This window comes from Jaculus jaculus, assembly GCF_020740685.1.
Source record: "Jaculus jaculus isolate mJacJac1 chromosome Y unlocalized genomic scaffold, mJacJac1.mat.Y.cur SUPER_Y_unloc_5, whole genome shotgun sequence".
Lineage (NCBI taxonomy): Eukaryota > Metazoa > Chordata > Mammalia > Rodentia > Dipodidae > Jaculus > Jaculus jaculus.
In genome coordinates, this window is record NW_025423390.1 from 1 (window position 1) to 72,089 (window position 72,089).

General features: G+C 39.2%; 1 long non-coding RNA gene and 1 pseudogene across 1 annotated transcript; both read left to right on the forward strand.

Annotated features, from left to right (window-relative positions):
- Nucleotides 1-1,313: 1,313 nt before the first annotated feature.
- LOC123457232 lies at nucleotides 1,314-5,060 on the forward strand. Its single transcript, XR_006634953.1, has 3 exons — nucleotides 1,314-1,381; nucleotides 3,052-3,085; nucleotides 5,024-5,060. It is a non-coding gene; the product is annotated as an uncharacterized LOC123457232 (long non-coding RNA).
- Nucleotides 5,061-15,145: 10,085 nt separating this feature from the next.
- LOC123457236 lies at nucleotides 15,146-23,718 on the forward strand (annotated as a pseudogene).
- The last annotated feature ends 48,371 nt before the right edge of the window (nucleotides 23,719-72,089 follow it).

Below are 72,089 nucleotides of genomic sequence, written 5' to 3' on the forward strand. Positions count from 1 at the left end.
ATCTGGATTTGAAAAGAATCGAATAAAATTGCCTTTTTATAATCTTATTTTTTTTTCTTTTTCCTGTTTGTTTGCTTGTTTCCTTTTGTTTTACTGTGTAGAGTCTCATTCTATCCCAGACTGATAATGAAAGAATAGTCCCACATTGTTCTTGAACTCAGAGAGATTCTCCTACCTCTAACTCCTGAGTACTGGGATTTAAGACATGTACCACAATGTCTGGAAATAGTAGCTAGGCTTTTATCAACTTTCTTTATATTTTGTGAGGCATGGTCTCACTCTAGTATAGGCTGTCCTTGAATTCAGCTGTAGCACACTGTGGCCTAAAACATGGCAATGCACGCAGCTTCACCTTCCAAGTGTTGGGATTTATGGTGTGTGCTACCATGTACTCTTTGTATTTTATGTTCCCGAACATGAAATTCTAAATTTCTGTTTCAGGGTAACTGAAGTGAGTTGATAATTTTTACTTATTTATTTATTTTGAGGTAAGTTCTTGTTCTAGCATAGGCTTACTTGGAATTAATTATGTAGTCTCAGTGTGGCCTGAAACTCTTGCTGATTATTCTGCTGCCTCCTCAGTGCTATGATTAAAAGTAAGTGCCACCATGACTGCCACTGTTGATAATTTTTAAGGGTATGCTATATTGCCAACAGCAATATAAAAAATCTGAAAGATGAATTCTGACAGTTACAAATGTAAATTTGCCTCAGTATTAAGAGGCTCATATCACCAGATTTTATATTGTATTTATTTGCCATGTATTGTATATGTAGGGTGGGTTGAGGGGAGAGAAAGTGAGTATACATGGGCATGCCAGGGCCTCCATCCACTGAAAATGAACTCCAAATGCATGTATTATTACATTCATCTGGTGATACGGGGTACTGGGTATTCAAATATGAGTCCTTACACTAGTGAAGAAAGAACCTTAGACAATTTTAATGCTTCTCTCGAGGCCTGATGTTTGGCATTTTTAATGTGAAGGTATATTATTTTCACAAATGGTGAGTTAATGATCATGCCACTCAACAAGGCAGTGGATGTCATTATTGTTAACCTTAATTTCTACAAAATGAAACTTCTTGGTCCCAAGCTAATGAGTATTCAGAATAGGGAACATTCCAGGGAAGTGGAAATAAAATTCAGGTTGCTTGAAATGGATTTTCATTTCAGATTAAAGAAGGTGGTCTTTCACTGAGATTAAAGTCACATTCTGCGAGATAATGTGGGCCTACCAGAAAAAATTTTGATACGCTGACATAATGGTATTATTCTTCTTTGCTTGTTTATGTAGTCCTGCAAGCAACACAGCTATGGAACATAAAAGTAATCTGGCATCAGGCAAGCAAGTTCCAAAGACTCAGCCATGGAAAAACAGTAAGTAACATAGAGGCAAAATGCTTCAATACTGTTTCACTGCGTTGGCCACAGCAGAATGTAGGGTGCCTTGCTCCAGTCAAACATGCTGCATTTCGCAGCCAGGTGTCTCCACCCCAATATTACTGTGGTTACAAGTGCACATGACCACACCTAGATGTTTTCTTTGGATTCTGGTGACTTTAACTTGGGAGTTTCAGCCATCTGGTCTTGGCTGCCATGTCTACAGAGAAAGTACCTACATCAGTCAGCTTTCAAGCCCATGATACAAACTTTCTAGTGTTACTTTGACATCCAAATTCCCTTTAAATCTTTAGTATTACTTGAGCTAAATTTTGAGTGAATAGAAGATTGCCTTTAAACATCTCCTGTTTTATGTATTTTTATTTTCCAAAACAAAGAATTCACTAAATGAGATTCCAAAACAGGACTAGAGGAATGGCTTATTGGGGAAGAATGTTTTCACATAAGACCTGAAGGTCTGATTTTCCTTGAGTTCTGTATCCCAGCATTCACATAAATAGTTGGGTATATCCACCTGCAGGTGTAATCCAAGTCTTTCTGTGGAGTGGAGACTGAAGAATTGGTCAGGCTCCAATATTTTGTTAAATAAGTTCTCCATGCCTTTGGTCTGTATTTCTTCTCCTTCTGTTATTCCAGTGATCCTAATATTAGGATGTTTAAGTGTATCCCTTAATTCCCTCATGTTCTGTTCACAGGAACTTTTGAACTTACTGAAGTTTGTGGACTCTTGATCTGTTTCTTCCATCTTGTCTTCCAGATGAGAGTTTCTGTCCTTCACTTGGCTGACTCTGTTCTTGAGAGCCTCTAGAGAGTTTTGGACTTGTTCAATTAGGATTGCATTTTCTACTACTTTTCTATGTATAATATCCATCCCTCTGCCAAGCTCACTTTTCACATCATTTTCTGATTTTCTTGATGATTCTTGGAATTCATCCTTGCATTTCTTTATGTCTTCATTTAGAATGGCCAGCTGGCTTTTAAGGTCTTGAGCCAGCTTGACTAAATATGGCAGTTTCTGTTTCTATGAGACTCCATTTGAAGAAGATAAGCAGAGCTGGGTGTGGTGGTGCACACCTTTAATCCCAGCACTCCAGAGGCAGAGGTAGAAGGATTACCATGAGTTCAAGGCCACACTCTGACTCCATAGTGAATTCCAGGTCAGCCTGGGCTAGGGTAGAATCTATCCCAAAAAACAAATAATAATAATAATAATAATAATAATAATAATAATAATAATAATAATGAAGTAGACCAGCAGGTGAATGGAAGACACCAAAAATTCTCTATGATCTGTGTGAATGTGCACAAGGCATGGCACGTACATACACCTCATACACATACTACCGACCTGGCTTAATAGAGCCAGGAATGTTAGCATATGCCTGGAATTTTAGCACTTGGGAAGCTGATGCAGGAGGATCAGGAATTCAAGGCCCAACAATGCTTCTGTGTTACTGTCGCAAACGCTTGATAGGTAAAGAACTATTTTCCTTAAACTTCAAGTGGTATCCTTTCACTAATTTTGAATTTTTTGAAATGTTACAATATATACAATAAATAATTGGCAATCTGTGTTTTATACACATTGAGAGTGGAGTAACTTTCATTTGGCATGGTATGTTAATGTGGAACTTTTGTGTTCATAGGTGGATATGGACAGTAAATGAACATCTTTCACAAGTAAGTGTTTGACTTACATTTTGGTGCATCTTCAGATGCAAACTAGACTTAACTGAACCTGAAGCATTTTGATTCCAATTTTCTTTCAGATTATGATGCCAAATTAAACCTTGGGATATGTACTTTTTAAAGTATATAGCTTAAATTATGGCCTTCAACAGTAATGAACTAGCATTTAGTAGGTAAATTAGAATTGTAGCTGGATGGGTGTCTTATGGCTGTAATCTAGCACTTCTCCATTAGGCAGAGGTACGAATATTTCCATGAGTATGCGCGTGTCATGCAACCACACGCTGTCTTCTGAGTCAGGTTATGATTGAGTCAGACAGTCCCAGAAAAGAACAAACAGGAAGAGGCAGGAGAATGAAAGAGAGAAAGATGAAGGAAGGAGAGAGAGGGAGAAGACAGAAGGGAGAACAAAGAAGAAGGAAAGAAGAAGGAACAATATATGGATTATTGCTAGAAAAGGGTGAACTGTGAATTCCTTTCTGATATGCTTCCCTCGATGATTAGTGATCAGACACCGTAGAATTCTATTTAGTTTCTTAAAGCACCTCTTACAATAAAATCCTAAAAGTTTCTCTATATAAAGTCAAGTATAGATGTTCATGCTTTGAGTTGAACTGTTTGCTCTTATACTATGAAAAGTTATTTTTCTATGAAAGTCATGAGGTGAAAGAAAGTTTGCCATTGTTTGGTACGAATTTTCTTTTTACTTCAGAGGTAGTATCTTACTGTGTACAGGGGCTTTGAACTAAAGATGTTAAAGCTAAAATGTCCCTGAGTACTGAGATTATATAGGGCTCCACTATATCCAGCAATTTTAAGTCATCTTAATTAAAATAAATGAAGCATTTTTTGAAGAATTTTAACAGAATTCTCTAGCTGTTTGGAAGGATATAATAGAAGTATGATTTATTCCTTAAGGAGCAAGTATGAAAAACTATATGTTCAACAGTTAAAGCCACATCTTCACAAAGCTTTATATCCAGGGCTTGATGCCTCAGTACCTATATGACCTTATACATACATGGGTCCTGTGAATCTGGATTTCATTGTGGTAGCAGTAATCTGTTGCATGCCTTGATCTCTCTTTCTCTCTCTGTATTTGCAAATAAATAAACAAAAATAAAAGGATGGTTGTGGTGATATAAAACTAATCTCAAAAGCAGGGATGTACAAGCAGGAGGGAAAAGGATTTGAAGATAATCTTTGGCTTTATACATTTGAGGACAGCCTAGTCCACAATAGATTCTCCCATACAGCTTTCAAAAAATTACATGCTGTGTGGGGAGAAAGCTCAGCAGTTAAAGGTTCTTGATGGCAACCTGCTCATCCAGGTTTAGTTCTTCAACAAAACACAGAAATTCAAATGTAAAAGTGGGCACAAGTAACTGCTTTTCATTTTCATTAGCTAGAAATGCTGGCATGCAACATACAAAGACAAAAGAACACAGATCCATGCACAAGGAAGCACAAGCAAGCAGAAAAATGTAAATAAAGATTCATCTTTTCCATGGAATAGTCACTTTAAAAATTATATATAAGCAAACACATATAGATATAATTGCATTAATGAGAAAATAAGGCTACCCGATAAAAGAGTTACTAACATAAGTTGATTGGAATTAATATAGAATTATTAAAAATACACAGTTCATAGGGTCATACCTCCTCACTTGTTGAAATTTGAAAAGACACTGTTTGACATAAGATGTGTACATTGATGGCTGCATAGATTTTAATTCAGTTAGCAAGGTTCATGTATTCAGTGGTAATAAAGAGGAAAAGTTTTGAAGCCTATTGGTATTCTTTCATTATCCATAATGGACACCCAATGCAGACATTTAGAAGTACCTGGGTTGTATATGTGTCTCATATATGGCTGGTAATACTCAGTTAAAGGAAGTAAGAACTTTTTTTCTCATTTCCTTACAGATGCCAGAATCTAGAAGAATCTTCCTTATCCCTCCTATCCAAGGATTCTTACTTGCTTTATTACAAGTTTAATGATATATAAAGTAAACTGCATGATTTTCAAGTTTAAAAGCATCTGCTCTTTTTTTTTTCCCTCTCTATGTCTGTAATGCCAGAGTTGTTTGATCCCAAAATCCTCCTGAACATTGCTGAGTTAGACACGTTAACAGTTTAAATACCTACTGTGCAAAAATAAAAGGCCACACCATTCTAGTTACTGAATACATAGTGCTGTACTGTTATCATAAAGGATCTGGCTAGAGTAAACTGGTAACATAGGTTGAAACAAGTACCTGCATTTCTTTACTCTGAGAAACATGGACCAATATGTTTTAAGCAAGTACGACAATGAGACTTTTGTAGTGTGTTGTTGCATGCTTTTCACCCAAGCACAAGGGAGACAAAGTTATGAGGTACCTCCATGAGTTTCAGGCACAGTTCAGGACTACCAAGTGAGCCTCAGTCACCCTGGACTTGAATGAGACACTCAATCACCAAAAAGAAAACAAAAGTGAACCTTTTATGATCCATGCATGGATTCATGTACAGACTTTGAGATGGTGAAAGTGCTACATTCTTATGTGGATATCTTCCTGCCAGAATATTTTCAATATAGGGTAACTAATAATATATATATATATATATATATATATATATATATATATATATATATAAATATAATATAGGATAACATAGGATAATAATTTTATATTTATCTTTCCATGTTCCAGATGGAAATTATATTATTATATTATATTATATTATATTATATTATATTATATTATATTATATTATATTATATTATATTAATTACAGGTTAATATATAATATATAATATGTAATATAATATATAAGATAAGATAATATAGGGTAATAATTTTATATTTATCTCTCCACATTCCAGATGGAAATTATAGTTGCTAGTGGGACCATGGAGATTTGCCCAGAATATAAATGCATTGGATGTAAAGTTTAATAAGTAGGTTGAGATTCACACCAAACTTAATAAAACCAGATTTTGTAGAGCTTATGTGTAACCCCAGCATGATGACTCAAGACAGGAAATGGAAATGAAGATCCTTGGATCTCATTGGAAGTCTGAGGCAAGAAGAAAGGTGTGTTTTCAGGAAAAACCTGGGCCACAGAGTAAGGCCTTATATCACAAAATGGAAAGAACACACTGAAATGTAGCTAACTCTGTAGGGTGCTTGCCTTGCATCCACAAAGCTATGGGTGGGATCCCTAGCATTCATAAGCAAAATATAATTGTGCATGCTTGTATTCCTAGCAATTGGGAGGTTAAAAAAAAGTAAGAGAATCTCAAGATTATCATCAGAATAGGATGCAGGACACACTGTTTCAAAAATAACACGAATAAGCATAGAAAGGATAAAAATTCTAGAGAAATTATGAAGCCTCTCCTTTATATATATATATATATATATATATATATATATATATATATATATATATATATATGTGTGTGTGTGTGTGTGTGTATATATATATATGTGTGTGTGTATATATATATATGTATATATATATATATATGATGTGTGTGTGTGTGTGTGTATTTTAATAAGGTCTTCTTTTTTAAAATTATTTATTTATTTATTTGAGAATGACAGACACAAAAGAGAAAGATGTATAGAGGGAGAGAGAGAGAATGGGCATGCCAGGGCTTCCAGCCTCTGCAAACGAACTCCAGAAGCGTGCGCTCCCTTGTGCATCTGGCTAATGTGGGACCTGGGGAACTGAGCCTCGAACCAGGGTCCTTAGGCTTCACAGGCAAGCGCTTAACCGCTAAGCCATCTCTCCAGCCCTTTTAATATATATTTTTATTGTCGACTTCTACACTTAGAGACAACAAATCATAGTATTTCTTTCCCTTCCTCCACTTTTCCCTTCATAACTCTGCTCTCTGTCATATCTCCTGCCTTTCTCCATTAGTCTCTTTTAACTTAATGGCATCATGTTTTCCTCCGGCTCTGAGTGTCTTGTGTAAGCATTGCTAGATACTGCAAAGTGTTGGATATGGAAGCCCAATTCTGTCTAGACAGTTGCATATTAAGAGTGGTACCCTTCCTTTGGCTCTTATGATCATTCTTCACTTCTTCCCAAACTGACCAAGAGCATTGGAGGATGTGAGGTATTTTAATGCTGGACACTCCTCCATCCTTTTTTCTCTTTTGGGTCATCCCATTGGTGGTTGCCATCTGAAAAGAGAAGTTTCTCTACACTAGAAGTTTGAGTAGCATTAATCTGTGAGTATTATTCAGTATATGCTTTGGGGCTATTTGGCTACAGAAATATATGTATTTATCCAGACAAAACCAGGCTTTCTCTTATAAGGGATGGTCTACACTTGCCAGGCATGTATTCCCTCCCATATAGTGGGCCTTCAGTCCAATTAGCAGTTGGTTTCCACCAGAGCAGCCATACAACTATTGAACTCATTCATTCATTTGGCCTATCCAGCCGAACTTGATGTTTCCAGTGTCCACTGTTTTCATTACTGATTTCTTCTATCTCCCATCAAGGCTGCATATACTATAGCCTTTTCCATCTTTAGTTGGTTGGCCTAAAGGGAGAAAGTTTTGTACTCCCCACCAGCTTGATTTCACAATGACTGTGCCTCTTAGGCATGTGAAGTCTTCAACAATAGGGTCTTACCATCTATTTTTCAAGGAAAACCAAGGATCTTTGCAATAGCCTATAATGTTCTAGAGCCAACAGAGACTTCCCTAGCCAACAATTCACTGTAAGTAAACCCATGCTTGGCACTGAAAATTTTCTAGAAATTAACTACAGTTTCCAACTGACATTATTCAAAAAATTATATTTTTATATGTGTTTTAAGAAACTATCAAATTTTGATTGAATCTCCTCATGCCTTTATAGCTGTTTTCTAGCTTTTAGGCCTGTATTCCTGTTTTGTTTTGTTTTTTTTTTTTCTTTCTAGGTCAAACACAAGTCTAAACATTTGTAGCTAGGATCCACATGTGACATAGAATATGCAACATTTGGCTTTCTGGCCTGGGTTACATCACTTAGTATAATCCTTTCCAGATTGATCCATTTCCCTACAAATTCCATTTTTATTTTAACCACTGAGTAGAACTCATGTTGTAGATGTACCACATCTTTATTACGCATTCATCTGTGTATGGACATCTAGGTGGTTCCATTTCTTATCTATTTTGAATACAGCCACAATAAACATGGTTGTGCAAGTATCTCTAAGGTAATGAGAAGAGTTACTAGAATATATGCCTAGGATTGCCATAGCTGGATCATATAGAAAATCTATTTTTAGCTGTCTCAAAAACCTCCAAACTGATTTTCATAATCTGTATCAGATTAAATTCCCACCAACACCATAGAATTATTCCCCTTTTACTGCATCCTCCTTAACATTTATTGCCATTTGATTGCTTGATGGTAGCCATTTTGATGGGAGACAGATGGATTTTCAGGGTAGTTTTAATTTGCATTTTCCTGTAGGCTAAGGATGTAGCACAGTTTTTTAGGTGTTTATATGCCATCTGTATTTTTCCTGATGAGGACTCTCTATTTAGTTTCATAGCACAATTTCAATAAGGTTGTGATTCCCTATTATTCTGTTTTTGAGTTATGTGTACATTCTGAATATTAATCCACTGTCAGACCTGTAGCTGGAAACTACTTCCTCCCATCCTGTTTGTTTTCTCTTTGCTGTATTCAAGGTGTCCTTTGCTGTACAAAAGCTTTGTAATTTCTTGAGAACCCAGTAGTAGATTAGTTGTTTTATTTTTGGATCAAACAGGGCTACATTCAGAAAGTCAATATGCAAATATGTTGAAGGCTTTCCCCTACCTTTTCCTCTAGAAGCTTCAGAGTTTCAGGTCTGATGTTGAGGTCCATGTTACTATGATTTTGTAATGGGACATTTTTTTGCTTAAAATTGTTTGGTTACGTGAAATTTTTTTGTTCTTCAACATGAATTTCAGGTATTTTTTTGTATTTCTGTGAAGAATGTCATTGGAAATTTAATGGGGCTTGCATTAAATATGTATATTTCTTTTGGCAATATTGACATTTTCCCAATATTGATGCTTCCATTTCAAGATCATGAGATATACTTTCATTTTCTTGTGTTTTCTGTAGATTTCTCTTAAGTGTTTTAACATTCTCATTGTAGATATCTTTTGCCTCCTTGGTTAAGTTTATTCCAAGGTAATTTATTTATATAACTTAAGGCAATTTTGAAGTTTGGAGACTCCCTGATTTTATCATCAGTATATTTCTTATTAGTATATAGGAAAGCTACTGATTTCTGTGTATTTATTTTGGATCCTGATACTTTACTAAAAGTGTTTATCCTGCTCTAACAGTTTGCTGGTAGAGATTTTACGGTGTGTAATTTTATTTATGTATGTATGTATGTATGTATGTATGTTATATCTTTGTTTTTGGTATTAGGTTGATGCTGGCTTTATAGAAGGAATTCAGTAGAGTCTTTCCATTTGTATATCATGGAAATATTTGACAAGCAGTGGTGTTAGTTCTTCATGAATATCTGGTAAAGTTCACCTATTGATCCTTAGCCTGAAATTTTTTAGTTGGGAGTCTTAAATAATGTCTTGGATGTCTGTACTTGTTATAGGTCTATTTTAATGGAGTATCTCTTTTGGATATCATTTTAGAAAGTCATATGAATCAACCATTTCTTTCAGATTTTCAAATATATACACATATGTATATATTCTAAAAGGAGGTTCATGTAATTGTATGAATTACTTTGGATTCTCTTGGAATGGTGATTCTTTCATCTGTAATTTCATTAAGTTTTGTCTCTTTATTGTGGTCAAATTTAGGTTTACCAATCTTGTTTCAAAGAACCAACTTATGTTTCTTTGTATTTTTGGATGGTTTTATTAAATCCTGCATAATCTTTATTACTTCTTCCCATCCTTCTTCATTTACTAAGGACTGAAGGTAAAGCATCAAATTGTTAATTGTGAACTCTCTTAATATCTTTTTTTTTAATTTAATTTATTAGTTTTCTTTTCAGTAAATACAGGCAGTTTGGTACCATTGTTTAGGCTCATCTGTGATCTGCCCCTCCCATTGGACCCTCCTTGTTGACGTAAATGGGTCATGCACTGTGGAGTTAGCCCACAGTTATTGGTACGATAAATGTCTCTGCAAATCATGACCCAACATGTGACTCTGACATTCTTTCCACCCCCTCTTCCGCAAAATTTCCCTGAGCCATTTTGGGTTCATTTTTGGTCTGCTTCAGTGCTGAGGTGTTGGGGGCCTCTGAGGCTCTGGCTCTCTGATTTGGTAGGAGTTGATTTTTCTCTGCATTGGTCTCCTTCCCCTAGTGCTGGTATCCGGTTCACAGGAAAACATCACCTTTGCTTGTTTCACCAGTTGTCCTTAGTTTCAGTTGGGCCCCTTTTGAGGTATGTTGGGGCAGCTCTCTTCTTAGGATCTACATCTATCTGGAAAAGAGAAGCAGATTCTCCAACGGAGAGTAAGTTAGCACCCAGAGAATTGAGATAACACTTACTTTTTTGATAGACAGTATGATAGGTATAGGCCCACTTATACCCCGTGATTGATGGTAGCTTGATATTGGAGAGTGGGCTTGTGTTTGGGTATGGTTCTGACTTGTTTCCCAGCTCCAGCTATGGGTCTAGTACCACTGAGTGGATCAGTTAGCCAAATCAAGAGCAATTGGTTCCTCACCATGGCTGTGTGCCACTATTGCACTTGTGTGGCATCACATCAGGTTATTTGTTGCTAATTAGGTTACACAATGCATTGCTTGGACAGATATTGGTCATTTCCCCCAGTCGCCTATGTAGCACCTTCTGGCACTAGACACGCTGACTGTCTGGGGACTGACTCTCTCCTGGCTTCCAGCCATGTCATTCCATTTTACGCGTCAGTTGCGTATGGAGTCTTCACCAATAGGGTCTTACCACTGGCCTTTGGTGGGTCATCAAGTACTCTGATAGAAGTCTGTCATTGTTTTGGGAAACCTTGTAGGTTTCTCTGATCAAAAGCCCATTGTGGATGGTAGGCCCAAGCTGGAAGTGGGGGTTACAGGTCAGTGTCCACTAAGAAATTGAGGAAAAAGATAACTAATATACAAGAATTAGAGAGGATAGAGATAGAGGGGAGAGGGGGAGAGGGAGGGAGGGAAGATGTAGAAGATTTAGGTCACTTTTGATCCTACCCTCTCCAGTGTCTTGTAGTTCAGGTGTTTCCTGTAAGGTTCTAGTGAAGGTTCAGCCATTTTGTCTGTCTTTTAGGAAGTAGAATTTTATGGTACCATTGCCATTTGGGTCCGGATTACTGTTTTCCACCCTTCGATGCCCTCCCTGCCCTCCCATCCATCTTATTGTCTAGTCCATGAGGTGCTTGCTGGGTATGTAAGGTATCTTGGGTAGATTCAGGTTAGGTGTTGTAGTTGAGTGAGACTATGTGTCCAATTTTTTTCTGTGATTGGGTAAGTTTGCTGAGAATGATCTGTTCCAGGTTCACCCGTTTTTCCTCAAATTTCTTCATGTCACTTTTTCTTACTGCTGTATAGAATTCCATTGTGTAGATATACCACATGTTTGTTATCCATTCTTCTAACGATGGACATCTGGGTTGATTCCAGCTTTTAGCTATTACAAATTGAGCCGCTACAAACATGGTTGAGCAAATCTCTCTGGCTTTTGGTTTGAAGGTTTTAGGGTAGATGCCCAGTAATGGTATAACTGGGTCTGTTGGTATTTCTATAGTCAGCTTTTTCAGGAGTCTCCTTATTGCTTTCCAAAGTGGTTGCACCATCCTGCATTCCCACCAACAGTGAATGAGTGTCCCTGCTTCTCCATATCCTCGCCAGCATTTATTTTCATTTGACCTTTTTGATGTTGGCTATCCTTATTGGGGTAAGGTGGAATCTCATAGTTGTTTTAATTTGCATTTCTCTGATGATTAGGGATGATGAACATTTTCTTAAGTGTGTGTTTGCCATTTGTATCTCTTCCTCTGTGAATTGCCTGTTTAACTCTATGCCCCATTTTGTGAGTGGTGTATTTGTCTTCTTATTATTTAGACTTTTGAGTTCTTTGTAAATTCTAGAGATAATACCTCTATCAGTTGGATAACCTGCAAATATTTTCTCCCCTTCTGTGGGTATTCTATTGGCTTTGCTTATTTTATGCTTGTCTGTAAAGAAACTCTTCAGCTTCATATGATCCCAATGATTGAGTGACTGTTTAAGAACTTGTCTCTTAATATCTTAATATAGACACTTAGAGCTATCAAATTCCCTCTTAGGACTGACTTCATTTTTTTCCCAAAGGTTTTGGTATGTTGTATTATCATTCTAATTTATTCTGTGAATTTATTAATTTGGTGTTTGATTCCTTGTTGTTTAGTCTCCATGAATTTCTGAATGCTCTGTAGCTTTTCAGTATTACAGTTTTACTGGCAGATTAAATATGATTACCACTCTCACCCCTATCCTGATAATCACCTTCAGGACGTGGTGGTGGATTGTGAAGTGACTCAAAATTTACCAAATTCAGGCGTGGGGAGATTGCTCAGCAGTATAAACACTTGATTTCAAACACTAAAGACTCATGTTCTGTTCCCCAGTACCTACATATGCCGAAGGCACTGGGGCAAATTAATTTGTTGCTCATTTGCAGTGGCAAGAATATCTCCCATGACCGTTCTCTCTCTCTCTGCCTGTTAGTCCTTGCATGCAGGAGGCCACGTCTGATGACCACTGTGGGTTCTAGGCTATATCATAAATTCCAGGTCCCAGTGGGTTAGACCTTGATTCTACCTTGAACAGTAAAACTAGAACAACCACCACAACAAAAAAATCTTTGAAACCAGTAAAGTAGACCACTAAGTGCTCACCCCAAAGAGACTAACCAAGTGCCTTCAAGGCTCAGGGATCATTCATTCTAGAAGAGGAGTTGAAAGAATATAATAGTCACAGTATATAGGATATACTATATAATATAATATAATTGCCTGAGTATATTTTGTGATGTTGTTTACACACATACCCACAGGGAGTGAAGAGGGGGAGGGAGAAACTGGTACATTCATGACCATACAGGGAAGGCTGGTAACTCCAATGAAGAGGGGAATTAGTGACATGAAGTGGAGAAGAGGGAGCATAATAGTATATTCCCTTTGACATAGGACCAGTATTCAAGATGTTCTCACCTAGTTCTCAGTTTACAAAGTATACTTTTGTAAGACAGTGGAATTAACTTGTAGTAGAATGTTAGCCTAGCATGCTCAAGGCCCTAGTTTTGGATCTTATAACTATAACTTATAACTATATAAGTGGATTGTTTTTTACTCTAGCAAAGGAGGTTTGAGTTTACCTAAATTACCAATAAATGAGTAACAAAGCTTTATGGTAGTTCTCTGAACTATACCCCTATATGAGCAGTTATGAAAAAAATATGTGACTTGTAAGTTTTGACTGGTCTATAAGCTGCTGACATGGTCTACCATTTACTAATGATGTGAGGGATTAAATGAATGGAGACTTAAAATTATTTCATGATTAAATGCTCCCAGTGTATTCCAACACTACAAAAATAGAAAAGATTGCTTGTCACGAAGAGTTTGGTGGGCCGGTGGGATGGATTACCAATGAAAGCAGTTCCCTGAGAAGCCAAATGACCTGGGCCAATTCTCCTAGATCAATGTAGGCCAGATGCACAAGGGTGCACTTGCATGTGGAGTTGCTTGAAGCGGCCAAAGGCCCTGACACACCCATTCTGTCCTTTTATCTGCCTCTCTCACTCTCTCTCAATTAAATAAAACAATAAATAAGGTATTTAGCAAAAGAAGAGTTTAGCTAGAATAATAAGCTTGGCAAACCTCTAGGGCTTTTTTCCTTCCTATTCATTCTGGTCTTCAAGTCACTTCCTTGATTATTTGCATCAGGATCATGGTGACTAATTAATTCCATGCTTAGCACCATCCCAGCAAAACTATCTTTTACATTTCCACACTGAATTCTGCTCTCCATTTCAGGTACCTGGTTTATATACTTCTTATCAAATGTGAATTATTACTTTTATCCTTACCTTCAATGTTGGCAGTATCATTTTACTAGGATGCCACCTCTCCTTACAGAGAGTGTGCTTAACCATTTAATTTACTGCCCTACACAAAGTTGTTAAATTGTGGGGTTTAGCCTGGTAAGCTTACCTTTTCACCAACAGTTTCAATAATATGTTATAGGCTAGTGCCTCTTTTTCTCCCCATGCAAGAGATCTGTCTGTCTGCTGGTTTTAGACTCAGGAGGTTCTGTGTGTTGTTTTGTTTTGTTTTCATTATTTTTGCAGATATTTTTTTCTCCTTTGGAATATTTGGTTGTGATAAAAGAACTTTTTTCTCCTCTATAGTCCAAAATAGGAAAAGGAAAATTACCTATCTGGTAAAAGGAATGGAATCATTTATTAGTTACCTAGAGTAACCAGCAATACTTATGGAGTAAATTAACACAGAAAATTTTAAAATTCTATGCACAAATATTTCTGAGCTTTTATAGAATGTAAATGACTCAGAGATGTTTGTATCAATTTTGTTCATGTCATAAATTCATGGTAATAGGAAGGATTAAATATCCTCAGCTTGTTCTGGGACCAGTTGGAGTGGGGACTGTTTGCAAGGGCAGAGGGCCAAACTGGACATGGTGGCACACCAGTGGCCACTCCAGTGTTAACTTGCTGGTGTGAAGTTGTAGTTAGAGTAGATAGAGAACTTAAATGACCCTAGTTATCATGTTTTGAAAAGAAAGGGAATGATGTTTAACTTTATCATACAGTAATCAGCAGAAAATACTATCCAGTAAAACCGTAACTGAAACTTCACCAGTACCACTGCTGATTTTGTTGGGATTATTACCTTTCAATGATAGCCCAGAGAATTTTTTAAATTTAAAGTTGAGAATGTTTTAAAAATTAGTTATGTACACGGTGTGTATCCAGTCATGTTGTTAATATTGTCAGCCTGACCCCTCTCCATCACACTACGCAGTTACTCTTCTCATTGGAGAATATGGGCCATGCATTGTCGGGTTAGTCATCAGTTATGGGTAACAGCCAGTGTCTCTGTGCAAAATGACCAGATGTGTGGCTCTAACATTCTTTCAGCCTCCTCTTATACAAATTTCCCTTAGCCATGATGGATTCATTTTACGTTTGCTTCAGTATTAAAACCTTGGGTGCCTTGAATCCTACCAAATCAGATATTTAGAGACACAGTTTATGATTTTTATGGTTGCGTTTTCATTATTTATGTTTGGTTGGTTTTGGCTTTCATTTTTTCCTAGTAAGTTTGTATTCCATCCCAGGATGACCTGGAATGACCTGTCTAGCTAGCTCAGGCTTGAGTTTAAATGATCCTCTTACCTATGCCTCCTGAGAACTGGAATTAAATGCATGCCCCACCACTATAAATATTTTCAATTATAATTCTTTATTTCATTTTTAAGTTTTATTTAGACTTATTATTTTCTATAGATTTTATGGAAAAATCCAACATGTCCATAAAGGGGTAATTTCATAAGATCCTATTATGCTTTATATTTAACTGTGCTTCTCTCTGTCAGAGGAATTTCTGGACCCAGAAAGACTATTACAATGCCCTTAGGATAAAAATCACCACACCAGAGCCTGCAGGATTCCTTATCACCTTATCAAGTGAAAAAGGTAGGATAATTCACCCTCTCATTACATTTGAGTTGCTTTACATGTGTAGATTTAGCTGATGTGGTGGTATATGCCTTTAATCCAGGCAGTCAGAAGGATCACTGTGTGTATAGGGACAGCATGACCCTAGAGGTTCCCTATTCTGAATTTTCAAAAGGTAAAAAAAGATAGATTTTTGGAAGTTGCAAGTAATTTTATCTTAAATGGTTTCTTTTTCCCCCTTCCTGGCCTTATTTCTCTTTTACTCATCCTTTCTTCCCTTTTTCCTTTCCTCCTTCATTTACCTGTGAGTTTGGTTTAGTATATATGCAAATCAGCACATCTGGCCACTGCAGCAGGTCTTCAGACCCATGTGCTTTGCTTACCATAGGTAATGAGGAATCAAGCTGGGCTGTCAGGCTTTTCAAAAAGTGTCTTTAACTGCTGCTCTATGTTCCCAGCCCTAAATTGAAATATTTAAATGAATGTCACAATGGTTTGGTGAGTCACCTCCTTTGTTAAATACCAACAGTGACAAAAAGGGATAATATATATATATTTTTTCTCTTTGGTTTTCTTCCCTCAAGTGGTGGCAATAACATCCTTTTCAAACAGTATCTCTTGAGTATTCTTTGGTATTTCCATTTGAGAGTGGGAAAGAATGGGCTTTTCATATCCTTTTTCAACTGCCTCTCAGGCTGGTCTGAAACTCACAGTTTCCTACAGATTTGGTCTTGAGAGTGATGGAGTGTAAGGCATGCATCACCACACCTGACAAAGTTAGTTTGAGAAAGGATTTCTTACTGAAACTGGAGATCACAGAATGAATTATACTCAGTAGATAGTAAGCCCTGGCATCTTTTCTCTCCACCAGCCAAGCGGTGGGATCATGTGTCATCATTTTCCTCTTTTCAGGAATGTTGGAAATCTATACTAGGTCCTTATCATTTTGCCTCCAACTCTTTATTAACTTAAGCTCCTCCTCAGCTCTGTCTTTTTGTTTAGAATAATGTTCCATATAGGGCAACGGATGTAACATTCAATGCCAAGGATATCCTTGAAGTGGTCCACCTGCCTCAACTTCACAACTGGCCCAATATATCCTGCTACAAATTACTTTATATTACTTATCTGAGGTTTTATTTCTGAAGGCTCTTTGTCTTATTTTTTCACAGTTTCTTTCAATTATATAGTATGTTTTCATCAAATTACTCAAGAATTACAGTTTCTTATCCCTATCCCATCTTGACTTATTGTTATTCGCTTCCCAAATAAACGAACTTTTGCTTTCAGGAGAGAGAGGACTGAGAGAGAGACAAAGAGGTTATGGTGGACATGCTAGGACTCCAGACATTGCAAACTGTCTTTAGATGCATGCAGTGTGAGTGTGTGAGAGTGCGTGTGTGTGTGTGTGTGTGTCTATAAATTTAATTTGTGTTGCTTTCATGAGCATGACAGAGTCTATTTTGCAGAGTTGGGTCAATGTATTGGTGGCCAAGCCATATCTTTTGTGCATTTTTAATTGGTACATTTGCCAAAACATTTGGTTGATAATTGTAAATCCTTACTTTTAGATTAATACAAGATTTTGGTTTAATACAGGAATGTTTTCCTATAAGTTATTTCCTAATTTGAATTTTCTGTTTACCTGAGATTACTAATGTAAATATCATATTCTTGAGAGTCACTTTGTATTGCTTGAAAAGTGTGTCCCTGCATTAATCTGAAAAACATCACTTGTCTGTATCCTCTGCAGCCAGCTACATTAAGCAGCTATTTTCCCATGCCTGTACTACATTAGCGGGAACACTGCACCCATGCATATGGGTTGCATTCTAGTGTTATGGTTCATCCTGAATATCACCTTTTAAAGACATGCACAGAACTCTGCCATTACAGATTTTACTTTCTGGGAGACCCTTGTTATACCAAGAAAAAAATGAGGAAATACACTTGCAATTGATTGCTTACATCTGTGTAATCACAGAAATTTGGTTTCATACTTGACACTCATCAGAAAGAGGCTTACATTTTGATGATTTTGAAATAATGTCTTTACATTCTTTGTATCAATAAACACTTCCCTCTTAATTTTCTGTTAGGCTTATACACACTACAGCTGAGCTACATATTTGTTGGGGAACTTGAGAGGAGTCAGTAACAGTAAAAGGCTGACACACCATCCTTGGCTTTAAGAAATCCAAACAGTTAACCAATCCCTTTCTTTTGATTCCACAGAATCATCCTGATGTTGCAAAAAATTTGGCTACATGTCCATTCAATGCTCGTCACCTGGTTCCAAGGACTGAACTGAGTCATCATATCTCAATATGTGATGACAGGTGTTGTACAGAGCAGGATGTGGGTAAGCCTGGCTAGTTCAAAGGTTCCCAAACTACAACTGACTCTTTCAAATGTACATTGTGAGCAAAATTCTACCTTCACCTATTTTTTAAAAATGGTATATTGTGTATCTCCATAATTTTTATAATTAGGTGACCAGACAATTTTCTATCCTAAGAGCCTGACTCATATTCTTGGGGCTGGTTATGAGCTCAGTTTATAAAGTGGTTCCTAATATGTATCACCTTCTTATTTGACCCCCAGCATTAAGTGAATCTGATGTGAACATATTTTCTGTATTCTCAGCACTCAGGGTGGAGGCAGGAGAACCAGGGATCTCCAGGTCATCCTTGGTTACATAGTGACCATGACACTAGCCAGTACTAAATGCAGCTATCTCAATATATACATAGATATACTTATTTCTGTATCTAGATATCTATATCTTTATCATTTTCTATGAGATTTTTTAATTTCTATGCATGTGATGTATGTCTTTATTTCTGCTTCCTTTTCTTGTCCTGCAAAATTTGTTCTAGCCATGTTTTATACAAAATGGTCTGATAAGGCTATAATGCCTTTTGCATGGAAACCTGGTAGTCTTTCATTTATATGTAAATTTCTTGTCTTTTAGTTCAACCCAACCAGGAACCCTGGACAAGACACTTTTCCCAAGAACACTTGGGAGTACCCTCCTTGTGATGAATACTGGGATCAAGGTAAATGCCACTACATCATTTTCTTCAACATATGTAAATCTCAAGTCATTTGCTCAAGACACAGGAAAATTTTCTTTTATCTTACTGTACCATATTGCTCAAAAAGCCTTCCTTTTTTCATAGGCCCCCAGTTGAGCTCATTTGTAACACCATGCAAACATGTAGAATAGCCTGTGCCTCTTGACTAGCAAAAACATTTCTTCCCATCTGCTTCCTTTTGTAACTTCTATTGTGATATCTGTGTCTGATTGTTATGAGGCAGGGTTAATATTATGTATTGTTCTGTATTTATATCTTGTAATTAAATTCCTGCTTCTGTGTCACATTGGGGGTAAATGAGTTTTACTTGCATTATAAACGTAGAGACAGTATTGATCACCATACAATGAACTATAATTGTGTCTCATGTTGGTTATCACAAATGAATTTTTGCTTCCTTTGGCAGAATTGGTTGAAGAGAATAACACCACCCCATTTACCTGGGGCACAACCAGATTCTGTGAGAAGAAATGGTAAATGCATTGGCCTTACTGTGTCCTCTACATCCCCAAATCTGTGTGCTCCATTAGAAAAACAAAGGAAAGAAAGGAAAATAAAAACAGAAACAAAAGAAAGAAGAAAAGAAATAATGATAGGAAAAAAAAAAGAAGGAAAGGGAATGGGTGGAAAGGCAAGAGGAAATGATGTGAGGCAAAGCAAGAGGCCAGAGTCAAGGCATGAAGCAAGAGACAAGGCAAAAAGGGAAGGCAAAAGGCCAGGAGAAACAAGAGGGAAACAGGGAACACAATGCTAGTGTCCAGGCAAAGGTGAGAAGGAAGCAAGGCAAGACAGGCGTTAACGTGAAGGAAGAGGCAAGGTAATACAAGACGCCAGGAAAGAAACAAGGCAAGCCTACAGGCAAAGTGAATCCAGATAAATGAATAGGCAAGGGAAGCAAGGACAGCTGTGAGTCAAGCGAGGTAAGAGGCGAGACAAAATAAGGCAAGGCAAATAAGGGACAATAGCAAGGCAAGAGCCCAGGGAAGGTATGGCCACTTAAGGCAAGAGTGCAGGCAAGGCAAGGGAAGAGGCCACATAAGGGAAGAGAATGGGTAAGGCAAGGAAATGGTACATGTAAGGCAAGGGGAAGGCTTGCCATGAATCAAGGCCAGGAAAGAAGGAGCATAGGCAACGAGTCAGGAAATGCTACAGCCCAGGCCAACAAGGTGAAAGGCAAGTCAAGAGGCAAGGGCATGGCCTGGGAAGAGGTAAGCAAGGGAAGAGGAGAGGCCAGAAAGGCAAGGGGCCGGGCAACGCAGTTAAACAACAGCATGGCAAGTGCCCACTTAAGTCCAGAGGCCAGGCAAGGCAAGGGAAGAGACCACATAAGGCAAGAGAAGAAGTTAGGCAAGGAAGTGGAAGGGACAAGCCAAGAAGAAGATTTGCCATGAATCATGGCCAGGAAAGAATGAGCAAAGAAAATGAGCCAGGTAATTCTATAGTCCAGCACACAAGGCGGAAGGCAAGGCAAGAGGAAAGGGACACAGCCTGGTAAGAGCAAGGCAAGGGAAAAGGAGAGGCCAGAAAAAGGCAAGGGACCAGGAAGGCAATCAGCAAGCATAGAAAGTGGCATTTCAGGTGACAAGAAGTCACAAAAGACAAGAGGCCAGGCAATTCTGGAGGCCACAAAAGAAGGAAGATTATGCAAGAGTTCACACAAGACAAAAGTGATGCAAGGAAAGACAAGAGGGTAGATAGTCAAGAGGTCATTCAACTAAAGAGGCAAGGCAAGGCAAGGTAAAGAAAGGCAAAGGGCCAGGCTATACATAAAGTAAGGCAAGTAAAGAAGAAAGCAAGGCAACAGGCAAGGTAAGGCACCATGGAATATAATGCTAGGCATGAGGCAAGATGAGTAGGCATGCATGGCAAGAGACAATGCAGGGAAAGGAAGGCAAAGAAAGGCAATGCTAATCAACAGACAAGGCAAGGGGAAGCAAGGCCAGTCAGCAGACAAGGCAGGGAGAAAGGCAAGAGGGGAGCATATGCAACAGGCCAAAGAAACCAAGAGGTCAAGCAAGGCAAGAGACAAGGTAGGGAAGGCAAGTTCATTCAAGGGCACAACAAGGCTAGGAATAGTCAAAGCAATGCAGGATGCATTGAAGGGCAGGGCTGAAGGCAAAGCAATTCAGGAGCATGCTAAAGCAAGAGATTAGGCAAGGAAAGAGGCCAGGCAAGGATAGAAGCAATGCAAGGCAAGTGACAAGGCAGGGCAAGTCAAGGCAAGGAACAAGGCAAGACAACAGGCTAGTCAAGAAACAAGGTAAGGCAAGAGATAAGACAAAACAATTCGTTCAGGGCATGACAAGGGAAAAGGCAAGTCAAGGCAACGGGAAGGCAAAGCAAGAGGCAAGTTAAAAGGCAAGGCAAAAGGGAAAGTAAGAGAAAAGTTAATACAAGAGGAAAAGAAATGAAGAAGCAAGGCAACAAATTGGCAATGCAACTCAATAAGCAAGGCAAAGCAGAGGAAAGGCCTGGCAAGTAAAGTCCACAATCTTACCTTGATGATGTTGTTTGATTGGTTATCTAATACAGATATTTTTACTGGTATTTTTTTTTTCTGTATTTGTTCCTTGATACAAGATCATGGTCTTTGTACTTATCAGTTAAGGCACAAAAATGTTACCTTATTGTGTTACAGAGGAGCAACACTGTTAGCCTTTCTTGGTTGTTTTCCTTTGTATGTTCTTTAAATTGTTTATTTATTGTTAAAGAGAATGAGAATGTGAACAGCAGGACTCCTTACCATTGCAAAAATTGCCTACATACATGTGCTACTTTGTACATCTGGATTTATGTTATATGGGTGCTGAGGAATTGAAGCTGGCAAAGTCAGCTAAGCAACTAAATGTCTCTAATTGTGGAGGAACCTACCCATACCTGTAGGTGGTATTCTTGTGTCTTGTTTGCTTTTTTCTTCTTTTATATTGCCACATTTGCATTGTTAACAAAGTCATACACAAAAACTGAGGAAATGATAACTTGCTCGCAGCACAAACATGTGTCAGAGTTGTGATTCCCTGGTACTCATATAAATACCATTAGACCTAGCCACAAGCTTGCAGTCTCAGTTCTCAGGAGGCAAAGACAGAATTACTGGGCCAAACTGAGGGAGAATAAATCTGTGGGTTCAAGTGAAAGACACTAGCATGGTAAGTAAAGTGAAGAATCCTCAAGGAAGACACCCAGTGCCATTCTCTGGTCTCCAAACATGTACCCTTAAGGGTTTACACATCACACCTCCACAAGAAATTTTGCAGCAATTCCATTTAAATCATTTCTACTCCAGACAGCTAGAGTCTGCAGATGGGGTCTTTAAAGTAGTTTGAGATTTGGAAATCCAGAGTATTTATTGGGTAAGGAAGAAAATCATTACTCTTCATACTTATATTTTATAACCAGTTCAAACCTCAGAATTCTCATCTCCCAACTGAAAACAGAGGAGAATTGTTCCCAAAAAAACTAAGACTATATCTGGATTTGAAAACAAATGAATAAAATTGTCTTTTTCATTTTTTTCTTTCTTGTTTGTTTGCTTGATTTCTTTTGTTTTTCTGTGTAGTATCTTACTCTATCCTAGCCTGACCATGAAAGAATAGTACCATTTTGGTCTCAAATTCAGAGAGGTCTTCCTACCTCTATCTCCTGAGTGCCTGGGTTGAAGAAATGTTCCACAGTGCCAGGAAATGGAGTCTATATTTTATCAACTTTATTTTTATTTTGTGAGACATGGTCTCACTCTCCTATAGACTGACCTTAAACTCAACAGTAGTACACTGTGAACTAAAACATGGCAATCCTCAAACCCTGCCTTCCAAGTGTGGGGATTTATCTTGTGTGCTACAATTTGTTCTTTGTATTTTATATTCCCGAACATGACATGATATATTTTTGTTACTGGGTTACATGAGTCAGTTGATTATTTATTTATTTTTGATTTTGAGGTAAGTTCTTGTTCTATCATAGGCTGATTTGGAATTAACTATGAAGTCTCAACGTTAACACAAGCTCTCACTGATTCCTCTAGTGATAAGTCCTGACTGGTATGATTAAGGGCATGTGACACCATACCCAGCTCTTGATAATTTTCGAGGGCATGCTATTTTTCCATCAGCAATACAGAAAAAATCTGAAATGTGAATTCTAACATTTACAAATGTAAATTTGCCTCAGTACTCTGGGGCATACATCACCAGTTTTTAATGTTGTATTTATTCACCATAGAATGGGGAATGTACAGATCCAAGGTGGAGAAAGGGGAGGAAAAGTGAATATACATGGGCATGCCTTGGCCTCCATCCAGTGAAAATGAAATCCAGAAGCATGTATGATGGTAATAGAGGGTACTGGGGATGCAAATATGAGCCCTCACATTTCTGAGTCAAGAAACTTAACCACTAATGCTTCTCTCCAGCCCTGAGGTTTGGAATTTTCAATGTAATGGTATACTATTTTCATGTATGTTGAGTTAATGATCCTGTCATTCAACAAGGCATTGGATGTTGTTATTGTTAATCTTAATTTCTAGAAAATGAAACATTTTGGTCCCGTCCTAATGAGTATGCAGAATAGCGAACATTACAGAGAAGTGGAAATAGAATTCAAGTTGCTGGAAAGTATTTGCATTTCAGATTAAAGTAGGTCGTCTTTCCCTGAGATTAAAGTCACATTCTGAGAAATGATGTGAGCCTCCCAGAAAAATACGCATATGTTGACATAATGGTATTCTTCTTTGCTTGTTTAGATATATAGTCCTACAAGTAACACAGCTATGGAACATAAAAGTAATCTGGCTTCAGGCAAGCAAGTTCCAAAGACTCTGCCATGGAAAAACAGTAAGTAACATAGAGACAGATTGCTTCTACACTGTTTCACTGTGTTGGCCACAGCAGAATGTTGGGTGCCTCGCTCCAGTCAAACATGCTGCATTTCAGCAGCGAGGCCACTTCTTGGTCTCTGCTCCCTTGGTAGTACTGGTTACAAGAGCACATGACCACACCTAGATGTCTTGTATGGATTCTAGAGACTGCAACTTGGGCAGTTTCAGCCTTTTCTTGACTTTCATTCATTTCTGCACAGAAAGTACCTATATCAGTCAGCTCTTGAGTCCTTAATACAAACTTCCTAATGTTCCTTCGACATCTAAATTCCTTTTAAGTCTTTATTATAACTTGAGCTAAATTTTGAGTGAATAGAGGATTGCCTTTAAACATCTCCTTTGTTATGTTTCCAATACAATGAATTCACTAAATGAGATTCCAAAAGGCTTCTACAGAGGACTGGGGAATGGCTCATTGGGTAAGAATGTTCTTATATAAGACCTAAGGGTCTGCTTTTCCTTGAGTTCTGTACCCCAGCATCCACATAAACAGTAGGGTATATCCACCTATAGGTGTAATCCCAGTCCCTTTGTGGAGTGGAGACTGAAGAATTGGTCCGGCTCATTTTTTAGCTAGCTTGACTAAAAATAAATAAAATAATAATAACAATAATAAATCAATAAAATAATAATTAAAATAATTAATAAAATAATAAAAATAAATAAAGAAGCTTCAGTTTCTATGAGACTCTATTTAAAGAAGACATGCAGCTGAATAGAAGACATCAAAAATTCTACATGATCTGCATACATGAGCACAAGGCCTATCATGATACCTCATGCACATACTACAGACCTGTGAAAAAAGGCTTAATAGAGCTAGGCATGTTAGCATATACCTGGAATTGAAGCATTTGGGAAGCTGATGCAGAAGGATCAGGAATTCAAGGACTGACATCCTTCTGTGTTACTGTCTCAAAAGTCTGATAGGTAAAGAACTATATTCCTTTTACTTTAAGTGGTATCCTTTTTACTATTTTTTTTAACAGTTGTTACACTGTGTACCCATAAAAACAGGTTATCTGTGTGGAGTACACATTGACAATGGAGTAAGTATCACTTGGCATAGTAGGTTAATGTAGAAATTTTTGTATTCATAGGTGGATATGGACAGTAACTGAACATCTTTCACAACTAAGATTTTGGATTCCAATTTATTATGTCTTCAGATGGTAAATAGACTGAACTGGGCTGAAAGCATTTTGGATTCAATTTTCTTTCAGATTATGATTCTAAATTAATGCTTGGGATAGGTACTTTTTAAAGTATATAGCCTAAATTATGGCCTTAAACAGTAATGAACTAGCATTTAGTAGTTAAATTAGAATTGTACCTGGATGGCATGTCTTATGCCTCTAATACTGGTGCTCCTTCATTAGGCAGAGGTAGAAATATTACCAGGAGTATGAGCCTGTCATGCAACCACTTTTATATTCTAAGTGGTTATGATAGAGTAAGGTAGTTCCTGAAAGGAATAAACAAGAAGAAGCAGGAGAAGAAAAGAGAGAAGGAAAAGGGGAGGAGAGAAGAAGGAGAAGACAAAAGGAAGAAGGAAGAAGAAGAAAAGAAGAAAGAACCATATATTGAATAGTGCTACATAAATGGGAACTGAATTCCTTTCTGATATCACTAGATATTTAGTAATAAGACACCATTGAATTCTATTGAGTTTCTGAAAGCACCACTTACACTGAACCTAGAAGTTTCTCCAAAAAAAGTCAAGTCCAGACATTTATCCTTTGAATTGAACTCTTTGCTGTTATACTATGAAAAGTTCTTTTTTCTATGAAAGTCATAAGGTAATAGGAAATTCACCATAGTTTGGTAAGAATTTTGTTTAATTCAGACATACTATGTTACTGTGTATAGGGGTTTTGAACTAAAGATGTTAAGCAAAGTGTGCCTGAGTACTGAGATTACATGGGGCTCCAGAAATTTTTAATTTTCTTCATTAAAAAACTGAAGCCTTTTAAAAATAACCTTAACAGAATTCTCTAGCTTTGTGGAAGAATACAATAGAAGTAGGATTTAATCCTTAAGGAGCAAGTGTGAAAAACTAGATGTGTTCTAGAGAGATTGTCCAAAGGTTATAGCCACATCCTCAGAAACCTTGATATCCTGTGCTTGATAACTCAGTACCCACATAAGAACAGACACTTATGTGACACGTGAATGTGGATTTCATTGTGGTGTCAGCAGTCTGTGGCATGCCTTGATCTCTGTTCCTCTCTCTACACTTGCAAGTAAATAAACAAAAATAAAATGGTGGATGTGGTGATACAAAATTAATCTCAAAAGCAGGGAGGTACAAGCAGGAGGAAAATGGACTTGAAGATCATCCTTGGCTTTATAAATTTGAGGACAGCCTACTACACAAAAGATCATCCCACCAACTTTTCACAAAACTACATGCTGTGTGGGGAGAAAGCTCTGGCAACCATTGATCCAGGTTTAGTTCTTCAACAGACCACATAAAGCCAAATGTAAAAGTGTGCACAGGCACATGCTTTTCATTTCATTAGCACGAAATCCTGCCATGCACACACATAGAAACACATAACAACCCCCACATGGGCCCACACAGACAAACGCATGCAAGTAGACAAATATAAATAAAGAGCCATCTTTTCTATGGAGTATTCACTTTAAAAGTTATATAGAAGCAAACACCTATAGATATTATTTTGCAATGAACAAATAAGGCTACCTTAAAAGAGGAAAGTGTTACTAACATAAATTGATTGGAATCAATGTAGAATTGATCCGAGGGTCATATCTCCTCACTTGTTGAAATATGAAGAGACACAGATGTGTACAGTGATGGCTGCATAGATTTTAATTCAGTTATCAAGTTCCATGTACACAGTGGTACTAAAGAGGAAAGGTTCAGAAGCCTCTTGGTTTTCTACCATTATCCACAATGCACACCTAATTCCAAAATTTAGAAGTAGCTGGTTTGTATATGTGTCCCACATGTGGCTGTTATTATTCTGTTAAAGGAAGTAAGAAGCCCCCCCACACACTCACTTCCTTACAGATGCCAGAATCTAGAAGAATCTTCCTTATTCCTGCTTTCCAAAGGTTCTTACTTGATTTATTCCAAGTGTAGTGATACAGTAAACTATATAGTTTTCAAGCTTAAAAGCACCTGCCCTCTTTTTTTTTTCCCCCTCTACAAGTCTGAAATGCCTCAGTTATTTGATCCTGGAATCCTTCTGAACATTGCTGAGGTAGACACCTTTACAGTTTAAATACATGCTGGGAAAAATACAAAATTCATACGCTTCTATGTAAGGTACTGAAACATAGTGCTGTACTGTTATCATATAGGCTCTGGCTAGTGTAGAATGGAAACACATTGAAACAAGTACCTGTATTACTTTATTCTGAATAGGTAGTACCAAATTGTTTTAAGCAATTAGGAAAATATGATTTTTGTGGGTGTTGTATTGGTCCATGCCTTTAACCCAACCACAATGAAGGCAATGTTATGAGGATTGCCTCCATGAGTTCCAGGCACAGTTCAGGAATACAGTGTTAGTCAGATACACCCTGGGCATGAATGAAACACTGCATCAACAAAAAGAAAACAAAAATGAAGCTTTTATCCCCAGTGCATTGATTATGCAGAGCCAGTTATGATTTTCAAATCCTTTTCCCTCCTGTTTGTACATCTCTGCTTTTGGGATTACTTTTGTATCACCATATCCACTAATTTATTTTTGTTTATTTACTTGCAAATGTAGAGAGAAGTGGAGGATAGAAACTCTGATCTGGAAGGCAGGATGGAAGAAACAGTTCGGGAGTTCAAAAATTTCAGTAAGTTCAAAAGTTCCTGTGAACAGACATGAGGGAATTGTGGGATATACTTAAATGTCCTAATATCAGAATCATTGGAATACCAGAAGGAGAAGAATTTCAGACCATAGGCATGGAGAAATTATTTAACAAAATAATTGAAGAAAACTTCCCCAGTCTCTTAAAAGAAAGGCACATCAGGAAGATACAAGAAGTGAACAGAACTCCAAACAGACTGGAACAAAGGAGAAACTCACCAAGACATATTATCATTAAGACTCTAAACACTGACACCAAACAGAAAATCCTAAAAGCACCTAGGGAAAAACAATGCACCACTTTCAAAGGAAACCTCATCAGAATTACTTCAGATTTCTCAATGGAAACCCTGAAAGCTAGAAGGGCTTAGAATGAAACTCTGCAAACTCTTAAGAACCTATGGATTCCATCCCAAAATACTCTACCTGGCAAAAGTCTCCCTCATAATAGATGATGAAAGAAAAACTTTCCATGACAAAACTCAGCTTTACAATTATATGAACACACAACCAAACCTACAGAAAGTATTCCAGGAAATACTCCACAGAGAAGAAACAAATAACCAAACACAAAAGCCTACAAGAAGCAGATCGCAACAACCAAACCCAGAGTAGGCATAATAAAAATTCTAAGGCCATGAAAACACCAACAGCCATCTACCACCACAACATGGCAGGGAACAAATCAAATCTCACAGTCATTACCATAAATATTAATGGCCTTAATTCACCCATCAAGAGACACAAGCTAACAGGGTGGATCAAAAACTTAGACCCCTCAATCTGCTGCCTTCAAGAAACCCACCTTACCACTAAAGACAGAAACCTACTTAGGGTGAAAGGGTGGAAAACAATATTCCAAGCAAATGGGAATATGAAACAAGCAGGTATAACTATATTAATATTGGGAAAAATAGACTTCAAACGAAAAATAGTCAAAAAAGACAAAGAAGGCTACTTCCTATTTATCAAGGGAATAATCCATCAAGAGGATATTATAATCATAAATATGCCATGGTTCATAAAACAAAACCTACTTGACAATAAAACAGAAGTAACCACCAACACCATCATAGCTGGGGACTACAACACACCATTATCAGTATTAGACAGATCATCCAAACAGAAACTCAACAGGAATGTAAGGGAGCTCAACAAAACCATAGAACCTTTAGACCTAACAGACATCTACAGAACTTTCCTCCCCAAACCACAGACTACACATTGTTCTCAGCAGCCATGGAACACTCTGTAAAGTAGACCATATAATGGGTCACAAAGACTGCCTCCACGTATTTAGGAAAATCAACATAATTCCCTGCATGATATCATTTCACAATGCTATAATACTAGAAATCAACAACAAAAAACCAACCAAGAATCCCAACAGCACCTGGAAACTGAACAGCACACTCTTAAACAATAAATGTATAGTGGATGAAATAAAAAAGGGAATTGCAAAATTCCTGGAATTGAATGACATTGAGAACACATTATACCAAAACTTATGGGACACAATGAAGGCAGTCCTCAGGGGAAAAATTCATAACACTCAATGCCTTCATAAAAAAGACAGAAGATCCCAAATCAATAACCTAACCATCCACCTAAATGCACTGGAAGAACAAAAATCCAACTCAAAGAGCTCCAGAAGGAAAGAAATAACTAAAATCAGAGCAGAAATTAATGAATTGGAAACCAAGGAAAAAGTTAAGGCAATTGACAAAACAAAGAGCTGGTTCTTTGAAAAATTAAGCAAGATTGACAAACCTCTGGCCTATTTGATCAAGCAAAAAAAGAGGCTCCAAATTAACAAAATTCAAAATGAAAAAGGAGAGATCACAACAGGCATAAGTGAAATTGGAAGAATCATCAGGACTCATTTCAAAAACCTCTACTTCACAAAACTGGAAAATGTGGAGGAGATGGATAAATTCATGCATGCATACCATCAACTAAAGCTAAACTCAGAGCAGATTAATCACCTCAGTGAACCCATCACACTCATGGAGATTGAAAAAGTAATAAAAAACCTCTTGAAAAAGAAGAGTCCAGAACCAGGTGGATTCCCAGCCGAATTTTATCAAACCTTCATGGAGGAACTCAAACCAATCTTTCTAAATCTGTGTGATACAATTGAAGAACAGGGAAAGCTACCCAACACCTTCTATGAAGCTAGTATCACCCCAATCCCAAAACCAGGCAGAGATGCTACAAGAAAAGAAAACTACCAGCCTATTTTCCTAATGAACATAGATGCAAAGATCCTGAACAAAATATTTCCAAAACGTATCCAACAACACATCAAAAGAATTATCTACCTTGACCAAGTGGGATTTATCCCAGGAACACAAGGGTGGTATATCATACGAAAATCTGTCAATGTAATACACCACAGAAACAGGCTTAAGCATAAAAACCACATGAACACTTCGATAGATGCAGAAAAGGCCTTTGGCAAGATACATCCCTTCATGATCAAAACATTCGAGAGAATCGGCTTGGTTGGTTCACATCTTAACATAATAAAGGCAATATACAAAGCTCCACAGGACTAAATAATACTTAATAGAGAGAGACTGGAGGAATTCCCACTAAGATCAGGAACAAAACAGGGATGTCCTCTCTCACCTCTGCATTCCAATATAGTTCTGGATATCCTAGGTCAAGCAATAAAACAGGACATGGAAATAAAAGGGATACAATTTGGAAAGGAAGAAGTTAAGTAAGCTCTGTTCACTGATGACATGATTGTACACGTAAGAGACCCAAGAGACTCCATCCCAAAACTCCTGAAGGTGATTAACTCCTATAGCCAAATATCAGGATACAAAATCAGTGCACAAAAATCAGTAGCATTTCTGTATGCAAATGACAAAGATACAGAAAAAGAATTAAGGGACATAGTCCCATTTTCAATAGTAATAAAAAAATAAAATACCTTGGAATAACATTAACCAAGGAAGTGGAAGATCTATACAATGAAAATACAAAAACACTCAAAAAAGAAATTGAGCAGGACTTGACAAAATGGAAAGACTTCCCATGCTGCTGGATAGGCAGAATTAACATTGTGAAGATGACAATTCTACCAAAGGCAATATATAGATATAATGCAATTCCAATTAAAATACCTACAGTGTTCTTCACAGAGATGGAAAAAATGATCTTAAATTTCATATGGAAAAGCAGAAGGCCTCACATATCCAAACATATCCTCAGCCAAAGAAATACCTCTGGTGGCATCACTGTACCTGATCTAAAGCTATACTACAAAGCCATAATAATAAAAACAGCATGGTACTGGCATAAAAACAGGAGTATAGAACAATGGAATAGAATTGAGAACCCAGGTTTTGGGTCAAGCAACTATAGCTACTTGACATTCAACAAAGGCCCAAACAATATAGGCTGGAAAAAAGGTAGCATCTTCAACAAATGTTACTGGACAAACTGGATAACCACATGCAGGAAACTGAAACTTGGTCCACGCATTTCATAATGCACTACACTCAAATTCAGTTGGATCAAAGACCTCAACATAAGACCAGAAACTCGAATACTATTGGAAGAAAATTTAGGAAGTACTTTCCATAATTTAGGAATGGAAACAGACTTCCTGAGCAAAACCCCAGTGGCTCACGATCTTAAAACAGTCACTCAATTAATGGGATCACATGAAGCTGAAGAGTTTCTTTACAGACAAGCATACAATAAGCAAAGCCAATAGATTACCAACAGAATGGGAGAAAATATTTGTGGGCTAGCCAACTGAAAGAGGCCTAACTCTAGAATCTGCAAAGAAATCTAAAAAATAAGAAGTCAAACACCCCACTCACCAAATGGGGCAAAGAGATGAACAGGCAGTTCACAGAGGAAGAAATACAAATGGCAAACACATACTTAAGAAAATGTTCATCATCCCTAATCATCAGAGAAATGCAAATTAAAACAACTATGAGATTCCACCTTCCCCCAATAAGGATAGCAAACATCAAAAAACTTAAATGAAAATAAATGTTGGAGAGGATGTGGAGAAGCAGGAACACTCATCCACTGTTGGTGGGAGTTAGAATGGTACAACCACTTTGGAAAGCAATATGGAGACTCCTGAAAAAGCTGAATAATGAGATACCAACAGACCCAGTTATACCCTTACTAGGTATCTACCCTAAAACCTTCAAACCACATGCCAGAGAGATTTGTTCAACCATGTTTTTAGTGGCTCAATTCATAATAGCTAAAAGCTGAAATCAACTCAGATGTCCATCACTGGACAAATGGATAAATAAGAAGTGGTATGTCTACACAATGGAATTGTATACAGCAGTAAGAAAAAAGACACAAAGAAATTTCAGGAAAAATGGTTGAACATGGAACAGATCATTCTCAGTGAACTTACCCAATCACAGAAAAAAAAAAAAAAAAAAAAAGGACACATAGTCTCACTCATCTACAACACCTAACCTGAATCTACCCCAGATACCTTACATAACCAGCAAGCATCTCATGGACTATACAATAGGATGGATGGGGAGGGTGTGGAGGGCATCGAAGGGGTGGGAAACACTAATCTGGATCAAAACAGCAATGGTACCATAAAATTCTACTTCCTAAAACGTAAACCAAGTGGCTGAACCTTCACTAGATCCTTACAGGAAACACCTGAGCCACAAGACACTGGTAGGATCAAGTCTAACCTAAATCTTCTACATCTTCCCTTCCTCACTCTCCACCCCCGTGTAACTTGTATATTAGTTATTTTTTCCCTCAACTTCTTAGTGGGCACTGACCTGTAACCCCCACTATCAGCATGGGGATATCATCCACAATGAGCTTTTGATCAGAGAAACCTATGAGGTTTCCTGAAAGAATGACAGACTTCTGTCAGAGTACTTGATGACCCAACGAAGGTCAGTGGTAAGACCCTATTGCTGAAGACTCCATAGGCAGCTGACACATAAAATGGTACCGCATGGCTGGAATCCAGGAGAGAATCAGTCCCCAGACAGTCAGCATGTCTAGTGCCAGAAGGTGCTACATGGGTGACTGGGGGAAGTGACCAATATCTGTCCAAACAACTCATTGTCTAACCTACTTAGCAACAAGTAACATGTTGTGATGCCCATAGAAGTGCAACAGTAGCATACAGCCATGGTGGGGAACCAATTGCTCTTTATTTGGCTAACTGATCCCCTCAGTGGTACGGGACCCATAGCTGGAGTTTGCAAGCAAGTTAGAACCATATCCAAACATAATCCTACTCTCCAATATCAAGCTACCATCCATCATGGGCTACAATAGTACCTAAACCTATTAAACTCTCTATTAAAAAATTAAGCGTTATCTCAGTTTTCCGGGTGCTAACTTACTCTCCGTTGGAAAATCTGCTTCTCTTTTTCAGATAGATGCAGATCCTAAGGAGAGAGCTTCCCCATCATACCTCAGAAGGGGCCTGACTGAAACTAAGGAAAATTGGCAAAACAAGTAAGGGTGCTGTTTTCCTGATGAACCGGATACCAGCACAAAGGGGAAGGAGAGCAACACAGAGAAAAATCAACTCCTACCAAACCAGAGAGCCAGAGCCTCAGAGGCCCCCAACACCTCATCACTGATGCAGACCCACAATAAACCCAACATGGCTCAGGGAAATTTTGCAGAAGAGGGGGCAGAAAGAATGTCAGAGCCACAAGTTGGGTCATAATACGCAGACACATTTATCTTACCGATAACTATGGGCTAACTCCACAATGCAAGACCCATTTACATTAGCAACGAGGGGCCATTGGGAGGGGGTAGGTCATGGATGAGCCTAAACAATGGTACCAAACTGCCTATATTTGCCCAAAAGAAAACTAATAAATTTAAAAAAAAATAAAAAATAAATTATTTAGCTATGTGAGATTTTTTTGTTTTTCCAAATGAATTTTAGGCTATTTTTTTGCTATTCTTGTGGAGAAGCTCATTGAAATTTTAATGGATATTGCATTGAATGTGTTGATTTCTTTTGGTAAGATTGACATTTTCCCAATATTGATCCTTCCATTTCAAGGTCATGGGATGTATTTTCATTTTCTTATGTCTTCTGCCATTTCTCTCTTGAGTGTTTTAAAGTTCTCATTGTAGATATCCTTCGCCTCATTGGTGAAGTTAATTCCAGGGTAAATTATTTATTTATCATCCACCACATATTTCTGGATAGGATTTAGGCGAGCTACTCTTTTCTGTGTATTTATTTTGTATCCTGCAACTTAGGTAAAAGTGTTTATCAGGTCTAATAGTTTGCTGGTACAACTTTATAGATGTGATTTTTTTTATATTTGTTATGTCTTTCTCTTGTCTTGGTATTAGGTTGATGCTGACTTCATGTAAGGGTTTCAGTAGAATCCTTCCTTTTCTATATTATGGGAATATTTGAAAAGCAGTGGTGTTAGTTCTTCATGAACATGTTTAAAATTCACCTGTGGATCCATCTGGGCCTCTTGATTTTTAGTTATGAGTCTTCTATAATGGCCTGGATGTCTGTACTTGTTACAGGTCTATGTAAATTGTTTAACTCATCTTGTATTAAGTTTGGTAAGTCATATGCATTAAGTAAATCATTTCTTTCAGATTTTGAATCATTGCCTATATGTACACTCTTAAATGGTGTCCTTATAATTGTTTGAATTTCCTTGGATTCTGTTGGAATGGTGCCTCTGTCATCTGTAATTTCATTAAGTTTTGTCTCTTCTCTATTGGGCTCAAATTTTGGTTTTCCTATCTTGTTTATCCTTTCAAAGAACCAACTCTTTGTTTCTCTCATCTTTTTGGAATTTATTTCATTAATTTCTGCACTAGACTTTATTATTTCTTTCCTTGTGCTGATTTTTAATTTGTTTTCTTCTTCGTTTTTCAAGACCTAAAGGTGAAGCATCAAATTGTTATTTGTGCACTCATTGATTTCTTAGTTTAGTCACTTAGAGCTGCAAATTTCCCTCTTAGGACTGTCTTCATTATTGCAAAGTTTTTATTTTTACTATCATCATAATTTTATTCTATGAATTTATTGATGTAGTTTTTGTTTTCTCAATGATATTTGATCATTCAATAATGTACTCTTTAGTCTCCATGAAATTCTCAATGCTCTGTAGCTTACATTGTTGCTTATTTGGCTGTGATCAGATAGAGTATCAGGGATTATTTCAATTTTCCTGTAATTGTGGAGACTTTCTGTGCGCTCTAATATATGTACTATTTTAGAAAATGTTCCATGTGCTGATGAGATAATTGTATTTTCCGCATCATTTGCATGGAATGCTCTGTAGTTATATGTTACATCCCTTCTTTTGATGGCATCATTTAATTCAGGTGGCTCTCCGTTTATTTTTTCAAGGATGACCTGTAAAGTGATGACAGTGGGGTAATGATGTCTTCCACTACAGTTGTGTTTGGAGTTATCTTTGACCTTAAGTCTAATGGTGTTTGTTTGATGAAACTGAGAACACCCATGTTAAGTGCATGTATGTTTAGGATTGTTGAGTTTTCTTTAATCAGTATAAAATGACTTTTTAAAATATTTTCTCATTAATGTTGGTTTGAAGCCTATCCTGACAGATATTAATACAGCAACCTCTGTTTGTTTCCTAACCCCATTTTCTTGAAATAATAATTCCCATTCTTTCACCCTAGGATACTGTCTTTTATTCACAGAGGCGTTTCCTAGAGGCAAAAAATGGCAGGATCCTGCCTTTTAATCTAGTCTACAAGCCTGTGTCTTTTGGTTTGTACATTGACCTCATTGATATTAGCAGTTATTCTTGAAAGGCATGAATTTATTCTTGTCATGTTTCTTCATGTGTATTGTGTCCTGTTTTCGCTGGAGACTGTAGCTAAGGTAAACACTTTCCTCTCACCAGCTGCTTTGGTTTGAGCGCTTTGTCATAGCGATGGGAAGGTTAAGTCCTGTACATGTGCTAGCTTCAGTGACAACCTTTCAGTTTATTTTAAGGGTTATTGCAACAGCCTGTTTTTTACCTAGTGTTAGGGTTTTATAATATTTAACAGTAGAGAAGGCAAGTAAAGATTCATACTACTAATTACATATTTGGATGAAAAATATAAGGTATTAAGCTCTTCTCCCAAGTTCTTAAAAAAATTACAGAAAAGGCAGGCCACTTTTGTTCCTCTCTTATCTAACACTGCTGGGTGCTAAATAAACTTCAATTTTTTCTACTAGAAATCTCCTTTACCATACATTATTATTAAATGAACTTTTTGGGGGGAGAACCTACTACTGTCTGAAACCAGTCCAATAGGAAGCTTCTGGAATTGTGTTTTGTGTTCAGGTCCTGTCTATTAATTTAGGCAAGGTTTCCTTTGACTTCTCACACAATTTTAAGGCCCTTCTCTCTCATTCTATTGACAATAATAATATGACTTAAGTTGTTAAGAAATAGAAGTGACAGGGCTGGAGATATGGCTTAGTGGTTAAACGTTTGCCTATGAAGCCTAAGGATCCCAGTTCAAGGCTCAGTGCTCCAAGACCCACCTTAGCCAGATGCACAGGGGGGCTCATGCTTCTGTAATTCCTTTAGAGTGGCTGGAAACCCTGGCGTGCCCATTCTCTCTCTTTCTCTCTATCTGCCTCTTTCTCTCTCTCACTCTCAAATAAATAAATAAAAATGAAAAAAAAAATTAAATAGAAGTGATAGTTGAATTCTGGTACTTAGCTGTAATGATTGGGATAATGATTAGTGAGAGTGTGTGTATTTCCCAGTGCCCACAGCATTGAGAGAAATGAGGGGGAACGAATGTGTGTTTTTGTGTGTGTGCGTGCCTGCGTGCATGCATGTGTGTGGGTGTAATTCTGGATATAATGATGAGTTCTGAGTGCCGGTGACTTTTCCAGAGTCAGCGTATTTCCCAGTGACAATAGCACTGAGAGCAGATGAGGTCCACTGAGAACCTGGCCTTGTCACTGAGCAGTGTCCCATGAACAGCGTGCTCGGTCGGACTGTTAGCAGGAGGTTTCCCTCAGGTGGCCACGAGGGGAAGTGCATGAGGCTACTCTGTGACCTCTTAAGAGAGCTGGAGGCCTCCCTAATGTGAGGATTCCCTTCCTTAAAGCCAAAACCTAGGAGAGAAACCCCCTTTACCAACGCATGCAGGGGCCAGTGATGGGAGCCAATGCGGGTAGGCAGGGCAGAGGGTTCCCTAGAACACACTGGAAACATGTGCAAGAGGTGTTGGAGTAGAGAGCGCTGGCCACCAACGGTCTAACCGCCAGAGAGAGCAGCCTTCAGAGGCCCTGCCTGAAGAAACCGTGGCAGACTGGCTGAGTTATGGTGCTTGGGAACTGTGAGGTATTTGCACATTGTAAAGGAAGCAGAGAGCAGGCAAAACTAGGGCCGGATGAAGACCTTCAAGGGCCCATTCTTGTTTACCTACTTTGGACAGCCTGGCATCATTGGCTAAAGTCTCCACCCCTCCAAGACAGGGCCAACAGGCATGGAGCAAGCATTACAAACATGAGTCCTGGGGGAACATTTCATGCTATAGTCATAAGAGGGAAAGCTCCATTACTTATTTCATTGACTCATATATACTTTATAGCTTTGCAAAGTGCACTGTAGAATTCTGTAAGTGCAAAGGCCTCTAATAATGCTAGCATGACCCAGGTGGTATCAGAGGTTATCTATATAGAATGATTTATCCCTCGTCTGAAAAGGTGATTTGAGCTCTGGTTTGTAGAGCAAGCCTCACACTAGCAATGGAAGGACATGTACCCAACTATGGGAGTCATGAGAAAGTGATGTGGGCTTTACAGTCATGGGTATAGAAAAGCCTACATGTGGGTGCTTACAGACGTTCCGTTCCTAATAGGCAGCCTTATTATAAACTTAGTTTCAGGGAGTCACTTAGGCAAAATAGTAGCCTCTGTGTCAAACACATGGATACATGCTTCTTCCCAACTGGGAGTTTTACAATGTATTTAAATGGTGAAAATAATGATTGCATCTGCGAGTGATATGGGAGCTTCTGGGACTCTTCATAGCACAGAAAACTCATCATGGACTCTTGGGATTAGATATTAAGATCTTACAATATTGATTATTCCAATCCAGGAACAAGGGATGTTTTTCCACTTTCTAGTGTCTTCTTCAATTTCTCGCATGAGTGTTTTAAAGTTCTCATTGTAGAGATTCTTTACTTCCTTGGTTAGATTTATTCCAAGGTACTTTATTTATTTATTTATTTATTTATTTATTTATTTTTTTGATGCAATTGTGAATGGCAGTGATTTCTCTGATTTCTTCCTCTGTGTGTTTGTTGTTAGCATATATGAAGGCTACTGATTTCTGTGTATTTATTTTGTATCCTGCTACATTGCTGTAGGTTTTGATCAGCTCTAACAGTTTGCTAGTAGAGTCTTTAGGGTCCTTTATGTATAGAATCATGTCATCTGCAAATAATGATAACTTGATCTCTTCCTTTCCAATTTGTATCCCTTTTATGTGTGTCTCTTGCCTTATTGCTATAGCTAAGACTTCCAAAACTGTATTAAATAAAAGTGGTGACAGTGGACACCCTTGTCTTGTTCCTGATTTTAGTGGAAAAGCTTCCAGTTTTCCCCATTTAGTAATATGTTGGCTGTAGGCTTGTCATAAATAGCCTTTATTATATTGACGTATGTTCCTTCTATTCCTAGTCTTTGTATGACTTTTATCATGAAGGGATGTTGGATTTTGTCTAATGCTTTCTCTGCGTCTAATGAGATGATCATGTGACTTTTGTCCTTCAACCTGTTTATGTAATGTATTACATTTATAGATTTGCGTATGTTGAACCATCCCTGCATCTCTGGGATAAAGCCTACTTGGTCAAGGTGAATGATCTTTTTGATATAATCTTATATTCTGTTTGCCAATATTTTGTTGAGAATTTTTGCATCTATGTTCATGAGGGAGATTGGTCTATAATTTTCTTTTTTTGTTCTGTCTTTGCCTGGTTTTGGTATCAGGGTGATGCTGGCCTCATAGAAGGAGGTTGGTAGAATTCCTTCTTTTTCTATTTCCTAAAAAAGCTTAAGAAGTAATGGTGTTAGTTCTTCCTTAAAAGCCTGGTAAAATTCAGCAGTGAATCCATCTGGGCCTGGGCTTTTTTTAGTTTGGAGATTATTGATAACTGTTTGCATCACCATGTTTGTTATAGGTCTATTTAAGTGATTAATCTCATTTTGATTTAACTTAGGTAGGTCATATAGATCAAGGAAATCATCCATTTCTTTCAGATTTTCATACTTTGTGGAGTATATGCTTTTATAGTATGTCCCTATGATTTTTTGAATTTCTCTGGAATCTGTTGTGATGTTACCTTGTTCATCTCTGATTTTATTAATTTGTGTCTCTTCTCTCTTTCTTTTGGTCAGATTTGCTAAGGGTTTATCAATCTTGTTTATCCTTTCAAAGAACCAACTCTTTGTTTCATTAATTCTTTGGATTGTTCCTTTTGTTTCTATTTCATTAATTTCTGCCCTAATCTTTATTATTTCTTCTCATCTACTGATTTTTGGTTTGCCTTGTTCTTCTTTTTCTAAGGCTTTAAGGTGAAGCATTAGGTCATTTACTTGCAACCTTTCTAATTTCTTAATATAGGCACTTAAGGCTATAAATTTACCTCTTAGAACTGCCTTCATTGTGTCCCAGAGATTTTGGTATGTTGTGTTCTCATTATCGTTTGACTCTATAAATTTTTTGATTTCCTTCTTGATTTCTTCATTGACCCATTCATCCTTTAGTAGTGTATTGTTTAGTTTCCATGATTTTGTGTATGCTCTATAGCCTTTCTTGCTACTGATTTGTAGTTTAATTTCATTGTGGTCAGATAGAACGCAAGGAATTATTTCAGTTTTCCTGAATTTCTTAAGATTTGCTTTGTGTCCTAATATATGGTCTATTTTAGAGAATGTTCCATGTGCTGCTGAAAAGAATGTATATTCTGCAAATGGCAATCTTACCTAAAAAAATCTACACATTTAATGCAATCCCTATCAAAATTCCAAAGGCTTCCTTCATGGAAACAGAAAAAACAATCTAAAAATTCATTTGGAATCACATAAACCCTCATATATCTAAAATAATACTGAGCAACAAAAAAGAGGCTGGTGGTATCACCATACCTGATTTTAACCTATACTACAGAGCCATAGTAACAAAAACAGCATGGTACTGGCACAAAAACAGACATGTAGATCAGTGGAACAGAATAGAGGACCCAGATGTAAGCCCAAGTAGCTATAGCCACCTGATATTCGATAAAAATGCCAAAAATACTCATTGGAGAAGAGACAGCCTCTTCAGCAAATGGTGTTTTGAAAACTGGATATATATCTGCAGAAGGATGAAAATAGATTCTTCTGTCTCGCCATGCACAAAAATTAAGTCCAAATGGATTAAAGACCCTAACACCAGACCCGAGACTCTGAAACTGCTAGAGGAAAAAGTAGGGGAAACCCTTCAACATATTGGTCTTGGCAAAGATTTTCTGAATATAACCCCAATTGCTCGGGCAATGAAACCACAGATTAATCACTGAGACCTCATGAAATTACAAAGATTTTGCACTGCAAAGGACACAGTGAAAAAAGGAAAGAGGCAACCTACAGAATGGGAAAAACTCTTCGCCAGCTATATATCTGATAGAGGATTAATATCTAGGATATACAAAGAACTCAAAAAGTTAAATAATACGGAATCAAACAAGGCAATCAAAAAATGCGCTATGGAGCTAAATAGAGCATTCTCAAAGGAAGAAATGCGAATGGTATATAAGCATCTAAAAAAATCTTCTACATCACTAGTCATCAGGGAAATGCAGATTAAAACTACACTGAGATTCCATCTCATTCCTGTCAGATTGGCTGCCATCATGAAAACAAATGATCATAAATGTTGGCGGGGATGTGGAAAAAAAGGAACCCTTCTACACTGCTGGTGGGAATGCAATCTGGTCCAGCCATTGTGGAAAACAGTGTGGAGGTTCCTAAAACAGCTAAAGATTGGTCTACCATATGACCCAGCTAGAGCACTCCTAGGCATATATCCTAAGTACTCACCTCATTTCCTTAGAAGTGCGTGCTCATCCACGTTTATTGCTGCTCAATTTATAATAGCTGGGAAATGGAAGCAATCTAGATGTCCCTCAACTGATGAGTGGATAGTGAAAATAAGACATATTGATACAATGGAGTTCTACTCAGAGGGAAAGAAAAATGAAGTTATGCCCAAGATGCCTTACACATGCAAGCCTGCTGCACTGAAGCTGAGACCTCCTACCTTGCCCTTGTTCTCTGATCCTGCGAGTAGACCAGCCACGTGGTGCTCGGTTCGCAGGCCTGTGGGGGCCACCCCTGCCGTGAATAGGTGGCTGCTAGATCCCCTGCAGCTGTGCCCACATCACTTGCCGCCGGTCAGCCTCTGCTGTGTCTTGATTCCAGACCCACACCATCTGCCTCTCCACTACAATTGCATGTGCAGCAGGCCCACTCCCACAACAATAGCCACACAAGTCCACACTGAGTCACTAGTGCCAGCACAGGTGCCATCCTCTACCTGTACATCGCCATCCATCCCCCACTCCCCTGAGGTGGGAGAACAGAAACTGTTTACAGACCCCAGTGTATCCAGCCAGAGTCTGGGCACCTTCAGGGCTTGCTACCTCAGTCCCCTTTCAAGCTCAAAGGCAGGCAGCTTAGGTGCATTACTGGATGAGAATTTAGGCAAATTTGGTGGCCCTGTCAGGCTATAGATAGGCGGCTTTGCCAAGAGTTAGCAAAAATCCAGGCTGCTTGCAACTGCCCCATGCTGCTTTGGATTCGCATTAAGCTAGAACCAAGGCTGATCGACCCACCTACCTGCCCATACACTGACATGGGTAGACCACAGCACAAAAGAAATAACACGAAAAATAAAATGGAAGAAAACCCAGACAGATCACCCAGTCCAACAAGGGTCACAACTAGCCAAAACATAGAAGAGTGTTTAGGATCAGAACATCAAGTGGAAGCAATGAACAATGCAACCCTGACCAAACTACTGCTAGAACTGACAGGAAAGCTACAAAGGATAGATAATCATATGGATGCTATGAAGCTAGTATCACCCTAATCCCAAAACCAGGCAGAGATGGCACAAGAAAAGAAAACTATCGGCCTATTTCCCTAATGAACATAGACGCAAAGATCCTCAACAAAATACTCGCAAACCGAATCCAACAACACATCAAATGCATTATCCACCTTGACCAAGTGGGATTTATCCCAGGAACACAAGGGTGGTTCAACATACGAAAATCTGTCAATGCAATACACCATATAAACAAGCTTAAACATAAAAATCACATGATCATTTTGATAGATGCAGAAAAGGCCTTTGACAAGATACAACATCACTTCATGATCAAAACATTGGAGAGAATCGGCATGACAGGTTCACATCTTACCATAATAAAGGCAATATAAATAAAAGCTACAAAGGCCCAAATAATACTTAATGGAGAGAGACTGGAGGAATTCCCATTGAGATCAGGAACAAGACAGGGATGCCCTCTCTCACCTCTGCTTTTCAATATAGTTCTGGAAGTCCTAGCCCAAGCAATAAGGCAGGAGAAGGAAATAAAATGGATACAATTTGGAAAGGAAGAAGTTAAGTTAGCTCTATTTGCTGATGACATGATTGTATATGTAAGAGACCCGAGAGACTCCATCCCAAAACTCCTGAAGGTGATTAACTCCTATAGCAAAGTAGCAGGATACAATATCAATGCACAAAAATCAGTAGCATTTCTGTATGCAAATGACAAAGACACAGAAAAAGAAATAAAGGCATAGTCCCATTTTCAATAGCAACAACAACAACAAAAAAATACCTTGGAATAATGTTAACCAAGGAAGTAAAAGATCTATACAACGAAAATATAAAAACTCTCAAAAAAAGAAATTGAGGAGGACTTGAAAAGATGGAAAGACCTCCCATGCTCCTGGATAGGCAGAATTAACATTGTGAAGATAACAATCCTACCAAAGGCAATATATAGATTTTACGCAATTCCAATTAAAATCCCTACGGTGTTCTTCACAGAGATAGAAAAAATGATCTCAAATTTCATATGGAAAGGCAGAAGGCCTCACATATCCAAACATATCTTCAGCAAAAGAAATACCTCTTGTGGCATCACCATACCCGATATAAAGCTATATTACAAAACCATAGTAATAAAAACAGTATGGTACTGGCATAAAAACAGGAGTATAGACCAATGGAATAGACTTGAGGACCCAGATTTTGGGTCAAGCAACTATAGCTACTTGATATTCGACAAAGGCCCAAACAATATAGACTGGAAATGGTGCTGGACAAACTGGATAACCACATGCAGGAAACTAAAACTTGATCCACACATTTCACCATGCACAACACTCAAATCCAAATGGATCAAAGACCTCAACATACGACCAAAAACTCGAAAACTACTGGAAGAAAATTTAGGAAGTACTTTACATGATATAGGAATGGAAAAAGAATTCCTGAATAAAACCCCAGTGGCTCAAGTTCTTAAACAGTCAGTCAACCATTGGGATCATATGAAGCTGAAGAGTTTCTTTACAGACAAGCATATAATAAGCAAAGCCAATAGAATACCCACAGAATGGGAGAAAATATTTGCAGGTTATCCAACTGATAGAGGCATTATCTCTAGAATTTACAAAGAACACAAAAGTCTAAACAATAAGAAGACAAATACCCCACTCACAAAATGGGGCATAGAATTAAACAGGCAATTCACAGAGGAAGAGATACAAATGGCACCCACACACCTAAGAAAATGTTCATCTTTCCCTAATCATCAGAGAAATGCAAATTAAAACAACTATGAGATTCCACCTTACCCCAATAAGGAAAGCCAACTTCAAAAGGTCAAATGAAAATAAATGCTGGCGAGGATGTGGAGAAGCAGGGACACTCATTCACTGTTGGTGGGAATGCAGGATGGTACAACCACTTTGGAAAGCAATATGGAGACTCCTGAAAAAGCTGGCTATAGAAATACCAACAGACCCAGTTATACCATTACTGGGCATCTACCCTAAAACCTTCAAACCAAAAGCCAGAGAGATTTGCTCAACCATGTTTGTAGCGGCTCAATTTGTAATAGCTAAAAGCTGGAATCAACCCAGATGTCCATCGTTAGAAGAATGGATAACAAACATGTGGTATATCTACACAATGGAATTCTATACAGCAGTAAGAAAAAACGACATAAAGAAATTTGAGGAAAAATGGTTGAACCTGGAACAGATCATTCTCAGCGAACTTACCCAATCACAGAAAAAAAAATGGACACATAGTCTCACTCATCTACAGCACCTAACCTGAATCTGCACAAGATGCCTTACATACCCAGCAAGCACCTCATGGACTAGACAATAAGATGGATGGGAGGGCAGGGAGGGAATCAAAGGGTGGAGAACAGCAATCCGGACACAAACGGCAATGGTACCATAAAATTCTGCTTCCTAAAAGACAGACCAAATGGCTGAACCTTCACTAGACCCTTACAGGAAACACCTGAACTACAAGACACGGGAGAGGGTAGGATCAAAAGTGACCTAAATCTTCTACATCTTCCCTCCCTCCCTGTCCCCCTCTCCCCTCTATCTCTATCCTCTCTAATTCTTGTATATTAGTTATCTTTTTCCTCAATTTCTTAGTGGACACTGACCTGTAACCCCCACTTCCAGCTTGGGCCTACCATCCACAATGGGCTTTTGATCAGAGAAACGTATAAGGTTTCCCAAACTAATGACAGACTCCTGTCAGAGTACTTGATGACCCACCAAAGGCCAGTGGTAAGACCCTATTGCTGAAGACTCCATACACAGCTGACGTGTAAAATGGAATGACATGGCCGGAAGCCAGGAGAGAGTCAGTCCCCAGACAGCGTGTCTAGTGCCAGAAGGCGCTACATAGGCGACTGGGGGAAATGACCACGAACTGTCCACACAACACATTGTTTAACCTAATTAGCAACAAATAACTGGATGTGATGCCCACACAAGTGCAATAGTAGTACACAGCCATGGTGAGGAATCAATTGCTCTTGATTTGGCTAACTGATCCATTCAGTGGTACTGGACCCATAGCTGGTGCTGGGAAACAAGTCAGAACCATATCCAAACACAAGCCCACTCTTCAATATCAAGCTACCATCAATCACGGGGTATAAGAGGGCCTAAATATACCATACTGTCTATCAAAAAAGTAAGTCTTATCTCAATTTTCCGGGTGGTAACTTACTCTCTGTTGGAGAATCTGCTTCTCTTTTCCAGATAGATGCAGATCCTAAGAAGAGAGCTGCCCCAACATACCTCAAAAGGGGCCCAACTGAAACTAAGGACAACTTGCGAAATAAGCAAGGGAGATGTTTTCCTGTGAACCGGATACCAGCAGAAAGGGGAAGGAGATCAATGCAGAGAAAAATCAACTCCTACCAAAGCAGAGAGCCAGAGCCTCAGAGGCCCCCAACACCTCAGCACTGAAGCAGACCAAAAATGAACCCAACATGGCTCAGGGAAATTTTGTGGAAGAGTGTGCGGAAAGAATGTCAGAGTCACATGTTGGGTCATGATTTGCAGAGACATTTATCATACCAATAACTGGGGGCTAACTCCACAATGCACGACCCATTGTCATTAACAAGGCGGGTCTAATGGGAGGGGGTAGATCACAGATGAGCCTAAAGAATGGTACCAAACTGCCTGTATTCACTGAAAACTAATAAATTAAATTAAATATATATATATATACATATATATATATTTATTGTATTATATATATATATATATATATATATATATGTATGTATATATATATATATATATTATTATTATTATAACATAAAAAAAAGAATGTCAGAGTCACATGTTGGGTCATGATTTGCAGAGACATTTACCATACCAATAACTGGGGGCTAACTCCACAGTGCACGACCCATTTTCATTAACAAGGAGGGTCTAATGGGAGGGGGTAGATCACAGATGAGCCTAAATAATGGTACCAAACTGCCTGTATTTACTGAAAAGAAAACTAATAAATTAACTTAAAAAAAAAAAACAAAAAAACTACATTGAGATTCCATCTCACTCCTGTCAGATTGGCCACCGTCATGAAAACAAATGATCATAAATGTTGGCGGGGATGTGGAAAAAAAGGAACCCTTCTACACTGCTGGTGGGAATGCAATCTGGTCCAGCCATTGTGGAGAACAGTGTGGAGGTTCCTAAAACAGCTAAAGATTGATCTACCATATGACCCAGCTATAGCACTCCTAGGCATATATCCAAAGGACTCATCTCATTTCCTTAGAAGTACGTGCTCAACCATGTTTATTGCTGCTCAATTTATAATAGCTGGGAAATGGTACCAGCCTAGATGTCCCTCAACTGATGAGTGGATAATGAAGATGTGGCACATTTATACAATGGATTTCTACTAAGCGGTAAAGAAAAATGCAGTTATGAAATTTGCAGAAAAATGGATGGACCTGGAAAGGATTATACTAAGTGAGGTAATCCAGGTCCAGAAAGCCAAGCACCACATATTCTTTCTCATATGTGGATCCTAGCTACAGAGGATTGGCCTTCTGCATGAGAATGAAAATACTTAATAGCAGAGGCCAGTAAGTTAAAAAGAAGACATAAAGGGAAGAGAAAGGAAGGGAGCAGGATACTTAATAGGCTGATATTGTATATATGTAATTACAATGATTGTAATGGGGAGGTAATATGATGGAAAATGGAATTTCAAATGGGAAAGTGTGGGGGTGGGGAGGGAGGTAAATACCATGGGATATATTTTATAATCATGGAAAATGTTAATAAAAATTAAAAAAATAAAAAAAGATTAAAAAAAGATCTTACTTACCTTTAGTAGAGAATCTGAAATGTGCAGTCAGAAAAAAACATAACATCAGAAAATGCAGTTTTGTTTAGCCCACTCTACAATATCAAGCTACCATCAGTCACGGAGTATAAGAGGGCCTACACCTATCAAACTGTCTATCAAAAAAGTAAGTGTTATCTCAATTTTCCGGGTGGCAACTTACTCTCCGTTGGAGAATCTGCTTCTCTTTTCCAGATAGATGCAGATCCTAAGAAGAGAGCTGCCCCAACATACCTCAAAAGGGGCCCAACTGAAACTAAGGACAACTAGCGAAATAAGCAAGGATGATGTTTTCCTGTGAACTGGATACCAGCAGAAAGGGGAAGGAGATCGATGCAGAGAAAAATCAACTCCTACCAAATCAGAGAGCCAGAGCCTCAGAGGCCCCCAACACCTCAGCACTGAAGCAGACCAAAAATGAACCCAACATGGCTCAGGGAAATCTTGTGGAAGAGGGGGCAGAAAGAATGTCAGAGTTACATGTTGGGTCATGATTTGCAGAGACATTTATCATACCATTAACTGGGGGCTAACTCCACAATGCACGACCCATTTTCATTAACAAGGCGGGTCTAATGGGAGGGGGTAGATCACAGATGAGCCTAAATAATGGTCCCAAACTGTCTGTATTTACTGAAAAGAAAACTGATAAATTAAAAATAAATAAATAAATAAATAAATAAATATATATATATATATATATATATATATATATATATATATATATATAACTTCCTATGATATACCTATAAAATTTAAGTGAGTGCTATGAATATATGACTGTATTTACTCAACCATTTCTGAAGTGCTTTCAGTTACTCCATGGAGGTCATATTAATGAAATTTCAATTTCTATAAGGCATACCATGTTAGAAGGAACAAAATTTAGTGAATATTATTAATGTGGAATATTCATAGTAAATGCAGTTAATTTATACACTGTTGAAAAATTCCAAGTGATTTTATTAAAACTGTGTCATCTGACACATAGTTCATGGTGTGAACACATACTGAAGCTCAACATCGAGGAATCACGTTTAATTAACACATAAACAAGACCCTAGGTTCCAGAGTTCCCATGACAATGGCAGATTTCTTCTTCTATGGAATAATACTTGCATTGAATTTAAGTTACAAATTAAAGTTTAAGTAGTTTAAAAGGTCTTATGCCAAATTCTGGGTAGTCGATTACACAATAAACACATACATATTTTATCCCTAATGTCTTATTTACAATTTTGTTCAATGTATTAATTTCCATCATTTTGCACCTCCTTGAACTAAAGGACCTATTTGAAGTGAATAAAAATAGAATCAGTTTGCTAAAGTAGGTGTAATCATTCCACTCAAAATACTGTAAACATGCTTAGTTTAGAAAAAAACATTTCTTTTTTTCTGTTGTGAGAAACACATGAGTAACATGTTACCAAGTGTATGTATAGTTTAATCTCAAATCAGTATTTTAACAGATACTTGCCTCATATGCACATTTGCACATGAAGGGCTTGGGAAGAAACTCAATGCAGGCAATGAAGGAAGCTGGTCCCCAGTCAGTATAAATGGTGCCTGGTGGTGTCGTTATGGACAACAGTTTCTAGAGCAGGGACAAGTGGAAGAAAGGGGATAAGGGCTATTTGCCAGAATCCACAGCTTTCTGAGTCCAAGTTGAATTAAAATAACCCCTCCTCCCCCGAAAACAAACCCACAGATACCTAAACCACAAATAGCACCCACCCACTTCCCCACTAGATCAATAGTGCAAGAGAAGAGAAGAGCAACTTCGACAAGGCCATGGGTCCCTGCATCCTGGTCAAGGGAGATAGTGGATGGGCAGGAGCTCCCTGACAGTGTGGGTAGTGTGTATGTAATTCCAAAATACAACATGAAATAAATTGTGTAGTGCTGGGGCCCCGCCCTGGCTTGAAGGAGGATCCCTGAAGAGAGGTGTGAAAGAGCAGCACAATAATGACTCGAAGTCAAGTTCTGGTGCAAGCTGACAGGCTAATGCTGAAGGCAGCTGAGTCTCTCTCTCTCTCTCTCTCTCTTTCTTTCTCTCTCCATCTCTGTTTCTATTTTTTCTATTTTTTGTCTTTTTCTCTGTTCTCTGTTTTTCCCTGCTTCTCTGCTGCCACAGCTCTTAGCCTCAGTCTTTTATTTTCTGATCATGTCATGCAAGAGCAAACTTCAAGAAAGGTGCAGTTTCACAAAATTCATAGGAACTTTTTATTATTCCTTTTCATTAAACAATTCCTTAATTATTCACCTCAAGTAAAGTCATCAGGCCCCTATAATGATTAACTGTTTTCTCACTTTCCCCATATATGTGTGGTCAAGTACTTGTGATTTTCTGAAATTCGACTTTCAATTATTATATTAAAGATGAGAGACAAAACAATCAAAAAATGTGGTTACCATCATTAATCATTGATCAAATGAATCCATTTATCCCTCAATCATTTATTTTGAATTTTCCTTTTCATGTCTCTCCAATACTTATCCTTTGGTCCCCCCAGTTGAACTCTTTCTGATCTCAGTTGTTTATCCTATAGGGATTCTTGGTAAAGAGTCATAGTTTGCTGCACTTACCACCGTTCAGAAAAATTAAGTCATAGAATAATTTTTCCATTGTTCCAGGAGGTTCATTGTCATTTAGCTCATGACATGACCTAAAGTACTGGAAACAATATCTCATAAATTTCCTTCATTTCCTGGCAATTGTGGCAATGAGCTGTGACACACAGACTTCTGAAGAAATACTCATTGCATGGACACTTGCCTCTTGCTGGGCACCTTTCTCCTACCTGGCCTTGCCATGCCTCTAGCCTTTCCAAGGAAGGCCTATTGTCTTACCTTGCTGAGCCTCTTGCCTTCCCTATTCCCTTGCCTTGCCTTCCTCTTCCCTTGCTTCATGCCTAGCCTCTTGCTTCTTCATTGTCCTCTTCTCTTCCTTGGCTTTTTCCCTCTCGTCTCTTACCTGGTTTTGCCTATTTCCTGTCCTTGCCTCTTTCCTTGACTTCCTCTATATTGTCTATCTTGACCTCTTGCCTTCCCTCACCTCTTGCTTTTCATGGCCTCTTTCCTTGACTTGATCCCTGCCTTACCGACTCGATTCCTGCCTTATCTCTTGTCTTGCCTCACTTCACTTCTTGCCTTGCCTTGCTTCTTGCTGTTTTCTTGGTGTCAGGCCTCTGGTCTTGCCTCTTGTGTCTTGCTTGCTTGCTTTCCTCACTTCTTTTCTTGAACAACACCTTGTCTTGACTTGCCTCTTACTGGCCTTGCCATACCTTGCCTTTCCTTACCTCTTTTCTTGCCTTGCCTTGCTTTTTTTGCTTGCCTGATCTCTCTTGGTGGGCCTCTTGCCACTTCTCTGGCACTTTGCTCTACCTTGCTTCTTGTTTTGGATTACATTCTGTCTTGTCTTCCTTGCCAGATCTCTTAAGTAACTGGGCCTCTTACACATTGAGAGGCTTCTTTCTTTCATGGCCTCTTCCCTTGCCTGTTCTCTTTCTTTGCCTCAACTAGAAGTAACTTTCCTTGCCTCCATCTTTCCTCTTTTCTGCCTCTTGTCTCTTGGCTGGTTTGTTTCTCTTTCCTTCCTTGGCCTCTTGCCTTGCCTTACCACTTGTCACTTTTCCCTTGTCTTGCCTTACTTCTTGGTTGCCTCATCTCTTCATGCTTTCCTCTTACCTTTCATTGGCTTTTCCTTTTTTCCTCTTGCTTTGTGTGCTGGTTTGATTCAGGGATACTCATAATCTTAGGTGTTCTGAATGTTAGGTTCCCAGATGATGGAGAATTGAGAATTAAAAGCTTCTTTAGGCAGTGTATTCTTGAGGGTGGGCTTATGGGTTTTATAGTCATTTTCCACATGCCATTGTGGAACACTCCCTCCTTTTCTTTTTGTCCAACTTATGTGGGCTAGGAGTTATTCTCCCACTTCTGCTCATGCCATTGTTTATCCCTGCCATCATCAAGATCATTTTCAGTTCTCTAAGCCAAGATAAATTTATTTTTACCCCACATGCTGCTCTTTGATGGGTAACTTTTCTGCCAGCAACTAGAACCTGATTTCAAGAATGAAGTTGTACTGCGAAATGAGATTGCTGCTAGACACCTGACTGCATGGCTATGGAGATGGTATTCAAGAGGAATGTGGAAGAATTTGAAACATTGCCCCAAGAGATGCCATGCAGTGCTGTATGAACTGCTTTATGGACTATTCTGCTCAGAGTTGAAAGACAGAAATGCAGTTAGAATGATGGACTGTGAGTTTTGGATTATGAGGATGAGAAAAAGCTTTCCTTGGGCTGGGCTAGCAGCCTGAGAAGTTCTTGTTATGGCCATGTCCTGAGAATGTGTAGAGGGTTGCTTAGCATAGAAATGAACTGGGTTGAGCAGAGGGCTATGGGATAGTGAGAAAACACACACACACACACACACACACACACACACACACACACACACACATTTGTGTATGAAATGCTGCTCACTGAGCTGCAATTGAGAAATTACAACCTTTGAGAATGTGCAAGTTCACCTGCATAGGGGTAATAGGAAGAACTTAGACTCTTTTGAAGGGGACTGGGTGCTTAAAGAGTGTCCTTTTATTCAAAGTTTGCTTTATTCCCACCATAGATTAACAAATTGTTATCCAACCTGGAATTGGGGAGTATAATAAATGCAAGTGAAAGAGGGCCACTGAGTCTGCAATAGTCTTGTGTTTTGGAAATGGCCAGTGGCAGTTTGAACCACTTTTTTTCTGGATGCCTGAAAGTAGACTTTATGAGCTATGAAGTTGAAGTGAGGATTGCACTGGAGACTCAGTGGAGATGCCAAGACCATGAGATTGCTTCTAAGGAGAGCTAACCCTGGATGATTTTTCCAGGCTTGTGAGTTACCTGGATGGAGGGGTAGAATTGGAACTTCAGAGACTTGTTACTGGTTAGAACTTTTTGAAATGGTGACTTGTCTCAGGCTAGAATTGTTGCACTTGGACTTACAGAGATAGATGTTTGCCCTGTTTCAATCTGGAATTTGGTGAATGTTCCTTCACTATGCCCAGTGACATTTTTTGCAATGTGAATGTTTATTCTGTGGCATTATAGTGTATGGGGATGTTTTGATATCATTACAAACTTAAAATATGTGGGACTATGTGGATGTTCGGACTTCATTGAGATTGATAAAAACTATAGAAAAATTTTAAATTGGACTGGATGCATTGTATTTTACATCATGTATGGATATTGGGTTATGGTATCTACAGGCAAAATGTGATGGTTTGATTCATGTGTTCCCTCTTAACCTTAGTTGTTCTGAATACTAGATTCACAGTTTATGGAGGTTTGATAATTAATGCCTTTTGGAGACAGAATATTCCTGAGGCAGTTTTGTGGTAGTTATATCCAGTTTCCTCATGGCAGTGTTTGGCATATTCTCCTGTTCCTTTTGTCCGCCTTTGTTGGCCAAACAATTATGTTCAGCCTCTGCTCATGCCATCATTTTCTCTGCCTCCTTAAAGTTCCCCTCAAATCAGTAAGCAAAAATAAACATCCACTTTTCTTTTCTTTTCTTTTCTTCACAAGCTGCTCTTGGTTTGGTGATTTCTATCACACATATGATCAAGAATTCAAAACTTGGTCTCTTGCCTCTTTCTTGGTATCTATGTTTCCTTGACTATTGCCTTGCCTGTCCTCTGGCCTGCCTTGACTCCTGATTGGCCTATTTATGTATTTATTTACTTTTGATGTAGGCTGTCATTCTGGCACAGACTGACCTGGAGTTATCTATGTATTCTCAGGTTGGCATAGACTTCATGGTGATTTTCCAATCTCTGCCTTGCAAGTGCTGGGATTAAAGGTATGTGCCACCATGCCTGGCTTGTGACTTGCCTCATGCCTAGCAAATGAACGTACTCCATTCTCAATGTCTACTAAACACAGATTGCCAGTTATTTATTGTACATATTGCAACATTTCAAAAAATTCAAAATTAGTGAAAGGATACCACTTGAAGTAAAAGGAAAATAGTTCTTTAGCTATCAAGCTTTTGAGACAGTAACACAGAAGCATTGTTGGGCCTTGAATTCCTGATCCTTCTGCAACAGCTTCTCAAGTGCCAAAATTCCAGGTATACACTAGCATGCCTGGCTCTATTAAGCCAGGTCGGTAGTATGTGTATGAGGTGTATGTACGTGCCATGCCTTGTGCACATTCACACAGATCATAGAGAATTTTTGGTGTCTTCCATTCACCTGCTGGTCTACTTTTTTTTTTTCCCCAAGATAGATACTTACCCTAGGCCAGGCTGACCTGTAATTCACTATGGAGTCTGAGAGTGGCCTTGAACTCATGGTCATCCTTCTGCCTCTGCCTCCTGAGTGCTGGGATTAAAGGCATGTACCACCACACCCAGCTCTGCTTGTCTTCTTCAAATGGAGTCTCATAGAAACAGAAACTGCCATATTTAGTTAAGCTGGCTCAAGACCTTAGAAGTTAGCTGGCCATTCAAAATGAAGACATAAAGAAATGCAAGGATGAATTCCAAGAATCATCAAGAAAATCAGAAAATGATGTGAAAAGGGATATTTACAGAGGGATGGAAATTATACATAGAAAGTTAGTAGAAAATGCAAACTTAACTGAACAAGTCCAAAACTCTCAAGCTCTCAAGAACAGAGTCAGCCAAGTGGAGAATAGAAACACTGATCTGGAAGACAAGATGGAAGAAACAGTTTGAGAGTCCACAAACTTCAGTAAGTCCAAAAGTTCCTGGGAACAGAACATGAGGGAATTATGGGATACACTTAAACATCCTAATATCACGATCACTGGAATACCAGAAGAAAAAATACAGACCAAAGACATGGAGAACTTATTTAACAAAATAACTGAACCTGACCAATTGTTCAGTCTCCACTCCACAGGAAGACTTGGATTACACCTGCAGGTAGATATACCCAACTATTTATGTGGATGCTGGGATACAGAACTCAAGGAAAATCAGACCCTTAGGTCTTATGTGAAAACATTCTTCCCCAATGAGCCATTACTCTAGTCCTCTGTACAAGCCTTTTGGAATCTCATTTAGTTAATTCATTGTTTTAGAAAATAAAAATACATAAAACAGGAGATGTTTAAACGCAATACTTTATTCACTCAAAATTTTGCTCAAGTAATACTTTTAAAGATTTAAAGAGAATTTGGATGTCAAAGTAACACTAGAAAGTTTGTATTGGGGGCTTGAAAGCTGACTGATCTAGGTACTTTCTGTATGGACATGACAGCCAAGACTAGAAGACTGAAACTTCCCAAGTTAAAGTCACAAGAGTGTCAGAGACCATGACCTGGCTGCCCTGGGACAAAAAGAAAAGCAGCCCTTGTGCAGCTCCTCCCCTGAGACTGCTCTGAGAAATGTTACAAGATGTTACAATCCGAGAGAAGCCACAGGCTGTTCCAGAAGATTACAGCCAGGTGGCCTTATCTCCTCCTTTCCTTGTGCCCCCCTGCTTGATCCCCCTGCTTGCTGGTTGATTATAAAAGAGCTAAAAAAATCCAACATTAAACAAGACCTTGACAAAACCTCTGCTTGGTCTACTTCTTTTCTGCCCATTCTTTACAGGTTGCAGCCCTCCTTGACCACCCCGCATAATATTGGCCCCGCAGGTCAGGGGCAAGTGGCGCCCAATTGTGGGGCTCGAGGCACGGGTCTCCAACCGGATGACTAACAGCGCTGGAGATCTCCTCGGGACACCGAGGGACAGTTTGGTGTGCCCGCTGTTTCGTCGCTCACGATTCGGCCACGGCTCAGTGTAAGTCAGGATCCTTAATTTTCATTCTCGTCCGATTTTCAGAATGGGCAAAAACTTAGTAAAGAGGCTCTTTTTCTTAAGGATTTAAAGAGCTCACTCAGAGAAAGAGGATTAGAGTTAAGAAAAAGGACCTTATTAGTTTTTTTTTGTTTTCATTGACAAAATGTGTCCCTGGTTCATTATTTCTGGTCCTGATATTCATCCTAAAAAATGGCAAAAGGTGGGTAAAGACCTAAATTGCCGTATTCTAGAGGAGGGACCTGATTCCGTTCCCTCCACGATTTTCTCCTACTGGAGACTCATAAGAGACATAATGGAAGAAGTGCATTCAGATCCAGATAAACAACAACTCCTTCCTGTCACTGAATACTGCCTCTGCCCTCTCTCTCTCACGGCATTTCTTTAGTTCGCTTTCTTCTCCTCCTGAGAAATCCCCTTGCCCATCAGTCATTATCGATATAAATTCTAACTCCAATAACTCTGGTGCTCCCCGAACAATAAAAAAGTTATATCCGCCCTTACCTGAGCCTATTCCCCCTGAAACTGCTTCTCGGTGTGCGCCCCTCATTAACCCAGTTTTTTCAAAGAACTGCGATCCTGAGCCACTCGATCCGGGTGACGCTGCTTCCCTTGAGGAGGAGGCTGCTAAGTACCACAATCCTGATTGGCCTCCTGCTGCATCGACCCCTTCTTTCAGACCGCCCCCTTGCCCCTCCCAGCTTCGTGCACCCACTCTGCTACCTCCAGGGCTCCACCCCTCTACCCTGACTGGTGCCAAAGAACATCTCACTAAACAGATAGCTGAGTTACAGGATGTGCTTAAGCTTCAAAAAGAGTTTGCTCAATTATCTACAGATTTAAGCTCTTTACAAGCTTCAATTAAGGAGACCATATTTAAGTCCCCAAGTTTAACTGTGACAAAGACCACTAAAAAAACTCCTGCCCTGCGATGTTCCCTGGCTTTTCGGGTGCTTACGCGCTCCACCGCCACGCCCCAAAGCTCCACCGCCACGCCCCAAATTTCTTCTTCAGATGCCCCATTAGAAGACCACGATTCCCCTCCGGCCTCGGATAATGAGGATGAAACCTCAGAGGCAGAGGAAGGGCCCGAGGAACTCTTAGTGCCCCCTGTTAGAATTCCCGCAGCTGCACCAGGTGCCCAACCCCCAGAGACTCACTATCGCCCCCTGCGCTTTAAAAAGGTTAAAGAATTCCACTCTGTGGTACAGGTTTATGGCCCAACAGCCCCCTTTACTCTCTCCCTTCTCGAGGACCTCTCGGGGGGGAGGTCATTTAACCCTAGGAGAGTGGACCTGAGTTGTTCAGTCAGTTCTAATCCTAGGACAATTTTTGTCATGGAAGGTGGACTTTATGGATAGATGCCAATCAATTGCTTCAGTTAATCTAAGGGACCCCAACACACCCACAGCAACTTGGACCCTTGATAAACTAACGGGTCAGGGCAGGTATGCCACTGAGGCTCGCCAACGGGGCTTTCCCTCTGGCCTCCTGGTGCAAACCGCTAATGCGGCTCTTGCTGCCTGGCGTATGATCCCTACACGGGGCTCAGTTACCTCCCCCTTGTCAAAAATCATCCAAGGCACCCAAGAAAATTACACTGATTTTGTGGCCAGACTCACTGAAGCAGCAGAATGTATTCTCGGCCCAGGAGGCGCCAAATATAAATTCCTAAAACAATTAGCTTATGAAAATGCAAACTCAGCTTGCAGGTCAGTCCTGCGTGGCAAAGTTAGAACAGCCTCTCTTGAGGACATGATTCAACTTTGCAAAGATGTTGATACCTTCACCCACAAAATTTCCCAAGCTGTCAATCTTGCTATTGGGGCCAATATTCAGCAACCCTTTTCCAACAAAGCCTGCTTTAAATGCGGCCAAATTGGGCATTTTTCCAGACAATGCCCCAGTAATTCTAACAAAACAGTCATAACCCCCTTGCAGTCCGCAGGGCCACAAACACACCCCCTCCAACCTGCTACTCCTTGCCCTTGTTGTAAAAAGGGCAAACACTGGACCAAAACCTGCCATTCTAAGACAGATATCTCAGGAAACCCCCTACCTCCTCTCCAGGGTAACAGGCTGAAGGGCCAGCCCCAGGCCCCTCAACCCATCCGTTTCCTGCCGGCCTCCGGGAACAGTCAGCAGCCCAGCCCCCTGTATCCGACTCCTCAGTCCCCTCAACCCCCTCAATTCCACCCACCTCCCACCTCTATTGAGCCACAGCAGGAAGCGCAAGATTGGACTTGTGTGCCTCCACCAATACAATATTAACACCCGAGGATGGAATCCAAGTCCTCCCTACAGGAGCCTTTGGACCCCCCCACCTCCTGATATGTTCTTTTTAATCTTGGGGAGGGCATCCTTCACTCTTAAGGGACTTACTATTCACCCTTCTGTCATGGACAATGATTATACAGGGGAAATAAAACTCCTGGCCAATGCCACCCTGGGACATTTAGTTATATCCAGGGGCCAAAGAGTGGCACAAGCCCACCCCTACCCTTACAGACCAGTGGCCCTGCCCTTCATGGGCCTCGTGGAGACACCAACCCGGGCTCCTCTGATATCTACTGGGTCCAGGCTATCACCCGTGACCAGCCCACCCTTCGCCTCCAACTAGATAAAAAATGGTTTCTAGGCATCATTGATACAGGAGCCGATGCCACTGTAATTTCAAAAGATCATGGGCCCTCACCTTGGCCTCTTTAGTCCTCTGTCACCCACTTACAAGGAATTGGTCAATCTCAGAACACTTTACAGAGCTCTAAATTTCTAACATGGGAAGATCAAGAAGGAAACTCAAGGACAGTCAAACCGTTTGTGGTTGATGGCTTGCCTATAAATTTGTGGGGACATGATATACTAGTCCAAATGAAGGTCATTATTTACAACCCAAATAAGACAATCACTCATCAAATGCTATCTCAGGGCTTTATACCAGGGACAGGACTAGAAAAAAATAAGGCATTACGCAGCCTATTACTCAGCAACAAAGACCTACTCGCTCAGGCTTAGGGTATCACCATTTTTCTTAAGGGCCATTGCACCTCCTGCACAGCAGGCAGATAAAATCACTTGAAAGAATGACTCTCCTGTTTGGATAGATCAATGGTCCCTCTCCTCAGTCAAGTTGGCTGCGGCTACACAGTTAGTACAGGAAGAGTTAGCCACTGGTCATATCGAGCCATCTACTTCCCCATGGAATACTCCCATTTTTGTTATACAAAAAAAAAGACAGGAAAATGGAGACTACTCCAAGATCTCAGAGAAATTAATAAAACTATGGTCCCCATGGGGGCTTTACAGCCAGGCTTGCCCTCCCCTGTGGCTATTCCTAAAGGGTACCAAAAATAGTCATTGATCTCAAGGATTGCTTTTTCTCCATTCCCCTACACCCAAAAGACTGTAAACGCTTTGCCTTCAGCCTTCCTGTTACTAACTTTGTTGGACCTATGCCTAGATTTCAATGGAGGGTCCTACCTCAAGGCATGGCTAATAGCCCTACGCTCTGTCAAAAATACGTTGCCCAAACCATTGATCCATTTTGCCTCCGCTGGCCTTCTCTCTATATTATTCATTATATGGATGACATTTTACTAGCAGGACCTGATGCCTCCCAACTTCATGCTGTTTCACAACAACTTATAAAAGCTTTACAACAGAGAGGCCTCCAAATTTCTCCCGATAAGGTTCAGATAAATTCCCCCCATTTATTTTTAGGCTTTAAATTATTTCCACATAAGATTGTCCCTCAAAAGATACTACTAAGAAGAGACTCCTTTCATACCTTAAATGACTTCCAGCGACTCCTAGGGGAAGTCAACTGGCTATGCCCCTATTTACATTTAACCACTGGTGAATTAAGACCTCTGTTTGATCTCCTTAAAGGAGAAACTGATCCTTCCTCCCCTTGACATTTTACCCCAGAAGCCATTAATGCCTTGGGTCTGGTGGAGCAAGCTATCTCTGCCCAGTTCATTACCTATTTTTCCCCTGACAAGCCTTTACATTTCATAATCCTCCCTACCCCCTTTTCTCCTTCTGCACTCTTCTGGCAAGGCAACGCCCTTTTATGGGTTCATTTACCCGCCACCCCTCCCAAGGTCCTCCCCACCTATACGTCCTTAGTAGCACAACTGATTTGCTTGGGGAGGGAACAATCTCGAAAACTATTTGGGAAGGTTCCAGAAGTCATAATAGCCCCATACAATACATCCCAAGTATCATTACTTCAGAATGATGATCAATGGGCAATAAGTTGTGTGTCCTTCCAGGGAAAGATGGATAATCATTACCCACCAGATAAATTAATCCAATTTCTACATAAAACACCTATTATTTTTCCAAATATTACCAAACATCTTCCAATTCTGAGTGTTGACCTGGTCTTTACTGATGGCTCTTCCAATGGCAGGGCCGCTTATTCTATTAATGGTAAAATAACTACACTGATTACACCATATTCCTCAGCTCAATTAGTCGAGCTACAAGCCATTATTGAAGTCTTTAGGGTCTTACCACATTCGCCTTTTAATCTATACATTGACAGCTCATATCTAACTTACTCTGTTCCCCTCTTAGAAACAGCCCCCTATATTAAGCCCACAACCAATGCCGCCCCCCTGTTTTCCACCCTTCAGTCTCTCATTCATAACCGTATCCACCCCTTTTTTATAGGACACATAAGGGCACACACTGGGTTGCCAGGACCCCTGACTCAAGGCAATAGACAGGTGGACCAAGCTACACAACTTATAGGTCTCATGCAGAATCCTGACCTTAAGTCACCGGACCCCTTACAACAAGCACAGGCCGCCCATAATTTACACCATCTCAATTCTCAGACACTTAGGCAAAAATTCCACATCACTAGGGAACAAGCCAGACAAATAGTCCGTCAATGCAAAGGATGTTTAACCTTCTTACCTGAGACACATTTGGGCGTAAATCCCCGCAGGCTTATTCCTGGGGAACTATGGCAAATGGATGTTACCCACATGCCAGCCTTTGGCAAACTAAAGTTTATCCATGTCACCATTGATACATATAGTAGATTTATCTTTGCTTCCCTCCAATCTGGAGAGGCCACAAAAAATGTTATTAATCATGTTCTCACTTGTCTAACGGTCCTCCCTCAACCTAAAATAATAAAGACAGATAATGGGCCCGGGTACACACGTAACACATTTAAACAATTTTGCTCACAGCTCGGCATCAGACACATCACAGACATTCCCTATAATCCACAAGGACAAGAAATTGTTAAAAGAGCTCATCAAACTCTCAAAAATACCATTACCAAACTACAGTCAAGTGGGGGAATACTATACCCACTTACAGGAAACTATAAAGATCTGCTTAATCATGCACTATTTGTAATAAATTTTCTTACATTAGATCAAGAAGGAAGATCTGCTGCAGACCATCTGTGGCACCCCTCCACTATTGATAACTATGCACAAGCCCTTTGGAAGGACCCCCTGACACTCAAAGGCAGGGACCCGACCCTGTGCTTATTTGGGGCAAAGGACACACATGTGTCTATGACACACAAACTAACAATGCCAGATGGCTCCCTGAGAGATTAATAAAGCTATATAACCCACCCAGGGAAAAACCCTAAGAAGTCCCTTAATTGTGCTCTGTTACAGGAAAGTCAAGACTATGGCGACTACTGAGGTACTGGTTCTGCTATTGATAACTTTACATCTATTGACTAATGCCACAAAGACAACATATCAGGTATTCAACTACATGTGGAAAATAATAAACCAAGCCAATGACATTGTTAACGCCACCTCCCAGGTAAGTCACCAAATTCCCTGGTCCCCTCTCGAAGTAGACCTATGTGCCCTTGCCCTAGGAGCCAACCCACAGTGGGGCACCCCCGACCATTTTTGGCCACGAAGCAAGCCTATAAATACTGGAAACCAATACCTCCCCCACTATGGGTGTGGCAACATGGTTGATAGAACCCTTCTCACCACGGCCCCAAGTTATGTCTGCCCCGGACCCTCCCATAGGCCAAGAACATCAAATTATTGCGGTTATAATAAAACACCCCCTCAGTTCCCTAAGGTTGCAATAGGACCAAATCCTGTTCTTCATCAACCCCCTCCCAATCAAACAAAGAAAAAAATCCCTCCTTCTCCCCCAATCCCACAAGCTGTCACCAGCATCACCCTGTTCCAACCTACCTTACCACTAGGGTCGCTTTCATCGGCACCCCTTATTCTGACCATGGTTAATGCCTCAATAGAGGCCATACATCAGACCAATGTATCTGAATTTCAGGAATGCTGGGTATGTTATTCACCCCGACCCCCTTTTTATGCAGGGATAGCCTTATATGCAAAACTAACTGTGACCAATGACACCATGGCTTTACAGTAGCAAGGGCAAGATGGGGTTGGCCTCACGGTCACCCAGGTATCTGGGTGCGGGATGTGCCTCCTGGGTCCATCCATGCTTCCCCCTATAGAGCTTCAAACAACCTGCAATCTCACTCATGTTGTTAACTCTAGCTTTCTCTATATTGTTGCCCCTGCTGGCACTTACTTTGCATGCTCTACTGGTCTCACTCCTTACGTTGTAACTTCCACCTTCTTAGCTCACAAAGAAAACAAGCTCAGGAGAATCAGGAGTGGTGTCAGTGAAGTTTCAGTTACTGTTTGATAGTATTTTCTGCTGACTACCTTTACTTAATGTTAAGTGTAGATTAAACATCATTCCTTTTTTTTTTCAAAACTTGATAATTAGGATCATTTAAGTTCTATAGCCACTCCAACTACAATTTCCAACCGCCAAGATAACGTTGGAATTGCTACTGGTGTGCCACTATGTCCACTTTGGCCCACTCCCCTTGCAAACACTCCCCAATCCAACTGGTCCCAGAAAAAGGTGAGGATAATTAAGCATTCCTATTACAAGGAATTTATGACATGAACAAATGCAATATACAACTCTCTGTGTCACTTACGTTCTATAAAAGATCAGAAGTATTAGTGCATAGACTTTTTAAAATTTCTGTTTTAACTTACTCCTATAAGTATTGCTGGTTACTCTAGGTAACTCATAAATGATCCCATTCCTTTTAACAGATAGGTTAGTTTCCTTTCCACATTCGGACTTCAATGGAGAAAAAAAGTTCTTTAATCCCTACCAAACTGTCTAAAGAAAAAGAAAGTATCTCCAAATGTGATGAAATTATAATAAAACAAGACAAAACAATAGACAGAACCTCCTAAGTCTAAAACAACAGCAAACAGAAAGGACTGTTGTGTGTTGGGGGTGAGGGTGGGGGAAGAGGCACTAACCTATACGATATTATTGAAACTGTCATTAATATACATAAGGTTAACAGGCTGAACTTTACCAGTTAAACTTTGTGAATGGTGGTAAATTAAATGGTTAAGCACACTCTCTGTGAGGACAGGTGGCAAACTAGCAAAATGCTCCTACCACCTATGAAGACAAGGAAAAAGTAAGATAAACAATTCACATTTGATAAAAAGTATATAAATCAGGAACCTGAAATGGAGAGCAGAACTCAGTGTGGAAATGAAAAAGATTTATTTGCTGGGATAGTAGTAAGCATGGGATTAATTGGTAACCATAATCTTGATGCAAATTTACAAGGAAGTGACTTGAAGACCAGAATGAATTGGACCGAAAAAAGTCCTAGGGGATTGGCGAGCTTATGATTTTAGAAAAATTCTTCTTTTCCTGTATATTTTAATTATTATTTCATTTATGTGAGAGAGAGTGAGGGGGGCAGATAAAAGGGTAGAATGGGTGTGCTAGGGCTTTTCGGCATTGCATGCAAACTCTAGATGCATGTGCCTCTTTGTGCATCTGGCCTAAGTGGGTCCAGGAAAATTGGCCCAAGGTCATTAGGCTACTCAGGCCAATGCCTTTACTGGTAATCCATGTTACCAGTCCAGCATCAGTTTATTTTATAAACTGAGAACACTGGCCCTATGTCCAAGGGTATATACTGTTATACCCCCTCTCTTCTACTTTATTGCACTAATCCCCTTCTTCAGTGGAGTTACCAGCCTTCACTGTAGGATCATGAATGTACAAGTTATCCTTCACCCACTTCTCTGACTGTCTGTGTGTCGGGGGGGGGGGGGAGGGTGTATAGACAACATCATAAAATATACTTCCTACACTATGACTACTATATAACCAGCAATCGTTTCCATTTTTGTAGTGTATTGTAGTGTCAGAATACACAGGGAGCATTTACCCATCAAATTATGTTAAGTTTCCATTCGTTTAATCCTTCCCATTACTAGTAAATGTTAGACCATGTCAGCAACCAGTACACTGGACAAAACGTATGAGTCACACACTTTATATGCAACTGCCTTTATAGGGGCATAGGTCAGAGAACTACCGCACAGTTTTAGTGCTTGGTTCTTGGTAATGTAGTTAAACTCTAATCTCCTTTTCTAGGTGAAAAAGCATACCACTTATTTGGTTGCCCGGAATCTTGGCGAAGACATTTAGTATGCTAGGCAAAAATTCTACAACAAAGTTACATCTGGTGCCTTACATGTATTTTATAAGCTGAGAACTGTGGTGTATGAATAACTTGCATATTGGTCCTATGTCCAAGGGTTATGCTCCCTCTCTTCTCCTTCATTCCACTAACTAGGGCACTTTTAAAATTGGACGGAACCCGTTGCATTTTACATCATGTATGGTATTCAGTTCATGGGGCCCAACGGTGGAATGTGGTCATTTGATTCTCATAAACTTGGGTGTTCCGAATGCTAGATGCCCAGCTGATGGAGATTTGATAACTAGAATCTTCTGAAAGTAGTGCATTGTTGGGTGTATGCTTATAGGTATTATAGCCAGCTTCCCCTTGCCAATATTTGTCACACTCTCCTACTTCTGTTGTCAATCTCATGTTGGCCAGGAGGTGATGTTCACCCTCTGCTCATGTCATCATTTTCCTCTGCCACTGTGCATCTTCCCCTTAAGTCTCTAAACCAAAATATACCCCTTTTCCCAAAGTTCTGACAGTAACACAAACCTGATTGCAACAATCAGATTCTTGTTGATATCTGCCAGAAATATGAACCCAACTGCAACAGTCAGCTTCTTTTAGCTATCCGAAAACACCTGACCAAGAGCAGCTATTGGAAAAAGGGTTTACTTTGGCTTATGGTCTCAAGGTGAAGCTCCATGTAGGCAGGCAAAAATGATGGTATGAGTAGAGGGTGGACATCACCTCCTGGCCAAGATCAGGTGGGCAATAGCAGCAGGAGACTGTGCCAAATGTGCACAACTGGAAGCTGGCTGTAACACACACAAGTCCTTGAAGAATTTACTAACTCTAGGATGCTCCAGTTCCCAAATTGCACCAACTAGGTTCCTAGCATTCAGACCACACAAATTTATGGCAGATGCTTGAATCAAGCCACCACATTCTTCTAAATTTTAGGACTATAACAGTATACCAGCAAACATGGGTTTTTGTATTTTTTTTAATGTGGGCATGGTTTTGGTGCAGGGTATCACTCTGGCCCTGGCTGACCTGGAATTCACTATGTCATCTCACTCTGTCTCAAGCTCATGGTGGTCCTCCTACTTTTGCCTCCAGATGAGTGCTGGGTAAAGGCATGTGTCACCATGCCCAGCAGAGAGAAAGAGAGCATGAATGGCATTCTATGCCCTCTATCCACTGAAAATGAATTCCAGACACACATTTGTGCCACTTTGTATACCTGGCTTGTCATGTACATTGGAGAATGGAATTCAGGTCATTCGGCTTTGCGGGCAAGCACTTTAACTGCTGAGCCATCTCTCCAGCCCAATACAAAAACCTTTTTATAGACAAATTTCATACATATACATAATGTATTTTGATCAGAATCGCCTCCCATTACTTTTTTGCCTACCTTTTCCCCTCTCCTCCCACTGACATTATTTCAAACCACTTCCTGTTCTATTCTAATGATTGTTTTTTCTTTTTCCATCCTCTGTCATCCTTGACATGTTAATGGGCTCATTATTCTGCAGGTAATCCCAGGAGAGAACTTACCTACTATGCATGAGCCCCTACGTTCAATCCCTAGCATCAGGGGAAAAAAAAAAGTGAAAAGACTAGACAGAGAATCATGTTTTTGGTTTTGAGGCATTTATTGTAAGAACTTGGATTTTGTACTGAGAAGTGGTCTGACATCACTGCTTCTGGGCTAGATATATGTCTGAGTACATTCTGAGCTCCTGTCAGCTTTCTTTCCTTATCTGTGGAATGGAGCAGGTCATATCCACATCTTGGTTTACTTTAGGAGTAAAGGAAATAATATAATTTTGTGGGAATAACTAATGAAATTGGGGAGAGCTGAGAATTTACCAGGCTAGAGTTTGAGGTTGACCTCAAGAGCAGTGAGGAGCCCCTTGGTAGCCTTTAGGCAAAGTGATAGGAGCACTTGTGTGTTGGAAAGATAGTTGTTGGCAATGTAGACATTAAGGTAGAGGGACCCATAAATGGTGCTGTCAATGAAAAAGAAGTACAGCAATTTTGAAAGTAAAACTGATGAGATTTTGCTATATAGAGAGATGGGAGAAAATTGGGGAGGACGGGAAAAGAATGTGGGACTGGGGAGTTGGCTCAGTGGTTGAAGGTGCTTGATTGCAAAGCTTTTGACTTCACGGAACCCACACAAAGCCAGATCCAAGGTTGTGCATGTATCTGTCATCCCAAGGCACTTACAACAATTGGAAGATGGGGCCACGAGAATAGGAAATTTGAGGGTCAGCCTGGACTGTATTTATTTGCCACATAAGTTTTCCCCCTGACCCTGTCTCAAGAAGGTGAAAGAAAAGCACAGACTCTTCAAGGTTGTCTTTGACCTCTACATACTGTATTATAGAAGTACACACACACACACACACACACACACACACACACACACACACGCACACAGTAAATAAAAGATGTTGAAATGTTTTCCATAAGCCTCACTTGATGTTCACTATTGTATCATGAGCTAGAGATTATTATTTTTATGACTGATAATTTTATTGGTATGGAAGCTGACAATCAGGGAAGTTAAGCTCCAGGTCACATCCAGGATGTGGTAAAAGTCAGAATGTTAACCAGGAGTATGTTTTCTAAATTTGGCCATATCTCTGAGGTTAAACAGTGCCCCAAGAATCAGTGTGCAGAGGCCACCAGTGGAAGAGGCAGGGCTGGGTCTAGAAGTAGCTATGTATTGGTTGTGCAATCTCCTGGTTGCTAGGAGACTCTGATAATTGGAGTCCCCAAGGTGCTAGGCAACTCAAGCTGCTAAGAGTTTAATTTTATTATAAATCCTGGTTGTTAGAAGGCTCAGGTTTTTCAGATTTTCAATTTTTTAAAGACTTCATGTTTCTCACAGCACCCAAGTTGTTCAAACCATCAGCTCTTAAGGACCCCAGCCTCTTTATCACCCTGGTTCCTGAGATCATTCATCTGCGAAGAATTTCAGGGTTTTATTTTACAAGCTGTGGGTTTATAGAGTCCTTCAACTTCTGAGGGATTTAGTGTAGTTATAGCCTCATACTTGAGCTCCTCAGGCTCCCTAGAGCTCCTAGGGCTAAGGACATATTCTTGAATGCTCAGGTCTCTGGGCTTCCTGGTAATGGGAGGACCAGGATGATTTCTTCCACTTCCTCAGCCTCTTTCTTCTTATTTTTCTTTTTCCTTTTGGTTTTTTGAGGTAGTGTCTCAGCCTTTTTCTTGATTTTTTTTAAAATTTCTTTGAGACAAAAATAGCCACTACAAACATCTCTTTAGTGCACATATGCAACATTGTGTGCATGCTTCACTGTGTGTTTGGCTTACAAGAGACTTGGGAATTTAAACATCAGTTCTTAGGCTTCACAGGCACGTGCCTTAAATGCTAAGCCATATCTTCAGCCCTTTTACTTTATTTTCTTTTTTTGAATTTTTATTTATCAGTCTCTTTCTATCTGGTCAAGTAATTAAAATATGCTTCTGTCAGGTATATTGAAACTTTTATTTATTTATTATTTTCTTCGTTGATCTTGTTTAGCTGCCGTAACTATACTGTCTCCTGATGTCAAACTTACCACTTAGGCACTGGCATGGTTCCCTATAGAGAAGGAATTTGTTTCTACAGTAACCAGATGTTCAAACATATCTTGTCATCATTTACCTTCCAAACAATTTTAAATAATCTGATATTAGACTGTGGGGAATTCTGGAGGTGAGTCACTTACTTTGAATCATAGCTCCTCACATACAATCTTTTAAAAATAGTTATTTATTTTGAGAAAGAAAAAAAAAAGAGAGAGATTATGGTAGATAGAGGGCAGAATGGGTGCATTAGAGCCTCTAGCTACTATAAATGATCTCATGACTCATGTGCCCCTGTGTGTATCTGGTTTACATGGGTACTGGTGAAGTGAACCTAGGTCTTTAGGCTTCACAGGCAAGTGCCTTAACTGCTAAGCCATTTCTCCAACTCTTCCCATCTTTTCTTTTTTATTAGATTTGTCAGAACATTGAAATTAGCCCATGTGCTTTTGTCCATAAATCCTTTTTTTTTATATTTGCACAGATAAACAATGGAGATATTATGCCCTCTTCACTCACTTTCCACTATATATACATATGTGTGTGTGTGTGTGTGTGTGTGTGTGTGTGTGTGTGTGACATATCTGTAGTATCATGCCAAAAATTATGGACATCAGTACAATGTGTATGTTACATGGGTGGGCTACTGTACCCAACACCCGGGCTAAGCACTATTTCATCACAAAAAATATCTGCGTGCCACAACATTTTGTAGTTATATGCCTCCATGACCTTAATAGTTTTAAATGTGTTTGTGTATTCCTCCTTCAGTGGATTCTGTGTGCCTTATCTATGAATTAGGCAAGGTAATATGGAGAGAAATATAAATGCCTTCCATGCTCTACACAAAGTGTAGGGTACACTATAAATTATAGTGAAATATAGTGGTTCCTTTTAAAAATAGGTGTTTATTTATATGTAAGCATATATGTGTGTGTGTGTGTGTGTGTGTATGTATAAGTATAGATATTATAGATATACATACATAGATAGATGATATAGATTAAATATTGATATATATAGAGTGATAGATATGAATATGGAATTGAGAGGCAGAAAGAATGGGCATACCAGGGCCCTCCAGCAACTGCAAACAAACTCCAGACACATGCACCACTTTGTGCATCTGGCTTTACATGGATACTGGGAATAGGCATTGTAGGCACGAGCCTGAACTATTAAGCCATCTGTCCAGATCCTACTAATTCTTAAACTGGGATAAAATAAGGTATAAGGACAATGGAAATAGATTGGAGGATTGAAAATAGAGTAGCAGATTTAAATTTTCTGTTATAGTTGGGACACTGGGTTGGTTTTGTGTGAATTGAAGTTATTTGGTACCTAGCTGAAGAGGTTATCTTAGACACATACCTTTGGAAGTACCAGAAGGTACGTTTGGGATGAGGCTGGGTTAGCAGGAGAGGACAGACCATGCAGCACCAGCTGGGCTGCCAGACTGGGTTGGTATTTGCAGCAGTCACCTTCCCATTGCTGGGACAAAGCACTCAAACCAAAGCAGCTGATGAAAGGAAAGTTTTTACTTTAGCTACAGTCTCCAGGGAAAACAGGGCACAATACACAGGAAGAAACATAACAAGAATAAATTCATACCTTTCATTAATAACTGCTAATATCGATGAGGTCAATGTACCAACTAAAAGACAAAGGCTTGGAGACTAGATTAAAAGGCAGGATCCTGCCATTGTTGCCTTCAGGAAACTCATCTCTCAATAAAAAATAGACAGCATCTTAGGGTGAAAGGATGGGAATTGTTATTCCAAGAAAATAGGCTTAGGACTTTTGGTTGAGATGGCAGCGTAGGTACCACGCCAAAGCAGCCTTGGGTGGGGGAAGACAAAAAAACCTCAGCAAAACACACACTTTCACTAACAAGTGAGGTGTAGAGGAAACTGAACCAGCAGCGGAGAAGTAGGAGAGATCCAAAGCACCCAGAGCCCACACAAGCCGGCAGAAGTGGCTCCGGCAGTTCCGCCAATCGCGGTGGTAGCAGCGCATCAGAAAGCCGCCAGGCTCGGCTTGAGCCACAGGAGAAGCCAGGTGAGGGGCGTTTCCACTCATAGTGGAGCTCTCCACAAACTCAAGGAACGTGAAGGGAGAACGACAGAGAAGCAGATCACAAGGTAGAAGTACACGTCGAACAGAGGGAGAACTAGAGCAGCTTCGGCAGCCTCCCCTCCCCCACCACCAGTGCCCAGCTCCAGCAAACAGAGCAGCGGTCCAGGGACCCAACCACGCCAACAGTGGAAGCAGGAGCAGAGGTAACTGGGATTACACCAGGGAAGGGTCTCAGGTGGTCACAAGCTGACTTGGAACCCTCAACAGATCAGAAATCTTAACCTCCTTGTTGTCAGGATAAAGGGTGTGGATGGGACAGCAGACACCCTAAGGGACTGTTAAAGGACCTGGTTGTCATAATACCGACTTTTGGATAAATACTCTGAGATGTTTTTGACTGAAAGTGTACATTCTTTAGTTAAATTTTAGAATCTGCCTGTATTTTGTTCCATTCAGCTACTTGAATACTCTCATAACAGGCAAACCCAACACCTAGTGTCACTTTTGTAGATACTCTGAGAGTCTTAAGGGCCACACATAATGCCTTGAGCACCTACCCAGAAATTATGTAACATCAGATTGTCTGATATATCTCATAATACCCAGCTAAGTACAACATCCAAACATTAAATAATCCAGGATGCAAAAATATATACATAATAACACAAGAAACAACAAAAGTCAAGACAATATGAATCCACCAAAAGTAGTAATGCATCAGAAATGACCTCCACTGAGAATCAGTTAGAGGAAATACCAGAGAAAGATTTCAAAAGAATGATTATAAATATGTTCAAAGAAGTCAAAGAAAAAATCAAAAGAATCAAAGAAAATCAAAGGAATCAAAGAAAACACAGGACACCAATTTAATGAGATAAACACATCAATACTAGAAATAAATAAGGAAATAGAAATAATAAAGAAAAACTAGTCAGAATTACTAGCAATGAAGAACACAGTTAATGAAATAAAACACTCTGTAGAAAACCTCACCAGTAGAATGAATGAGGGAGAGGACAGAATATCTAAGCTGGAAGTCCAGGTGGCAGATCTAATACAGTCCAACAAAGATAAAGACTAACCAATAGAAAAGTATGAGAGGGAATTTCAAGGTATTTGGGACACTATGAAAAGATCAAACATAAGAATTCAGGGCATAGGAGAAGGAGAAGAATTTTACTACAAAGGCATCATAGTTGTCTTCAAAAAAATCATGGTAGAAAACTTACCCCTAAGTTGCGAAAGAGGTGCCAATGCAGACACAGGAAGGCTTTAGAACCCCAGCCAGACAAAACCTGGAAAGAACCTCTCCTGGCCATATTATAATCAAACTACCAAACACAAAAACCAAAGAAAAAATGTTGAAAGCAGTCAGAAAGAAAAATCAAGTTACCTACAAAGGCAAGCCTATCAGGATTACAGCACATTACTCAACACAAAGTTCAAAAGCCAGAAGGGCACAGACTGATGTATTCCAAATCCTGAAAGATAACAACTATCAACCAAGGTTACTTTATCCTGCAAAGATATAAATTCAAATAGATGGAGAATTAAGGACATTCCATGACAAAAGCAGGTTAAAGGAGTATTTGAAGACAAAACCAGCTCTATAGAAAATTCTTGAAAGAATCCTCCATGCTGAAGAAAAAGAAAAGCACACATATAAGGAAGCAGAAAAAAATTAACAATACTAAAATACTAGTTAACACAAGAGAGCAAAGGTAAAACCGGAAGAACTACAAAAAATGGCAAAAATGAATACACACCTTTCAATATGATATCTTAATATAAACGGCTTCAATGCCCCCACCAAAAGGCATAGGTTTGCAGTCTGGGTTATAAAGCAGGATCATTCAAATTGTTGCCTCCTAGGAACCCACCCTCCTACAAAAGATGGACACTTTCTTAGGGTGGAAGGTTGGAAAATGTTGTTTCAAGCCAAAGGACATAGAAAACAAGCAGGGGTTGCTATCCTAATATCTGGCAAGGTAGACTTCAGTCTAACATTACTTTAGATAAGGAAGGCCTCTAAATATTTATTAAAGGCACCCTCCAACAGGAGGACATTACAATCCTAAACATATATTCACCTAACATGGGGGCTACAAACTTATCAAACAAATGCTATTAGAAGTAAGATCACAGATAACACCAAACACAGTGGTGGTGGGGGATTTCAACATCCCACTCTCATCAATTGACAGGTCATCCCGGGAAAAAATAAACAGAGAGGCATCTGGACTAAATGAGGTCATAGAAGGAATGGAACTACCAGATATCTACTGGGCATTTCATCCAGGTGCTTCAGAATATACATTCTTTTCAGCAGCACATGGAACATTCTCTAAAACAAACCACATCTTAGGCCACAAAGCAAATCTTAACAAGTACAGGAAAATTGAAATAATTCCTTGCATTCTATCTGACCATAATGGAATCAAAATATAAACCAATAGCAAGAAAGGGTAAATAGCATACACAAAATCATGGAAATTAAACAACACATTAGTAAATGATGAATGGGTCAATGAAGAAATAAAGAAGGAAATCAAAAAAATTATGGAGTCAAACAATAATGAGAACACAACATACCAAAACATCTGGGACACAATGGAGGCAGTACTAATAGGAAAATTTATAGGTTTAAGTTCTTATATTAAGAAATTACAGACACTGGGAATAGAAGGAACATATCGCAATATAATGACAAGCCTACAGCCAACATATTACTAAGTGGGGAAAAACTGGAAGCTTTTCCACCAAAATCTGGAACAAGACAAGGGTTTCCACTGTCCCCACTTTTATTTAATATACTACTATAAGTCTTAGGCATAGCAATAAGGAAAGAGACGCACATGAAGGGATACAAATTGGAAAAGAAAAATTCACGTTATCATTATTTGCAGATGACCCTAAAGACTCTACCAGCAAACTGTTAGAGCTGATAAACACCTACAGCCATGTACCAGGATGCAAAGTAAATACACAGAAATCAGTAGCCTTGATATATGCTAACAACGAACACACACAGCAAGAAATCAGAGATTCACTCCCATTCACAATTACATCAAAGAAAATAAAGTACCTTGGAGCAAACTTAACCAAGGATGTAAACGATTGCTACAATGAAAACGATGAAACACTCAAGAGAGAAATTGCAGAAGACACTAGGAAATGGAAAAATATGCCTCGTTCCTGGACTGGAAGAATCAATATTGTGAAAATGGCAATTTTACTAAAAGCAATCTACACATTTAATGCAATCCCAATCAAAATTTCAAAGACATTCCTCACAGAAATAGAAAAAAGCAATACATAATTTCATTTGGAATCACAAACAACCTTGAATATATAAAATAAAACTGAGCAACAAAAATAAGCTGGAGGTATCACCATACCTGATTTTAACCTACACTACAAAAACATAGTAACAAAAACAGAATGGTACTGGCACAAAAGCAGATATGTAGATTAATGGAACAGGTAGAGGACCCATATATAAGATAACTATAGCCACC